This window comes from Canis lupus, chromosome 2, assembly GCF_011100685.1.
Source record: "Canis lupus familiaris isolate Mischka breed German Shepherd chromosome 2, alternate assembly UU_Cfam_GSD_1.0, whole genome shotgun sequence".
NCBI lineage: Eukaryota > Metazoa > Chordata > Mammalia > Carnivora > Canidae > Canis > Canis lupus.
The window spans coordinates 16,581,323-16,653,411 of NC_049223.1; the positions used below are offsets into that span (position 1 = coordinate 16,581,323).

General features: G+C 37.9%; 1 protein-coding gene, 1 long non-coding RNA gene and 1 pseudogene across 2 annotated transcripts; 1 reads left to right on the forward strand and 2 right to left on the reverse strand.

The window, feature by feature from the left end:
* Positions 1–7,633: 7,633 nt before the first annotated feature.
* Positions 7,634–47,740, reverse strand: RAB18 (RAB18, member RAS oncogene family). Its single transcript, XM_038529958.1, has 7 exons — positions 47,517–47,740; positions 42,242–42,297; positions 19,571–19,632; positions 14,309–14,381; positions 12,972–13,090; positions 12,833–12,899; positions 7,634–9,570 (listed from the first exon to the last, which is right to left on the reverse strand). Exons 1-7 carry the CDS (start codon positions 47,582–47,584, stop codon positions 9,395–9,397), a joined length of 621 nt encoding a protein of 206 aa, XP_038385886.1. The 5' UTR covers positions 47,585–47,740; the 3' UTR covers positions 7,634–9,394.
* On the forward strand, positions 47,422–54,999 carry LOC119870091. Its single transcript, XR_005355249.1, has 2 exons — positions 47,422–48,344; positions 52,799–54,999. It is a non-coding gene; the product is annotated as an uncharacterized LOC119870091 (long non-coding RNA).
* On the reverse strand, positions 52,980–53,089 carry LOC119870579 (annotated as a pseudogene).
* Positions 55,000–72,089: the final 17,090 nt, after the last annotated feature.

Genomic DNA, 72,089 nt, shown 5'->3' on the forward strand with positions numbered 1-72,089 from the left:
AATTGAACAAATCTTAATAGTGAAGGCAGTGAAAAACACTCTCATATTTCCGCAGATCTATGCAAAATGGGGAAAAGATAGATGCCTTTAATGGATAAAAGGGGAGAAAAAGGAAGTCTAAAACAACCAGGTAAAGATTCAATAGAGGCCAGAGCCCATCTACCTGCGGGTACACAGAGAAAGCCCCAGGCAGCACTGAGTATAGTAGAGGTGGGAGAAAGAAGAGAACCAGACATTATACACAAGGGACCCTTTTGGCAATAACATGTTCCATATCGGGACGCCTGGGTGGCTCCGCAGTTGAGCATCTGCCTTTGGCTTAGGGCGTGATCCTGGAGTCCCTGGATCGAGTCCCACATCGGGCTCCCTCTGCCTGTCTCTGCCTCTCTCTGCATCTCTCATGAATACATAAATAAAAATAAAATCTTAAAAAAAAAAAGTTCCGTATCTTTATTGTGATAATTATACAAGGGTATATATCTATTAAAACTAATTAAACTATGATCCTAAAATGAGTGCATTTTATATTATATAAAATATACTTGAATAAAGTTTTTTTTTAAAGATTTATTTATTTATTTATGATAGACATAGAGAGAGAGAGAGAGGCAGAGACACAGGAGGAGGGAGAAGCAGGCTCCACGCTGGGAGCCCGACATGGGACCCGATCCCGGAACTCCAGGATCGCGCCCTGGGCCAAAGGCAGGCGCTAAACCGCTGAGCCACCCAGGGATCCCTTGAATAAAGTTTTTAAAATTGACTTAGTAACTTATCATCCAGAGAAACGAAACATACATTCACTGTTCATTCATGGGCCACTGGCTGAACAGACTGTACAATCCACAGGAGGACTTGCAACCGTAACAAAAAAAAAAAAAAAAAAAAATTGAGGAAGAGCTCCATGGACCAATGATATATGGAATTTCTTTAGGTTACATTGTTAAGTAAAAAAAAAAGAAAATTCAAAAGAAGTATATATAGTATGCTACCTTTTCTGTAAGAAATGGGGGAAAAAAGAACATTGCATAATTTTGGCAAAAAGAAACACAGGGGGAATAAACAAGAATTTGGTGATAATGACTATATATGGGAAGGGCATGAGATCAGGATGGCATCAATAGAGTGGGAAAAATCAAATAAAAGGGATGAAAAAAGTAAGCCCTAAAGTTGAATACAAATAGGAGCAAAGTAACTCAAATAGATGAAACCATAAACCATAGAGAAAAAGTATTCAAGTAGTATGAGCACGTGACTGTATGTCCATAGTAAAATTACAAAAAGAGTGCTAATGAAGCTTTACATTCTCTGAGCCAGTTTCATTGGTAGTTCTATTGGTATTGTGACACCAATCATCCTCTGAGTGATTTAGTTGTATTTCTATTACTATAAAGTGAGTTGTGCAAGAAGTAAGTGTAAACAGACAAGTTTATAAATGTACATGGTTATGCTATTTGGTACTACAAGATTTATTAGTGTTGCGTTACAGAAAACTTAGATGTCAGTTGTGTTTAACCTAAAATAGGTGGTACGATTGTGACATGTGGGAATACTTAACTAGCTTAAAATTCCTAGTGAGGAAAATATGGCTAAAGGAACATGAATCTAAAAAGAACAAATGTCTTTTGGCAGGAGGCTATACTATTTCCTGACACAGCTAGGTGAATGCTTGGAGCTCCTGTGGTGTGTGTAGACTTCAGAGTGCCAAGGCACACGGGATGTTATGTAGCTGGAGGTGAGGCCTGCTGTCAATATCCAGGCCTTGGCAAGAGAGAGAATTTGGCAGTATTCTGAACAGGTACCGTATCCACATTTATCTACTCTATCCTAAAAATCACTGTATCATTTATTTCCAGCTCACTGTTCTATAGTTTGCCTGTTTGAAAGAACATAGAGACAAAATGCTTGCAAAACAAAAAAGGAAAATTATACATGTAACGAGAAACTAACTAGGAAAATAATTTTTAAATGAGTATGTCCAATTTTGTTCCAGAAAATCTTTAAACCTCAAAAGAAAAAAAAAAATGTACTGTTTTCTCTCTGGGAACTATAAAACCAGATTTAAAGAACAGAAAAACTGAGCCAGTTAATAACCAGGATATGCTAATAGTAACAGCTAACACTTATCAAAGCACACTTTGTCAAGCTTTATACCCCCCTTATTCATTTAATGCTTACAACCTGACAAAGTTGTGGAGACTATTACCCCATTTTCTCTTTTCTTTTTTTTTAGAGAGAAAGAGAGAGAGAAAGAGAACACACTGTGGGGGAAGCAACGGGAGAGAATCCCAAGCAGAATCCACACGTAGTGTAGAGCCCAATGTGGGGCTTGATCTCACATTCCTGAGATCACGACCTGAGCCGAAATCAAGAATCAGATGCTTAACAAACTGAGCCACCCAGGCATTCCATCCCATTTTCGGTATGAAGAAACTGAGACCCAAAAAGTTTAAGTAACTGAGCTGGAATATGAGCTTAACCAGTATGCTACACTGACTTCTAGGAAAAGCAATGAACAATTTCCCTTTTTAAATTAAGTATTTCAGCATGTACAAAAAGACAGTATCTTCCCAATTTTTTTGAATCTTACAAAACATGAAGTTATCGACAACAGAAATAAAGAAATAACAGCCCTGTCTCACTATTACTACATTAGAAATTGGGGAATCTCAGGAGAGCTTGACCCATGGAAACCCATGAAGAGCTACAGCCTGGCCCTGGAGACAGCTAGGAGATCTGGGCACTACTAGCCAAGGAGCAGCGCATGAGTGGCCTCCATGAGGCTGGGATTAACAACTGGTGTTAAATGGGAGGCATCCTTTAACCACTTTGTCAGGGCACAGATTCAAAGTACCAAAACAAAGGATGCCTGTGTGGCTCAGCGGCTCAGCGGTTCAGTATCTGCCTTGGGTTCAGGGCATGATCCCAGGATCCTGGAATCAAGTCCTGCTTTGAGCTCCCTGCAGGGAGTCTGCCTCTCTGTCTCTCATGAATAAATAAAATCTTTAAAAAAAAAAGTATCAAAACAAAATGAGATGCCTGCAGTTTCCTCTAAAGAAATGTATATTTTAAAATAAATTTCATTTTTGTTATTTTACCTAAAAAAACAAACTAGTTCAAACCAAAGTAACAAACTGATTAGGCACCTGTATAGACAGAAAAGCAACTACATAGAATCTGAAATAAGAAAATCAATTCTATTCACACTAATGAAAAAAGAATTCCTGAGAATAACTTTTAAGAAAGTTCAGGACCTATGCAAAGAAAACTATCAGTTTTTAAAATGGTAAAAAATCTGAACAGACCAAAGAGATACCCCATTTTTCTTAATGGCAGTCTTAACAATTAATCAGTTTTCTCACAGTATAGAAATATGTGATTCCAATTAGATTGCCAGTTTTAAAACACTGATGAAAAGGATTAAATTTTTGGTTTAAAATGTTTTAATTATGCAGTATTTCAAACAAATCCAAAAGAGAAATTACTAATTGGGAGAAGACTTTGGCAATATATATTAATGGTTAAGGATTAGTATCTCTAGTACATTTTAGAAAAAAACTCCATTAAAAAAAACACAAAAAGGAAAAATGGACAAAGGATAAAGTGATCTTTAAGACTCATATGTAAAAAACAAATTGAAAAAAAGTGAGAAAGGACTCGCCTTACCAGCCAAAAACATAGAGAGCCACTAACATCAAAACTATTGTATCACCAGGCCCCTGAGACAGTCTGATGAAAGCTGCAGAGCCTTTCTAAGAATGTTTTTTAAAGCATAAAACAATACACACATGATTAAAGAAAACCAATTACACTGAAATACATTACCTTCCTAGACTAAAAAATTCTAAAATAGAAGGCCGAAAAAGATTGCGGTACTTACAGGAATTTAATCTAGCACAAAAGTGGTACTTCAGCTCAGAGGGGAAAATAAAATATATTTAATGTGTAGTGTAGGCACACTGGATATCCATACGGAGAAGAGGAAGATGGCTCCCTATCTTGTAACATAAGCAAAAGTAATTCTAAGTTATGAGTGGTTCAAAAAGAAAAAAAGAAAATGACATCTCTGAAGAGACTAAGACTGCATGTACAATCTGAGAGTTGGGGAACCCAGAGGTATAAAAGAAAAAAATAAATAAAAAACTTGTATGAGAAACCACAGCATCATCAGAGTGAAAAGACAAACACAGATCAGAAAAAATTCTTAGAACAGACACATAGGTTAATATCTGTACTTACAAAGAGCTTATATAAAACCACAAAAACTGACAGAAAAATTGGCAAAGAATATGAATAATCATTTAAAAAAAGAGCAACTCCAAATGGCACACAAATATGAAAAACTACAGGGAATGCAAACTAAATTAAGTTACACCTTGCAAATATGAAGTAATAAAAATTAAAATTTGAGAACACTTCCTGTGGCTGATGGGGAATGCTAGTGGAAATGTTCATTGTCACAATTTTTGGTAAGCCTTCTATAAAATATATCAAAACTAACAAAAAACACATTTTCTTTGACCCATGGATCCAACTCTTACATACTTTCTACAGAATATTTACTGCAGTACCATCTGCAAAGGCAAAAAATGGAAACAGTATGAATGCCCACCACTATAAGAATGGTTAAATAAACTGTGGCAATCCGTACCCCCCACCACGGAATATTAATACTGCACAATTGCTAAAATAGATGTTAGATGCATATAAATTGGTTTGGAAGGATCTTCACAATCTATTGACAGGTAAGAAAGGAAACAGGAGGTAAATATACAGATGATCCCATTTTTTGTATAACTATATATATATATATATATATATATATATATATGAATATGTGCATTTTATTTTGGAGGCAACTATCCGAGGCACAGAGAAATGCAAAAAGGGGATTCATGTAGGTTCTAACACTGATTACCTCGGGAGGACAGAGGTAAGAGTTGAGTATTCATGTGACAGAGCGAACTAAATTGAAAGACATAAATCAAGAGGTCCTTAAAATCATATGTATGAATTCAACTCATTTATTTATTTATTTATTTATTTATATATATATATATATATATATATATATATATATATATATATATATATACCTATGAAGAAATATATGAAAGTCACCTCACTAAAATATGTTATTTAAGAGTAATGGCTTTTCAAGTGATAGTTTTACTTTTTTCTTCTCTATACAAATAAATACCAACATATTGAACTTGATGTACAAAGAGCCCCTACAATAACACATATACATTTGGTTGCAAGAAAAAAGAAAATCCAACTCAAACTGGCTTAAGCAAAAATGGAATTTATTGGCTCACATAAGTAAAAAGTCCACAAGTAGGGCTGATTTCAGATCCAACTTGATCTAGACTTTCCAGATTGCCTCTGGGCTCCAACTTAGACTCTCTCTCATTTTTTTGGTACAGCCCCGAGGCTGGCTCTTTTGTATTAGAAAAACTTGCAGCAAGTTATGAGGGTCAATCTTCGTACCACACTATCTCCAAGAAGGTGTCCTCTTGCAGCCAGCCATTCCTAAGGAAGCCTCAACCAAGTATCTTGTATCAAAGCAGACTGAACTGGGTCAGGTCCCTATCCCTGAACCATTTATTTTGGGGGTGAAGGAAGAGAGAGTTAGTAGCGCTGATTAAATGTAACCAAGCAAACTCTACCTATAGAGCTGGGGATGTGACAATCCCATCTGAACCACATGCATGATGGGAGGAAGTTGGTTATCCAAAGAAAACATGAGTGCAAGTGAATGCTAGATGGGCAAACACAACATACATAAGAATTAAAACAATACAAATATCTAATAAGATATTGAAAGTGCCCAATCTCACTAGTAATGAAAGAAATAAAAATAAAATTACATTTACCAGGTTAATTTAAAAAAGAAAAAGTCCTGTTTGTGAGAGATGGGGGGGGGGGGGGGGTACAGAGCTAAGAATACGTGCTCACACGATTCCAAATGTGTAACACAACAGCTCTAAGAGGCTCCTCAGCAAATTTTATACTACACTCAAACAACATGAATTTCTAAATATGAAACAAAAAGCTAACAACAAATAGAAAATTTAAAGCACCAAAAGAAGTTGACTCCTTTATTTTTGTTTTTAAATCCAAACTGATCAGATGTTCCCATTCAGGAAAAAAAAAATCATCCAAGATCCCTGGGTAAATCTGTACTTATATTCCTTAGCTCTAATTCTTGACGTAGCCTATTTCTTTCTATCCACTTCTTTGAACAATCTTAGACAAAACCCAGGATGGAGTCTCTAGTAAATTACCCCTGGCATAGCTGGGATCAGAACTGGGATAAATGTCTTCAGGAAACTGATTAAATGCTTTTCCCCTCATCCTAACCAGATAAAAACCTTCCAAAATATAATTAGTGAAATGGAACCCAAGATATAAAAGCATAATACTTAAATATTGAGAAGAACTATAATCTAGCATTCCAGTTTACTTGAAAATCAGAATAACTATACATTAAACTGTGTTTAAAGATATTATGGTTGTGAGGTAGGTCTGTGCCATCCCACAGAAATAGTAGTAGTAATCAAGATTATTTTATGAGCTATGAGGTCAGTTCCATACTTGTACAGAATCACATATATTTCTTGAGTATGTAAAGTACAACGAATCAAAATCAAGTTCAATCCCACTGCATTCAATTAGAAAGTCAACACCAAGTGTGCACCTGTATATATGACAATTAAGTACCTGAAATGAAACATTCCCACAGATTTCAATTTTGAGCAAAAGACTGTTCCCAGATTTAATTTCTTTTCTCAGGTCCAATTACAAAGTAAAGGTCCCATACATCTCCTGATTTTGTATCTTTCCTAAGTCAGGTATTTTCATTCCAATCCAAGAAGGAAAAAGAACTAAGAGACCACCCACTACTACCTTTATAGCCAAGAAATCTGAACTACTTCTTTAACACATAACAAAAAATGGCTTAAAAAAATTAAAAAATAAAAATAAAGGAAATCCTTTAATCCTGTGTTAAATCAAAAAGCTAGGAACTAGCCATAGCAAAAGGAACAGCGGTTGAGAGTATGGACTTATGAAAAATGCTTTCACTTGAATCCAGCTCCATTACTGATTAAGCTATGTGGTCCTTGGGGAGTTACCTAAACAAAGCTATGTTTCATTATCCTCATCTTTAAAATGGGCATAATAGGCATACCAACCAATCTCTTAAGGTTGCTGTGAGGTTTAATGAAATAATCTAGCAATTAGACCATCACCTGGCATCAAGGAAGCTTTCAATAAATGTTAACTATTACTCTTAATATAAATTGAGTATTTATTTATCTGTTTAGGTCTGTGTATCAGTACTCCTAGAATTCAAAACACTATATTCTAATTGTTCTAATTTGACCATCTCCAAAAGGCACTTTTAAACTACTTCAAATGATCTGGAAATAATTAATAAAATCCTCAGCTATTTAAATGACTAATTTTAGATATCATAACTACTTCACTTAGAAAACCTCCACTATGAAATAAGCTTGCAACAAAATAGTAGAGTGAAAGCCATATAATAGAATCTGAGTGACGCTCTATTCAGAATGTTCCTTACCCATGAGAGCAACAGGGAAATGTAGAATACTTCCTGCACAAATGCATCTAGGGAAAGCAGGCTATATTTATTTCAAAAACTATAAAAGGTTACAATATAAATCTATCAAACAAAATTAGTTTTAAAAGTAAGTGACTCATATGTATCCAAATTTTGACCGAATCAACACAACAATCCAATGCACACAAAAAGATTATTATATACCTCAAAGAGCAAAAAGCAATAAACAGAAATAAATGTCTTATCAATTCAGACACTATATAAATATACAAATCTACAGCTTTAATGTAACACAAATTATAAGTACATCTGTTAGCTACTTTTCTCCAACAATAAAGGAGTAAATGTTTATATTTAGTAAATACATATATAATGTATAAAACCTTTAATCACATGTAATGTAGTTTCACAGGTGTGAACCAAGTAGAATGTAAGGTTGTCTTACGTGAAGATGTACATTTCAGAAAGAACCCCAACTTGAAGTCAATCCACTATCACAAGTTATTGCATCATTTGCAACTGTACAGAAATTAGTATCAGACATCTTACTGAGGAGTATAAGGGTAACCTGGCTAAAAGGACAAATAACTTATTTGGGGGCTTAATATAGCAGGTATCAATGTAAATTAAATAACATATGAGTGAAAAAAAAAAGCAGTGTATAATAGCAAGAGGTTAGAAAACTGAATACTGTGGAAAAGATTTATTAGTCTGTACAAGTTGGTTTTGATAAACTATTGGCTACTTGTTACAGTAAATTACCAAGATGTCCATTGCAACAATATTTTCCAACACACATCAAAATCTGGAAACAATAGGTCTTTCTCAAATTGTCATTTAGTGTTCTTTTCCCAACCCTCAAAACACAGAGATAGGTTTCTGAATAGCAACTAGCCATTTAGGGAAGTCATGAGATACAGATGTTCATAAACATTATACAAGCTACAAATGAGGTACCCGGACAAACACCACCAGCATTATGGGAGAAGGTGTCGGTTTACATTGGTAAGTACTACACCAGTTACATAAACACACTATTCGCATCCTTCCCAAACCAAAATGGGGGAAAACCTTATTGTCATTCTGCCAAACACCACATAACTAAAAATGCTGCACAAAGGGTCAGAATCCAACGTAGGTAACCAGAGTTAAGACTCCAGTTAAGCAACTGAGCTACTCATTGAAGAAAATTTAAAAGTAAGGCCAAACTTTGTAATATATCAATGCTATTTTAGAAGCATCATCAGAACAGAGATTTAATTATAAATTGACCTGGACTGCGGCCTGTCAAGAGAATTTTGTTTAGTACTAAAAGAGAATCGATCAGCAAACATCCTACAAAAGCTGTGTAATCATGCTCAGTGTTATTCCTGAAAGGAAATCTGCCAGGTCTGATGATATCTGAATATCTCCCAGTGGTTCTGGGAGTTCTACATACCAATTAATTCAATAATTGATAGAGGAGTTTTTAAGCAAAGAGGAGACCAAAAGTAGACCTTGTATCAACATATACTAGATAGGTGGATTTTTTTAAATCACATGATAAATGTAAATCATAAAATCAAATGTACTTGTAAAAGTACACCTATTTTATGTTACATAAAAACCTATAGACTGCAAACTATGCATGCTTACCATAACATTTTACCTGGGAAAGCCGATGAGCGGGATTTCTTGCAAGTATTTACTGCCATGATACAAAACAAATATGTGCAAACTGCAAGGTCCCTAAAATAGCAGTTAAAGAGTTTATATACAGAAAGATGTCACTATCTGATCAAATATGCAAGAGATGGAGTTTCCCAGAGTTTATAACATAGAACAGTAACCACCACAGGCCCCTCCTCCAGGGCCTTCTTCCCTGTGTGTCAGTTTGACTCCTTTATTCTGGTTCTCACTTTCCCACAGTCCAGGTGTCTGAATGATCTTTTCAACAAGTTCCTCAAAGGCACACTGTACACCATCACAGGTTTTTGCACTTGCCTCTGAAATTCAAGAAAAATATGTCAGGGTATATTCTTTTCTGGCCATATTCCTATGTTTTTCTGGGAAATTATTATGGTGTAAACATCAGCCAGCAGTATACACAGAGGCAAGTCAGCAATTTCTCCCCACAGTTTAATATTCATGAATTCTGCCCAACTCTCAAAGTTGACCGATTTAAATTCTATCCACAAAAACAGTGGCATATAAGCCCAAGATTTTGTCATAGAATTGCACACTGTAAAGCCCTACAGAAATATTATGCCAAAATTTCTCAGTGAGTAACTAATTTTTTAGTTAGTTCTTAAAATCAACCCCTAAAACAGATTATTCTTCCCATTTCAAAATAAGGAAATTCAGGCTCCAAGTTGAACAATCTGGCCATTCTGTGCCTGCAATCAAGGAGCTCTAGGTGGTTGGATAAATGATACACACCCATGGACACAGGTCTCCTTTAATGTTTATGCTCCCCATGAAACTGATGTGGACACTGAGCCCTACTCCCCAATAGTATCTTTCCCTAGTCATTACCTTTTTCACTATTTGAATGACTCCCTTATTCCTTTATCATAAAACTCCTCTATCTCAGCTCATGACCTAACTTTATGTTGAGAAAAATAGAAATGATCTGACAGGAGCTAACCGATCATATACCACTAAGAGATTCACCAACCTGTCTGCATTTGTAACCATGGGCTCTTGCCTTTGCTCTTATGACAGTACATTAACGGTCCCTGCTGCTATCTAGGAGGATCCTCTTTTCTAACTCCTTGGATCCCATCCCTTCTCATTCACTGAAGAATCTTGTGCCTTCACTACTGGATCACATCAGTCAGCTTAAAAACCTACCAAAATTATTGTCCATCTTACTAATCAATCAAGCAACCAACCACCCCACCCCCCAGCCCACGTGTCCTTCTAGTAGCCACCTGGGTTCTCTGTTTCAAAGCAAAACTGATAATCAAGATTTACCTACAAGTTAGCTACTTAAGCTGTTTCCACTTTCTTACCTCACATGTTTTCTTCAAACTGTAACTGACCCTTGAACAACACCAGTTTGAACTGTGAAGCTCCATTTACACATGGATTTTTTTTCTATACAGTACGGTACTATAAAGGTGTTTTCTCTTCCTTATGATTTTCTTTTTTTTTTCCTTATGATTTTCTTAGTAACATTTTTTTCCAGCTTACTTTATTGTAAGAATATAGTATGTAATACACATAACATACAGAATATGCATTCACTGACTGTTTTATCAGTAAGGTTTCAGGTCAACAATAGGCCATTAGCAATTCAGTTTCGGAGGAGTCAAAAGTTATACACAGGTTTTTGACTGTGAGGAGGGGTCGGCACCCTACCCCCACATTGTTCAAGGGTCAGCTGTACCCTAACTAGGCTTTTGTTCTCATCACTCCGTTGAAACTATTTTCCAAAAAATACCAACATTCTCCGTCCTGTCAAATCCAATGTCCTTATCCTATTCAACATCTAGCATTTGATACAGCTGATCACTTTCTTCCTTTAAATACTTTGTTCACTTGACTTCCAGAACACTGAACACTGTTCATCATATTCCTCCTCTCACCAGCACATCGTTCAGTCTTACTCACTGACCTTTCCACTTTCTGCTGACCTCTAACTGGTGGAGCATCCCAGGCTTCAATCTTCAGCTGTTTTCTACCCAGTTACTCCTATGACCACTATAACTCCATGACTTAAAATACCACCTACATGCTAATGATCAGCATGTCCACTGGTTATCTGAAAAATGATTCATTCTTATATTAAGCAGAATTCTTAATTCCCCACTCCCTTACCCAAACCTGTTCTTACCTCAGCCTTCCACACACAGTTAATGGCAACACAGTCCACCTAGTATGCTCATGCCAAAGACTCAGAGTTACACTTGATTGTTCTCTTTCCTTATCCTCAATACCCAATTTATCAACAGAGCCTGTCACCTTTATCATCCAAATATCTCCTAGATCTGCCATCCTTCCACCATCCACAACTACTCCCAAAGATAAAGGCATCGGCATTATTCATCCGGGCCACTGTAAGAAAATGATGAACCTCTTGCTTCTGCTTCACATGGACCATCTTCTGTACAAACAGGTCTTTTTAAAAGAGTACCAGATCACAAAACTACCCCCTCACTTTTCACACTTAGAATAAAATCCATCTCTTTACCATTCCTTAAAAAGGCCCAACGTGACTTTTTAAATCTTCTCTCCCATCATCACCACCTTTTCCCCCAACATACACTATGCTTCAGCCCACAAGCTTTTTTCCTGCCCCTTAAACACACTAAACTGCTTTCTAGCTCAGGAAATATGTGCTTTCTATTCCTTTCTAAAATTTCCTATTACCTTCCACTTATAGCACCCTGCTTCTATCTATAGATGATGTTCTTTCATTTCCATTTTCTAATGCCTAAAAGATTCTAACACAGTGAAGTAGCTAAATAAGTAATTCCTAAAGCTGGCTTCACACCAGAATCAACTAGGGTGTTTCTATAAACTGTCTTCCAGGCCCAGTTTCAGGCCTGTAACAAGGCTCAAGGAACCTGCAGTGTTAAAAAAAAGTTCTACAGTGATATAGCCTGTCCACTTTTCTAGACAGGGGGTCAACAAACTTTTTCTGTAAAGAGCCAGATGGTAAATATTTTAGGCTTTGAACACCATATGGTTTCTGTTGTAACTACTGAACTCTGCCATCAGGCACAAAGCAGCTATAGACAGCACGTAGATAACTGGGTAGATACGGCTGTGTTTCAGTACAAATGGTGTGGCCAGATCTGACCCCATGCTGTAGTGTGCCAAACCCTATTTTACAATGTTTCTCAAGTACTGATGTGCATACAAATCACAAGAAGATCTTGTTAAAATACAGATTCTAATTCAGAAAAGCTGGACTGGGCCTCAAAATGAAGCATTTCTAACAAACTCCCCAGGTGGTACACCACTGTTGCTGGCACAAGGACCAGCAAAGTACAACCACAGCACTGAGTGCCTGGCTTTGCTGAACGCCGTTATATCCTGAGAGGAAAGATCTGACTGTGTCCTGTACAACTTCACATAATGTGATTTTTTTTTTTTTTAACAAAAGGAAAAATGAACCTGGCTGTATAGTTAGATTTTAGAACACAAAAAAATGATGACCTAAGTACATACATTTTACAGTTTATAAAGAGAAATATATAGCAAAAACTCCATTTTAAAATTTCTCATTAACAATGAAAGGATAAATGCTCACACACCTACCTATAAATAACATGGAATGTTTTCGTGCAAATTTCAGGCCTTCATTTCTATCAACCTCACGATTTTCCTAAAAGATAAATATAAAGATTAAGAAAAGCTACTAAAATGCAGTCAAAATGTCAAGTGTCTGACTTCTTACCTTATCAATTTTATTTCCAACTAGCATGTTTACTATGTCATTTCTCGTGCAGTATGTTTCCAATTCATTTAACCAATTATCCAACTTAACAAAGGTATCTCTTCTTGTGACATCATAAACTGAAATAAGAAGGGTCACTTATTAAATAAGCATTAGAAATAAGAAGCAGTGATATAATATTTCTGATATATGACTGAGAACTAATATTCTATATAGGTGATTATGTTTCTAAGCCTTAAATGCTTAACAATCAGTATCTACTCACCCAGATGAAAGAAACAAGTCTATAAAAAATAATAAACACATACATATACATTCTTCAATTTTAACACACATTGTTAGAGAAATGAGATTATATCCTGTGCAATAATTAAAAATAATTTAAGCAAAACAACTGTTGTTCCCATTCCTAATAGTAAAAATCATTTATCCAAAGACCAAAAAACATTCATATTCAATCTGTGGCAAAATACCAAATTTTTTACATGGATTTAAACATCTATGATCCTGTTAATTTGTTTCTTACAAGGACCAGAATTTCCAACTTTGAAAAAATATGGAAAAAAAAAAAAAGAAAAAATATCTAAGCTTAATGGATAGGATTCTATCTCCCTGTTACCACTTTCATCTTACATGAAACCACATTATAATATAAAAGAGCTTATTAATATAAAAACCTTATTAAAGTGTTTTCTAAACTTAAAGATGCTGAACCAAAATAAGAGTTGCTGTTAATGAAATGAACCCAAACCTCACAAGTTATAATACAAAAAGACAATTCTCTCTAAAATTGATCAGTATTTATTTTAAAAAGTTTCTCTGCCATATTAATAGCAAGTACTTTTCAACACTTTACAGTAAGAATCCCCATTTGGTTTTTAAATTCTGTATGATTACGAATCAACAATGTTAAGTGCTTTGTGATACTTTTTAGGACAATAAAACATTCAACTAAGCAACTAGTAGGCTTCTTCCTTTATAAACACAAAGCAAATATTAATACACTGCTCACTGAAGGTCAGTTTCTGGTTAACACTCTTAAGACAGACCAATGGCATGCAGATTAATCCTCAATCACGTCCTCATCAATATGAGCCTTTAAACCAAGTTAATTAATCTGATCTTTATCTTTTAATTGCTAGACAAAAGACTGAAAATAAATTTTGAAAGTTTAAATAGTCATTAATGTAAAATCAAGCTTACTATAACTTCAAGTTACATAAAGATGCCCCTGAAGAAAAATAAAAATTTACTGACCTTCACAGATTAAGAAAATCAGAAATTGTAATAATAAGACAATAATATTTTTCAAGCATTATCTTAAAGGAAAACCTTACCTAATATAACACCCTGTGCACCTCTATAATAGCTTGGAGTTAATGTTCTGAACCTTTCTTGACCAGCAGTATCCTAAAAGTGACAATCAATTATTATTAAATTTTTAAAAGTATAAATTAAGAGTAGAAAATCAAACATTAAAAAAAAAAGAAAATCAAACATTATTAAAAATATCCATGCACAAGCTGATTTAAAACTTGAAATTTAAATTAGATGTGTTCTCTTACTGACAAGTGTTATTACATAAAATAAAATTAATATTCATCTCTAGAAAAATGCATCTAAGTAAATGGATTTTTTAATTTTTTAAATATTTTTAATTTATTTATTCATGAGAGAGAGAGAGAGAGAGAGAGAGAGAGGCAGAGACACAGGCAGAGAGAGAAGCAGGCTCCATGCAGGAAGCCTGATATGAGACTCGATACCGGGACTCGGGGATGATGCGCTGAGCCACCCAGGCATTCCAAAGGCTTTTTATTTTTTTTTTTTAAAGATTTTTTTTATTTATTCATGAAAGACACACAGAGAGAAAGGCAGAGATGTAGGCAGAGGGAGAAGCAGACTCCAGGCAGGTAGCCTGATGTGTGGGACTCGATCCTGAGACCGCAGGATCACACCTTGAGCCGGGGCAGGTACTCAACTGCTGAGTCACCCAGGCATCCTGGTTTTTTGTTTTTAAAAATTTTTTATCGCACATGAACATTTCCTTGAAAACCATGGTTCTCAACTTTAGAAGCACAATGAAATTTCCTGGGAAATGAAAAATTCCGATGCCTGAGTCCAATCCCTAATGATTCTGATTTAATTGGCCTCAGTAAGAAAGTAGGTTTCAAAATCTTCCCAGGTGATTCTAACATAGAATCAAGGTTGAGAACCTCTTATTTTTTTAAAAGAGAACTACAAGAGTGTCTTACTATAGTTATGCAATTTTCAGGTCGAACTCTTAAAGTATTTTCTATGTATCTTCTTTTAGGAAAATGCATAAAACCAAACCACTTGCTATCACATGTTTCTGACTCCTACTGGGAGAGACGAACAGAAGATGTACACCAGCTAGGAAGTGCAAGTTTCGTGAAAAAAAGACTTCATCTGCTTAATCATGGGTTTAAGCCTTGTGCCCAGAGTAATTCTTGCCACAGGATAGTTGTTCAACTTTTCTTAAGAAAGAAAAGAAAAAAAAAAAGAAAAAAAGAAAAGAAAAGAAAAGAAAAGAAAAGAAAAGAAAGGAAAGGAAAGGAAAGGAAAGGAAAGGAAAGGAAAGGAAAGGAAGCGTCACTTCCCTTCCCCTGTCCCATTCCCCTTCATTCCTTCCCTCCTATCCCCTGCCCCTCCCATCCCATCCCTCCCCGCCCCTCCCTCCCGCCCCTTCCTTCCTTCCTTCCTTCCTTCCTTCTCCTTCTCCCTCCGACTCCCTCTCTCTCTCCCTCCCTCCCTCCCTCCCTCCCTCCCTCCCTCCCTCCCTCCCTCTCTCTCCCTCCCTCCCCTCTCCCTCCCTCCCCGAAGAAGCAAAAAGGAAAGAAGTCAGTACTTCTGGATCTGGTTCCTTCTGTCTTTTTTCTACCATCCTTGGACTGTGGCTTCAAGGTACCTAAGATGATGCAAAGCAGCAGTTGACAAACAGCTCCCTCAGCCCACCACCTGTTTTGTTAAATAAAATTTTACTGGAACACAGCCAGGCCCACTCGCTTATATGCACTGCCACATGGCCGGCCTTCGGATTAGACTAAATATTTACTATCTGGACTTAAAGAGAAAGTTTCCAGTCTGCTAATATAAAATAACCTAAAGAAGAGTGAAGACGTATGTCAAACATCAACTTAGCTGCCCGTCCCATGGTCGTAAATTCAAGTTTAGCTATGTGGCAAGCAGAGGCTCCTTCAAATATGTAACATGTTAAGAATCTCTCAGAGGTTTAAAAGATTGGAGAGGAATTTTAAACTAGCGGTGATGGGCTCCGGCTACCTACTTTCCTACTTACCTACTTTCTTTTCCTGGCCAAAATAGAGACTGCTGTAATATGAAGAGCTATAGGTAGAATATATGAGTAATTTACAGCCCCAGAAGAGAAACTTAACAGGAAAATAACTTTCAAAGTAAACCACTTTGCACATCTACTACTCTTCCTCAGATAAGCTTACATAATAAATGCAGAATATTCTTGCTTCCAGATTGTCACTACAGAAACTGCCCCCAACCTTGCCATGTTGAAATGAAAAACTTAACAAAATTAAAGCTAAACTTTCTAAACAGATAAATTTGTGATAAAAATTATTTCTCTCTTTATAAAAATTCCCTTTGCTTCAAAATTTCTTTTTTTTTTTCAAGATGTTATTTACTTATTCATGAGAGACAGAGAGAGAGAGAGGCAGAGACACAGGCAGAGGGAGGAGCAGGCTCCATGCAGGGAGCCTGATGTGGAACTCCATCCCAAGGGCTCCAGGATCACACCCTCGGTCGAAGGCAGGCGCCAAACTGCTGAGCAACCCAAGGATCCCAGCTTCAAAATTTCTTAAGAAACCTCTGATATTTAAAATTATTCTATCTGCATACTGGCTCAACTTTTCAAAAACAATAATATAAATTAAAGGTCCATAAAGTGCAGTGCACTTGCTATCTAAAGCAGATTATAATTTGGATAATTTGATATAGGTTAGGGCAAGGACCAAGCAAGAAATAGTTTAGTCAAAAGACTTTTTGTTATAACAGAAAAATTCTGTGTGCATAACAAAACCTGTATTCACACTGTAGTAAATTAATTTCTAGAAATAGCAGAAAGTATTTGAATATGAATTTTGTTCCCCTTCATCTTCACTGAGATCAGCTTTAGTAACTGCCCTGATGAAACAACATAAAAATCAGAACTGCTGGGATCCCTAGGTGGCGCAGCGGTTTGGCGCCTGCCTTTGGCCCAGGGCGCGATCCTGGAGACCCGGGACACATCGGGCTCCCGGTGCATGGAGCCTGCTTCTCCCTCTGCTTATGTCTCTGCCTCTCTCTCTCTCTCTCTCTCTCTGTGACTATCATAAATAAATAAAAATTTAAAAAAAAATTTAAAAATCAGAACTGCTCCTGGGTAGCCCAGTCAGTTGAGGGTTCAACTCTTGATTTCAGCTCAGGTCACGATCCCAGGGTCCTGGGATGGAGCCCGATGCCAGGTTCTGTGCTCAGCGGGGAGTCTGCCTCTTCCTCTCCCCATCTGCATCTCCTCTCACTCATGCTCTTTCTTGCTCTCTCTCAAATAAATAAACTCTTAAAAAAAAAAAAAAAAAAAGAAATGGATAAAGGGCTAGGAAGTATCCGAAAAGGCTAAATATTAAAATGTGGGAGTGGAAATAAGGGTAGAATTTTGAGAAAAACAGCCCTAGAAGTGCTTTTAAGATCAGTGAGGACAGAGCTGTACTTGATTATTCTATTTGATCCTAGGAGGAGTGTCCAAGTAGGAAAGGAACTGATCTTATGTATATAAATAAAACTACAGAAGAATTAGAGGAAACAATGGATTTGTGTATTTCTCTTAATGAGTGAGGAGGAGGCCTTCCTCAATACAACATGATACCTAAATTCATGAAGAAAAATAACTGGTCTGACCACGTAAATACTAAAACCTTAGTATGGCAAGAACATAGCTCCCCATACCATCTATACACACATTCATTCATCCTATACAAGATTGGAAGGCAAATGACAAACCAGAAAAAATATTCGAAGCATATAAGTTAGTATTACACACACACACACACACACACACACACACACACACAACAACAACAACAACAACAACAAAACCCCAGAACATTAACATTTGGGGTGTTTGGGTGGCTTAGCTAACCATCTGACTCTTGATTTCAGCTCAGGTCATGATCTCAGGGTCATGAGACTGAGCTTTTTATTTAAAAAATATTTATAGTCCTATGATAAAGATATCACTTCAATAATACCTGCCAACCTTTTTATTAACAGGAACTAAAAAATAAATTTAAAAAAAAACTCCTGCATAAAAGAAAGATCTCATGGAAACCATCAAGCCTTAGATCCTATTCTAATATGTATATCTCACAAAACAGTAGCAAAGACAGAAAGAACTGATTAATTCAACCATGAAAAGTACATGGAAAATCAGGCCCCACTTTTGTAAAGAAAGAAGCCAGCATTGTTAAACTGTTCAATATATTTCATTATTACCTAGTCCAACATTTTTCAAATTGTTTTGTTAGACATTACTATTCTTATTGATACCATAATTATATTTCAGGAGGGAGCAAATAGGATACCAATCATGTATTGTATGTTAGAAACACACAATTACTTGTCATTTGGGATAAAACGTGTGTTAGAAATAATATGCCATTCAGAGAATGCCAGGAAGATGAATCATATCATATAATTAATAAACACTTCTGTTTCAATCTGTAACTGATTTACTATTTAATCACTATGTTTAAGTACATCTCAAGGTAAAGACTGCTGACCAGTTAATATTATCACATGTAATAAAAACATATTTATATATTATCACAGTATATATGGGAACCAGATATATATGAGCATATTTTTATAAATTATTTATGTAATATTTTTAAAATATTAGCAATCATTTAGATAGAGAGAGGTAGACAGGTAGACAGATACATAGATAGGAGTGAGGGAGAGACAAGTAGACAGACAGACACTGACCATTTTGGATGTTTTTGACATTTAATGTTATCTTTTTCAATCAGAATCAAGAATCAGAATCAAGAAAAGGTCTAGTTAGGAAAGCAACGTGTATCAGACTGTTTGGGTTCACAGGCAAATGAAGACAGTAGGTAAAGACTGGGCATAGGCATTAAAAAATAAATCCAAAATTGGTAAACTCAAATTTCATAAATATTTATACTAACAAACATAAAAAATACTGCTTTTCCTGAGCATTACTTCATCTCCTTCTCATCCACAACTGAGTGAGTATACATTGTCTTTTTAAGACTTTAAAGAAACATATTCAATAATAGTAATTCTCTCTGGCAAACAAGACTATTTTTCTGTACTTTATTCTGCTTTTAAATATTCTCAAGGGATTATATATTTTAAATTTTTAAGTAAAACAAGTCTCTGCCTAATTACCTAATTTTAAGGTATGACCATTTATTGTTTATCCCTTAATATTAAGTTATCCAAGTTACTTAATACAAATTGTTTATCTCTAGAACTCTACACATCTCTGCTTCTTTAAAAAAATACAAGTTGAATATTTATACAAAGTACATTTTTAAAACTCTTACCCAAATTGCAAGTTTAGCCTTATTTCCATCCACTGAAATCGTTTTCACCTTAAAGTCAACACCTTAAAAAAAAAAAAAAAGAAAAAATTTTGGTAAGAATCCCAGTAAAATAATATAAAATCAGTTATCAAGAAAACGAGAAAACAGAAAAATCACTTTATCAAATACCAAGTTCACACTCCCAAATTCTTGGAGTTATAGATGTGAAAATTAAAAAAAAAAAGTTCAGAAGCTTAGGATTTAGTCAGGATAAATAAAAACCAAATGCTTGCAGAATTCACACACTCACCTACCTGTACTTCCTTGAAAAAAATAAAAAGTTTAATGAGAAAATCAACTTCAATGTAAGGTGATTAACAATGCATGTTAAAATGGATGGAATTCACAGTGCTAATGTAAAGACTCTATGGCTGACTCCAGATAAGGGTAATTTTCTAAAGAGTTCCAACTGTATCTACATTCCATTATCAAGAGTGCTGTCCATACCAGCCAATTCCCTAACTCAAATTCTGACTGTTAGCAGCTTAGTAAAAACATAAAAGGGCCACTTACTCCTTGTCTTATGAATGGTCTTCATCCTAAAAAACAGTATTTACCTATGTAACTTTATCAATGATCCCTTGCTACTGCACAGTTGCAAAAGGAGAACTTACACCCAAAAACACCTGTGCCAAATCTCTAAGAATCTTCATAAGTGAAATGCTCAAAGTGCTATGAAAACCTTCTGTAAGTACTGGGGCACCTGGGTGTCTGCCTTTGGCTCAGGTAGTGATCCTGGGGTCCTAGGATGGAGTCCCACATCAGGCTCACCACAGGAGCTTGCCTCCCCTCTGCAGGTGTGTCTCTGCCTCTCTCTGTGTCTCTTATGAATGAATGAATGAATGAATGAATGAATGAATGAATGAATAAATCTTTTAAAAAACAGCTATAAGTACTAATTTATGTAAAGAGAAGAGCTTCATAAGACGACACTTAAGGTTCTACTATATAGTATGGCCCTCCCCGCCACAAAAAAAAACAACCTTTCCCTTTTCAGGAAAAGGAGTTGACACATGCCATCTGGCTTAAATGAACAGTAGATGTCCACATGTCTTTAAAGAGTATCAAAATTAATGTGCAGTCTACCCCACTGGCTAGAGGGAAAGCATTAGCTCAAGAAATTTGGAAAGAAACTTTCAAAAGATCTTATTAGCTTGTCATGATTGATTCAGAACATCCACAACTAAGATGAACAGCACTCTCATATACTAAACACTTACAAGAACACCTGTCACCAATATGAAAATATATTAGTAAATCTTGGATGATTTCTGGTGATCCACTACAAACACAAATTAGGTAATAAAAATGCATTTCAAAATGTGCATTATACCAAGTCTCTCTGCATGCCAAAGATTTAAGAAAAAAAAAATTTGGTGTTTTGACTAGGATGATAAAGGAGCTGATAAAGCCGCACCTAGAAAAAAAAAAAAAAAAAAAAAGCCGCACCTAGAATCATGGGCAATTATTGTTAAATGACAGTGCCAAGAACATAGTCCAAGGAAAACCTAAGTGTAAAGTTTTTTTGCACCTAAACAAAAAATGTCATATTAAATAATCTTGTATTCACCAGGTCTAGATAAAGAAATATGCCATACCATTTATATAAAAAATACGAAATTACTTATATGTCATTTATAATGCTTTAAAAAAAAAAAAAGATTTTATTTATTCATGAGAGACACAGAAAGAGAGGCAGAGACACAGGCAGAGGGAAAAGCAGGCTCCACACAGGGAGCCCAATGGGGAGAACCTGATCCCAGGACTCCAGGATCATGCCCTGAGCTGAAGGCAGACTCTCAACTGCTGAGCCACCCAGGTGTCCCATCATTCATAATGCTTTAAAGACAAAACAAAGTCTGTGAAAATTGGATGAGGGAAATGGTTCTGACTTGGTACAGGTACAAAATTAAGGCCACTGGAAGACATTACAGAGATAACCCATCATACACACTCTACAGTTAAATTCTCAAAGTTTTTCAGAGAATAAAGAAAAACTTTTCCCTATTTACTCCAGATGACATGCTCACGGGCAGACTAGACTGGCTTTTTGCTAGCTATGAGCTAATTAGTCCACCCAAGAAAAGAAACTCACTGTTCCCAAAATGTTTGTGTTTACTTCTCTCCAAATTTCCTCCCTCTTTTACAATTGCCTGTCTTTCATATGTTTCTTGACAGTCTAACGATGGCCTCTATCATATGTATCATTTACATGTTGATAATCTTCTCCAAGTTACTCTTCTGAGATATTAGACCTGAAAGTTACAGATAACCTCCCCAGAAAACAATGCTCACTGGAGTCCTACCTTCAATGTCAGTACACACAGGTATCCTGAAAGGGTGCCCCATCTGGAACCAGACCCTGCAAGTCCCCAATTTCATCTTTCTTTGGTGTCCTAGGCAGACACTAAGCTCTGTAGCTTTCATATGCTTAAACTGCTTCTTCACCAAGTCTGGTTCTTCTGTTTTGCAAGTGGCCCATAATTTGTTTTTATTGGTGGCCACAGTGGGAATCTTTTTAATCTGATTTTGCCAACTTCTTACTAGATTTGATTAAACTATCTTTTCAATCTCTTCAAGTGAATGACAAGGAGCTCATAACAGCTGAACGTCTAAGAAAAAAAAAACATTTCTGTGTATTTCCTCTACTCTCCTACAATACTGAACACTTCTGAGACCAAATACTGTGAGGGTCTTTCCCATAAGAAATTCTCTGACTCTCCAGGTACATCAGTGTCCTACAACTCAATTTAGTCTGATAAAGTCAGATTCTACGAGGTAAAGGCTAGGCAAGAATAAGTCCTATGAGACTGCTGCACTCAGAGTGAGACACAGGTGAGGCAGAGAGAGAGAGACACAGGTGAGGCAGAGAGAGACACAGGTGAGTGAGAAGCAGGCCCCATGCAGGAAGCCTGATGTGGGACTCGATCCCGGGTCTCCAGGATCACGCCCTGAAACAAAGGCAGACGCTCAACCACTGAGCCACCTTGGCTGCCCCCCAAATCCAGATTTTACCTGTACTTCCAACCACGGGGCTATTAACCAAAAGGTTCTCATAATCCTCACCCTTGATTAGATCAAACTGTGGCTCACAGAACTCAGAAAAACAATTACTTACTAGAGTATCATTTTATTCTAAAAGGATATAACCCAGGAACAGCCAGATGGAGGAGATAAATAAGTAAAAGTATAAGGAAAGGGCACATAGCTCCCATGTCCCCTCCAAGTATGCCATCTCTCCAGAACTTTCATGTGTTTGCCAAAAAAGAACTCTCAGAACCCATAAACTTAGCATTTTTACAAAGGTTTCATTATTTAGGCATGGTTGATTAAATCATTGGCCTTTGGAAACCATACAAAATCTCCTGTCCCTCATCCCTCTTCCCTCCCCTGGGGTAGGGGAGGAAAGAGTAGGATTGAAAATCCCAGTCCTCCAATCACATGGTTGGTTCCTCAGGCAAGAGCCTCCACCTTTAGAGGCTTTCCAGAAGTCACAGGACTAACATAAACTCCGGTGTGGTTGAAAGGGGATAGTTATGAAAAACAAAAGACATCTCTTTGTTCAGGTAAGAAAATCAAAGGGTTTTAAAAGGTCTGTGCCATGAACGAAATATATATTTTTTATTATAAATCACAATATCCACTGAATGGCCATTTTGGCTTTTTTCTTGTCATTCATTTGGGCTTACACTTTTAAAATGATTTTTAATTCACTTTTTTTAAGGTAATCTTTTTTTTAGGCACATTTTATGAAGGTTATTTTACTTAAAACTAGACATCATAGTCAATAAAGCTTTTAAGACAGGCAGTAAATGAAACATGAAAGTTTACCAAAAATATTATCAACTATATCATAAAGAGCTATTTGTCAGTGAAAAACTAGAACATATCAATGGAATCACCTGCCATGTCAAAAGGAGAAAAAACAATCAACAGAAACTGAGAACTAACAAACATGTTAGAATTAGCAAATGGGAAATTAAAAACTATTTTAACTATATAGCACATGTTGAAAAAGTTAAGTAGACATGAGAGATTAAAAAGACCCAAATCAAACTCAAGAGATGAAATGACAATGTCTGAGATGTAAAATACATGGGATGAGAGTAACAAAAATTAGATACTGTAGAAGAAAACATAAGTGAATATGATGACAGCAACAGAAACTACCCAAAAGTTAAGAGAGAAAAAATTCAAAGAAAATGAGAAGGCATCCATGATATGAGACAATTCCAAGTAGTCGAATAGACAAGCAATGATAGTGGACAAAAAGAAGGTGGAAAGAAAGTCAAAAGATAGATCTAAAAAAATAATGGCCTCAAATTTTTCACAATTAATCAAATGTAAAACCTATTGATCAAAAAAGCTCAATGAACCCTAAGCAGAGAAACCTGAAGAAAACTATACTAAGGGTCACAATAACAAATTGCTCGAAGGGAAATTAGGAAGTTTTTCAAACTAGTATTCTGAATGAAAAGAAAAACATTTATCAAAATTTGTGGGACGTCACTAAAGCAATACTTACAGGAAAATTTATAGAACTAAGTGACCATATTAGAAAAAGATCATTTCAATGATCAATGACCTGAGCTTCCAAATTAAGACAATTTAAAAAGCAAACAAATAGAAAACAGGCAGAAGAACAGAAATAATGAAGTTCAAAGCAGACACTGATAAAATGAAAACTGCAAAACCATTAAAAAAAAATCAATAAACAAAAAAGCTGGTTCTATGAGGGAAAAAAAATCAATAAACAGATAAATTCTAGCCTAAGTGATCAGGAGAAACATACACAAAAATTACCATTATAAAGAATGAGAAAGATCACATCATTACAGATTTTAGAGGGAAGGTTACAAAGTTCATGCCCCCCAAAAAACTGACAATTCAGATGAAATGTCAATTTCCTTCAAAGATTAAAAACCACCTGAATTTACTCAAAAAGAAATACATCATGAACAAAATACCTAAGGAATGTAAACAAAAGGAAATCAAAACATCACTATAAAAAATTAACTAAACCCAAAAGGTGGCAGCAATAGAGGAATAAGGGACAAAAACTCTGTAAGACACAAAGAAAACATACAGCAAAATGTCAGTAATAAATCCTTCCTTACCAGTAATTACATTAAAGGCAGAGACTAGCAGAATATATATAAATACATAAATATATAAATAAATATATATAAAAGAGCCAACCATATGCTGTCTATAAGACACTCATTTTCAAGCTACAGACACATATAAGTTTAAAGTAAAAGGATAGATAAAAATATTCCACGCAAACAGTAACCAAGAAAGAATAGGAGTGGCTATACTAATATCAGACAAAATAAACTAAGTTAAAAACTATTACAAAAGAGAAAGGACAAAATATATTGAGATAAAAAGGTCAATTCATCAAGATGTAACAATTATAAACATATGCACCAAAGTTCCCAATATATGTGAAGTAAACATTCACAAAACTGAAGGGAGAAACAGACTATTAGTCAGAGATTTTAATATACCACTTTCAATAATGGATAGAACCAGACAGAAGATCACACAGAAACAGAACATTTGAACAATACAAACCAGTAAGACCCAATAGAACATTCTACTCAGTAACATTAGAATAAAGTTTTCTTGGGCAGCCCCGGTGGCGCAGCGGTTTAGCGCCGCCTGCAGCCCAGGGTGTGATCCTGGAGACCTGGGATCGAGTCCCACATCGGGCTTCCTGCATGGAGCCTGCTTCTCCCTCTGCCTGTGTCTCTGCCTCTCTCTCGCTCTTTCTGAATGAATAAATAAATAAATCTTTAAAAAAAAAAAAAAGAATAAAGTTTTCTCAAGTGCACAAGAAACATTCTCCAGGACAGACCATATATTGTATACAACAAAAGTATTAATAAATTTTAAGAGACTAAAATCGATGAAATATTTTTATCACAATGGAATGAAACTAAAAATTGGTAATAGAAAGAAAACTGGAAAATTCACAAAAATGTGCAAATTTTAAAATACCCTTTTAAAAAACAACTAATACATCAAAGAAAAAATCTTAAGAAAAATGAGAGAATATTTCAAGACAAATGAAAACACAACATACCAAAATTTGAGATGTAGCAAAAGCAGTACTAAGAGGAAAATCTATACCTATAAACACATATATTCTAAGAGAAGAAATATCGCAAATCAGTAACCTAATCAATAACCTAGAAGAGGAAACTAAGTGCTACAGAAGGAAGGAAATAATGAAAATCAAAACAAAGATAAAAGATAAAGGGAACAGATACACAATAGAGAAATCCATGACAAAAGGGCTGGGTTTTTATTATTATTCTTATTGTTAAAGATCAAAAAAACTAACAAGTTTTTAACTGGACTAAGGAAAAAAGAGAAGATTCCAATTACAAAACTCAGATATGAAAGTGGGGGACATTATTACTAACTTTACAGAAGAAAAATATTATAAGAGAATACTATGGACAATTATACACCAACAAGTTGGATAACCTACATGAACAAATTCTTGAAAACATACAAATGACAAAATCAACTTACCAAGAAAAAGAAAATCTGAAGAGACCCATAAGTAGTCAAAAAGTCCCAACAAAGAAAAGCTCAGGACTACATGACTTCACTGATAATTCCACCATACGTTCAAAGAGGTGACACCAATCCTCATTTTTCAAAAAACCTGAAGAGAAAGGAACACTTCAAAGTGTTCCTTTGAAGCTAGCATTATTCTGATACCTACCAAAGCCGACAAAAATGCTATAATATAATAAACTACAGACCAATAACCAAGAGGAATACTGATGCAAAACCCCGCACCATTTATTGAAGAGACTGTCCTTTTTCCCGCGGATAGTCTTTTCCTGCTTTGTCAAATATTACTTGACCATAAAGTTAAGGGCCCATTTCTGGATTCCCTATTCTGTTCCATTGATCAATGTGTCTGTTTTTGTGCCAGTACCACACTGTCTTGATGACCACAGCTTTGTAGTACAACCTGAAATCCGGCATTGTTATACCCTCAGCTCTGGTTTTCTTCTTCAATATTCCCCTAGCTATTCAGGGTATTTCTGATTCCACACAAATCTTCAGATGATTTGTTCCAACTCGCTGAAGAAAGTCCATGGTATTTTTATAGGGATTGCATTAGATGTGTAAATTAATATTTCACAATATTAATTCTTCCAATCCATGAGCATGGAATATTTTTCCATCATTTTGTGGCTTCCTCAATTTCTTTCAGAAGTGTTCTGTAGTTTATAGGGTATAGATCTTTTACCCCTTTGGCTAGGTTTATTCCTAGGTATCTTATGCTTTTGGGTGCAATTGTAAATTGGACTGACTCCTTAATTTCTATTTCTTCAGTCTCATTGTTAGTGTATAGAAATGTCACTGATTTCTGGGCATTGATTTTGTATCCTGCCACATTGCCAAATTGCTGTATGAGTTCTAGCAATCTTGGGGTGTAGTCTTTTCGGTTTTCTATGTACAGTATCAGGTCATCTGCAAAGAGGGAGAGTTTGACTTCTTTGCCAATTTGAATGCCTTTAATGTCTTTTTGTTGCCTGATTGCTGAGGCTAGGATTTCTAGTACTAGGTTGAAGAGCAGTGGTGAGAGTGGACATCCCTGTCTTGTTCCTGATCTTAGGGGAAAGGCTCTCAGTGTTGACCCACTGAGAATGATACTTGCTGTGGGCTTTTTGTAGATGGCTTTTAAGATGCTGAGGAATGTTCCCTCTATCTCTATGCTCTGAAGAGTTTTGATTAGGAGTGGATGCTGTATTTTGTCAAATGCTTTCTCTGCATCTACTGAGAGGATCGTATGGTTCTTGTTTTTTTCTCTTGTTGATATGATCTATCACATTGATTGCTTTATGAGTGTTGAACCAGCCTTGCATCCCAGGGATAAATCCCACTTGGTCATGGTGAATCATCTTCTTAATGTACAGTTGGATCCTATTGGCTAGTATCTTGTTGAGAATTTTTGCATTTGTGTTCATCAGGAATATTGGTCTATCATTCTCCTTTTTGGTGGAGTCCCTCTCTCGTTTTGGAATTAAGGTGATGCTGGCCTCATAGAACAAGTCTGGAAGTATTCCATCCCTTTCTTTTGAAACAGCTTTAGTACAATAGGTATTGTATCTTCTTTAAACATTTGATAGAATTCCCCTGGGAAGCCATCTGGCCCTGGACTTTTGTGTCTTGGAAGGGCTTTGATGACTGCTTCAATTCCCTCTCTGGTTAATGGCCTGTTCAGGTTTCCTATTTCTTCCTGTTCCAGTTTTGGTAGTTTATGGTTTTCCAGAAATATATCCATTTCTTCTAGATTGCCTAATTTATTGGCATATAGCTGCTCATAATATGTTTTTAAAATCGTTTGTATTTCCTTGGTATTGGTGGTGATCTCTCCTTTTTCATTTGGATTTAATTAATTTGAGTCTTTTCTCTTTGTTTTTAATAAGGCTGCTAATGGTTTATCAATCTTACTAATTCTTTCAAAGAACCAACTCCTGGTTTTGTTGATCTGTTCTACAGTTCTTTTGCTCTCTATTTCATGGAGTTCTGTTCGAATCTTTATTAACCCTCTTCTGCTGGGTGTAGGTTTTATTTGCTGTTCTTTCTCCAGTTTCTTTAGGTGCAAGGTTAGCTTGTGTATTTGAGGGGTTTTTTTCCAATTTTTTTGAGGGATGTTTGAATTGCACTGTATTTCCCTCTCAGGACTGCCTTTGCTGTATCCCAAAGATTTTGAACAGTTGTATTTTCATTCTCATTAGTTTCCATGAATCTTTTAATTATTCTCTAATTTCCTGGTTGACCCTTTCATCGATTAGCAGGATGGTCCTTAACCTCCATGTGTTTGAATTCTTCCAAATTTCCTCCTGTGATTGAGTTCAAGTTTCAAAGCATTATGGTCTGAAAATAAGCAGGGGACAATCACAATCTTTTGGTATCGAATAAGACCTGATTTGTCACCCAGTATGTGATCTACTCTGGAGAAAGTTCCATGTGCACTTGAGAAGAATGTGTATTCAGCTGTGTTTGGATGAAAAGTTCTATAAATATCTGTGAAATCCATCTGGTCCAGTGTATCATTTAAAGCTCTTGTTTCTTTGGAGATGTGCTTAGAAAATATGTCATTTACAGAAGTGCCGTCTTGAAGTCTCCCAGTGTAAGTGTATTATTATTGAAGTATGTCTTTACTTTGATTATTAATTGATATACTTGGCAGCTCCCACATTAGGGGCATAAAGATTCAGGATTGTTAGGTCCTCTTGTTGGATAGATCTTTTAAGTATGATATTGTGTCCCTCTTCATCTCTTACTACAATCTTTGGAATAAACTTTAATTTATCTGCTATGAGAATAGCTACCCCTGCTTTCTTTTGAGGGCCATTTGAATGGTAAATGGTTCTCCAGCCTTTTATTTTCAGGCTGTAGGTGTCCTTAGGTCAAAATGAGTCTCTTGTAGACACCAAATAGATGGGTCTCGCTTTTTTATCCAGTCTGACACCCTGCGCCTTTTGATGGGATCATTAAGCCCATTCATATTCAGAGTTACTACTGAAGGATATGAATTTAGGGTCATCATGATACCTATTCAATCCCTGTTTCTGTGGATTGTTTCTTTGGGCTTCCTCTTTCTTTTACAGAGTCCCCCTTCATATTTCTCGCAGAGCTGGTTTGGTGGTCACATATTCTTTCAGCTTCTGCCTATCTTGGAAGCTCTTCATCTCTCCTTCTATTCTGAATGAGAGCCTTGCTGGATAGAGTATTCTTGGCTGCAGGTTCTTCTCATTTAGGACCCTGAATATATCCTGCCAGCCTTTCTTGGCCTGCCAGGTTTCTGTGGAGAGGTCTGTTGCTAACCTAGTATTTCTCTTCATATAAGTTAGGGATCTCTTGTCTCTTGCTGCTTTAAGGATTTTCTCTTTATCTTTGGAATTTGCAAGTTTCACTGTTAAATGTTGAGATTTTGAACGGTTTTTATTGATTTTAGGGGGGGAATCTCTCTATCTCCTGGATCTGAATGCCTATTTCCCTCCCCAAGTTAGGGATGTTCTCAGCTATGATTTGTTCAGATATGCTTTCTGGTCCTCTGTCCCTTTCGGCGCCCTCTGGAACCCCAGTTAAATGTAGATTTTTTCCTTCTGAGGCTGTCATTTTTTTCTCTTAACCTTTCCTCATGGTCTTTTGTTTTACTTTTTTCCTCAGCTTCCTTCCTTGCCATCAACTTGTCTTCTATGCCACTCACCCTTTCTTCTACCTCATTAACCCTCGTCCTTAGGACCTACAGTTTGGATTGCATCTCATTTAATTGATTTTTAATTTCATCCTGAGTAGATCTAAATTCTGCAGTCATGAAGTCTCTTGAATCCTTTATGCTTTTTTCCAGAGCCACCAGTAGCTAATTGTGCTTCTGAATTGGCTTTCGACATCAAATTGTAATCCAAATTCTGTACCTCTGTGGGAGAGAATACTGTTTCTGATTCTTTCTTTTGTAGTGAGTTCTTTCTAGTCATTTAGCTCAGCATAGAGTGGCTAAAAACGAGTTGTACTGAAAAAACGAAGAAAAAAAAGAAAAAACAAAAACCAAACAAATAAAAAAAACCTAGGAGGGATATCCTCTGGTTCTATATACTGTAAATCCCTCGACTTCCCCTGGAGCTTTCCAGCGCTGCTTGGTCAAGAACTTCCTCTCTCCTGTCCTTCCAGCTGGTCTTTTATGGGAGGGGTGGGCTAGGATGATTCTCAGGTGTGTGCACCTGGAGGAGCTGCCCGCCCCCTGCCAGGTGCATGACCTTTGGGAGCTGTTCATCCTTTGAGGCCCCTGTTCCCTGACGGCGCGCTTCGTCCCAGGCACAGGGTGACACCAAGAGGACAAGACTGGCAGCAACCTGCCTTCTAGCTCTGGAGTCAGCTCCCACAGTAACTACTGCAGCTTCCAGTCCACAGGGACCTGAATGTTCCCAGGGTGGGGACGCTGATCTGCACAGCTTGGGGGCACCCAAGGGCAGGACAATCCTTGCTGTCCTGTGTCCTCCCTGCCTCTGCTTGTCCCGGGAGGAACACAGGATCCTGGGCTGTGTCCCCCGGCGCCCTGGGATCCATGTTGCTGGAATCGCACTGTTGGGGCCACGGCTCTCAAAAGCAGCAGGGCGCAGCACCCTCTGCCCGGAGCCGCCGCCTGAGCTTCCTCCCGAGGCCCCGCTGGCCACGCACTCCAGCCCTTTACTGAGCTTGGCCCACAGTGTGTGTGGCGCTCTCCCCCGAGTGCACCTCCCCTATTAGTGACCCTGGGAACCTGAGGCCCCACTGCCCCTCCTATGGCTCGGCCCAGTTTCCCTTCTAAGCGCTTTTCTGTTCAGGAAGAATCCGGTCGGATTTTTAAAGTTCCTGCTTCTCCAGGGCTGGGCTTTCCTGTCCCGGAAGGCTTTCACTGCACCCCTTAGCAGTCTCCTCACGGGGTCCCCTCCCCGACTTGAGTCTGTTTTATTTTTTTTTTCCATCTTCCTACCTTGTTAGAAGTGCAAACTCTTCTCTCTATAGCATTCCAGCTGTTCTTTATTTAAATCTCAGGTCAAATTCATAGGTTTTCAGGATGATTTGAAAGTTATCTAAGTAAGTTGGTGGGGACAGGTGACTTGGGGACCCTACTCCTCCACCATCTTGCCCCCCAGGAAAATCTTACTTTTTCTTTTTAAAGATTCTATTTATTTATTCATGAGGGAGAGAGAGAGGCAGAGACACAGGCAGAGGGAGAAGCAGGCTCCATGCAGGAAGCCCGACATAGGACTCCATCCCGGGTTTCCAGGATCAGGCCCTGGGCTGAAGGCAGCACTAAACCACGGAGCCACCCAGGCTGCCCGGAAAATCCTACTTTTAATCCTAATACACACGTGCCCCAAACTAAAAAACAAAACAAAAACAAAAAACTGTTAGAATAAATGAATTCAGCAAATTTGTAGGATACAAAAAAACAACATGCAAAAATTAAGTCTGCATTTCTATACATTAGCAAAGAACAATCCAAAAAGAATATTTTTAAAAAACCATTCCATTTACAGTAGCATCAAAAAGAAAATACTTGGGAATAAATTTAACCAGCGACTTTTAAGACTTACACACTGAAAGCTGCAAATTGTAACACTGTTTAATGAAATTAAAGAAGACATCAATAAGTGGAAAGACATGTTGTATTTATGAGTTGGAAAACTTAATATTGTTAAGATGGTAATGCTACCTAAGACAATCTACAGCTCCAACACAATCCCTATAAAAATCCCAACAACTCTTTTGCAGAAATGACAAGGCTGGTATTCAAATTTATATAAAGCAAGTAGTACTAAATAGCAAAACAATATTGGAAAAGAAGAATAAAGTCTAAAGACTCACATTTTCCAACTTCAAAACTTACTACATATCTGCAATAACTGAAGACTCACATTTTCCAACCTCAAAACTTACTACATATCTGCAATAATTAAAGCAGATGGTACTAGCGTAAGGATGGACATTTAAACCAATGGAACAGAAGGGAGAGCCTAGAAATAAACCCTAACATATAAAGCCAATTGATTTTCAGCAAAAGTGCCAAGACCATTCAACGGGGAATGGACAGCATCTTCAAATGATTCTGGCAAAAGTGAGTATCTGTATACAAAAGAATGAAGCTGGAGTCTTACCTTCTTTCATACACAAAAGTTAACACAAAATGAAGAAATACCTGAATGTAAAAATTAAATCTTTAAAAGTCTTAGAAAAAAATAGGAGGAAAAGTTTTTATGACAGAATACAGCAATGATTTTTTGGACATGACACCAAAAGCACAGGCAACAAAAACAAAAATAGATAAACTGGACTTCATCAAATTTACAAACTACGTGCATCAGAGGACACCATCAAAAGGATGAAAAGATAACCCATTGAGTGGAAACTATTTGCAAAACATACAGCAGATAGAGGATTAGTATAATCCCAGTATATGGAGAACTATCACGCAACGACAACAATAACAAAATAACCTAATTCAAAAATGGGCAAAGGATTTGGATAGACATTTCTCCAAAGAATATATACAAATGGCCAATAAGCACATGAAAATATGCTGAATATCATTATCCATTAGGGAAATGCTAATAAAAACCACATAGATATTATATTTCACATCCATTAAGATAGCTATTTTAAAAAATGAAAAATAACAAATGGTGACAAGGATATAGAGAAATTGGAACTCTTGTACTTTGCTGGTTGGAATGTAAAATGGTACAGTCACTGTGAAAAATAGTTTTATGTTTCCTCAAAAAGCTAAAAACAGAATTACCATATCATGCAGCAATTCCACTCGTCGGTATATACCCAAAAGTGACAGCAGAAACTCAAACAGATACTTGCACAATGTGTATAGCAGTATTACAACAGAAGGCTGAAGCAACTCAAGTGTCCACGAACAGATGAACAGATAAACAAAAGGCGGCTTATATGTATCATGGAATATTAGTCATAAAATGGAATGAAATTCTGATATATGCTACAACATGGATGAACCTTGAACACATTATGCTAAATGTCCCTACTCACAAAGGGACAAATATTGTATGATTGTACCTATATGAGGTATCTAGAATAGGCAAATTCATAAAAACAGAAGGTAGAATAAAGGTTACCACAGGCTGAGGGAAAAGTGGAGTCGAAGGTTTTGTTAAATTGGTATAGACCTCCTGTTTGAGGTAATGAGAAAGTTCTGAAATTGGATAGCGGTGAAGGCTGTGAAACAATGCAAATGTACTTACTGCCACTGAACTGTAAACTTAAAAACAGTAAATTTTATGTTATGAATATTTTACCACAATAAAAATATAGATAACTGGGGAGTTCTGCATCTATCAAAGAAATTGAATCTATGGTTAAAAACCTTTCCATTTAAAAAAAATTTCATGCCCAAAATGAATTCTACTGCATTTAAGTAATAATCCATTCAGTCAGTTAAGCATCTGTCTTCAAGTCATGATCCCAGAGTCTTGGGATCAAGCCCCACATGGGGCTCCCTGTTGGGAGGGGGGCCTGCTTCTCCTTCTCCCTCTGATGTTCCCCCTGCTGTGTGCACACTCTCTCAAATAAATAAATAAAATCTTTAAAAATAATAATAATCCAGACTAAGCAACTCCAGGAACCTGAAGAATGAATACTTTGAAAAAAGTAACTAAACTGGTAGACCAACAATACATGACTTCCAGATCCATTATAAAGCTGCAGAAACCAACACAGGGAGGCACTGACATAAAGTCAAATACATTAAAGGGACAGAACAGAGTCCAGAAATAGACTCACCCTATAGAAACAACTGTTTTTACAAAGGTACAAAAGCTATGCAGTACAGAAATGACAGTCTTTTCAACAAATGGCTTTAGAACATATAAGAAAGAAAAGAGGGGAGAAGGAAGAAAACAAAGAGAACTTCGATTCCTATGCTTAACACTGTATCCAAAAATTAATTCAAAATCAATCACAGACCTAAAGTAACACATAAAACTATAAAACTTCTAGAGGAAAATAGAGAAAATCATTGCAACCCTCTGTTAAGCAAAAGATACAACACTAAAACCATCATTCATAAGATTGATAAACTGCATTTCATCAAAATAAAAAACTTCTGCTTTTAGAAATAACTTTTAAGAGAATGACAAGAGGAGCCACAGACTAAGAAAATACTGGCAAAGCATATATTATGTAATAAGGGACTCATATGCAGAATATGTAAAGAATTCTCAAAACTCGACAATAAGAAAAAAACAATTAAAACGAGTAAGATTTATAAACTTCACACACACACACATACACTCAAAACAGATCAACAGACAGCAAATAAGAACTTTAAAGACTCTCAACATCATTAGTCATTAGACAATGCAAATTAAACCATAATGAGATTACCAATACATACATACCTATTAGGATGGTTAAAATTTTTAAAGTCTGATCATGCTAAATATAACAGGTGAGGATGTGGAAACAGGAATTTTAATATACTGCTAGTGAGAATGTAAAATTTTAAAATACTGCTAGTGAGAATGTAAAGTGATACAATCACTTTATTAAAAAATGGATGGGGATCCCTGGTGGCACAGCAGTTTAGCGCCTGCCTTTGGCCCAGGGCACCATCCTGGAGACCCGGGATTGAATCCCACGTCGGGTTCCCGGTGCATGGAACCTGCTTCTCCCTCTGCCTGTGTCTCTGCCTCTCTCTCTCTCTCTCTATCATAAATAAATAAAAATTAAAAAAAAAAAAAGGATGAACTATTTTCCAAAGTTAAACATGCATTTACCATATGATCCAGCTATACTATTACTGGCCATTTACTCTAAAGAAATAAAAATTAATATTCATATAAAATCCTGCACTTCAATATTTATAACAGGTTTACTAATAATCACCAAAACTTGGAAACAATCCAATGTCCTATAATAAGTGGATGGATAAATCAACTCAGAAACATCCATGCAGGGCAGCCCCGGTGGCGCAGCGGTTTAGCGCCGCCTGCAGCCCAGGACATGATCCTGAAGACCCTGGATCGAGTCCCACGTCAGGCTCTCTGTATGATGCCTGCTTCTCCCTCTGCCTGTGTCTCTGCCTCTCCCTCTCTGTCTCTATGAATAAATAAATAAAATCTTAAAAAAAAAAAAAAAAAAAGAAAGAAACATCCATGCAATGGAATATAACCAACTGAGCAATAAAAAGAAACAAACTACTGGCATCAACAACTTGGATATAACCCAAAAGCAGTAAGTAAGCTAAGTGAAAAAAGCCTGAAAAATTTGAATATATTCAATTTATATTACATTCTCAAAAAGATAAAATTATACTGATGAAGAACGACCAGTGGTTGCCACAGGTAGAGGCAGGCAAAATGTATGACTAAAAAGACACTAGTTAGTTTTTAGGAATGATAGAACTGCTTAATATCCTCACTGTGGTTAACAAGTGACTATATACATTTGTATAATACATGTTAAAATTCAAAAAACTGGCCAATATCAAATATCAAAATGCCAAATAAAGACCAATTTTACTGTATGGTAATTAAAAAAAAAAAAACCCACTTCTACTCATATGGTAGGAAGATAACACATAAAAAATATTTTCTGAAAGAATAAATTATAAGAGAGACATGTATTATAAAATCCCTACTTTGTACTGATTTATGATTTGATACTAAGTCCAAGACTGATTTTGTAGAATTGTCCCGTGGGCTTTTGAAGTAATGAGTTCCTTGTCTAAAAGATTTGTTGACTGGGGGTCCTTCCTGACCCAGATGGTTAAGCAAACAACTCTCGGTTTTGGCTCAGGTCATGATCTCAGGATTGTGAGATGGAGCCTTGTATCCGTTAGGCTCTGCACTCAGCAGAGTCTGCTTAAGACTCTCTCTCTCTCTCTCTCTCTCCCTCTGCCCCTCCCTTCCCAGGCTCTCTCTCTTTCTCTCTCACAGTAAATCTTACATAAAAAGAGAAAAAAAGACTTGTTGATTGAGGGGTGCCTGGCTAGGTCTGTCAATATAACATGTAACTCGTGATCTTGGAGTTGCACATTTGAGCCCCAAAATGGGTGTAGGATTCCTTAAAATCGTTAAATAAATAAATAAATAAATAAATAAATAAATAAATAAATAAATAAATAAAATTTGTTGATTGTGTTATTCTATTTCCCTATGATCTCATTTATGTCATTGGGATCTACTTAAGTATGAAAGAGATGTAACAAATCTCCTAAAGTAACTGTATTTTCATCAACTACTCTTTATGTTTTGAACAAATTTTGCTGTCACAAAGAGCATCTAGGTTTGGTGCCTACTTGTTATAACTGTTACAGCTACTTTGTTAGGAATTAATTGGGCCTTTCATTATTACATACTGTCCTATTTCATTATATCCAGTGCATTAGCCTTGAATTCTACTTTAAACTACATTATATTACCACCTCTGCTTTTGTAGTGCTTGCACTTACCTGGCCTACTTTTTTTTTTTTCAACCTTTCATTATTTGTTTTAAGTACTCTTCAACTCTATCTGACAATTAAATTATTAGGAGAATTGGACCTATTGACATTTAATTAAATATATCAATTTTTTAATTTAATTCTGTTGCTTCCTTATGTTTAACATTCCATTCAAATTTGTGCTTGATTCTTTTTATTTCTGTATTACTATGTTGTGATTAAAAGAATACCAAGTTAGAGGTTAGGAAGGTGGATTTAGTCTCAGCTCTCTTACTGAGGTCTAGATAGACAAGAGCTTAACCTCTTTAAGTAGGTTTCCCCCTTCTCATCAAGAAATATAAAAATTCCTGCTTCACCTGCTACTTTATTTTGGGAGAAGAGGGAGTAGAGAATATCAGGGTAGGGAGACATCAAGAGGGATACTACGAAAGCTTAAGGATCCAATGGAGAAAATATTATGACAACCTAGATTCCTCAAATTTGAGTTTACAAACTTTAAAAGTATCAACAATAAAAAAAGGTAGGTTCTCTGCTACCCCAGAGGACAGAGTAAATATGTTTTAAGAGTTGAGAAGGAAGGGAAGGGGGTGAGAAATGACATACAAAACCTTATGAAGACTAAAGTCTGGGAGATGAAGAATAATCTGGGAGTCCAGGGCTTTTTGTGATGACTACTTACAGAGAGACAAGCAACAGCAAGACAAAAAAAATATTTGGAGAGAAAAGAGTAGGGTTGAGAAAGGTCTTGTCAGAAGCTGGCTGAATTCCGAAGACTCCAACTTGACTCCTGCTGATGGACATGGGGTTGGCAGAGGGAGGGATGGTCTTATTCCAAACAAATATCATTATCCAATAAAGAAGAAATCAAATGACTACAAAATAACTTGGAAATTAAAAAAACAAATGAATTTCTGAATCAAAAATTTCAAATATATCCAAAGAGCAATGAGAAAAGAAATACACCCTACCAAAACCTATGGGGTACTTGTTCTTAGAGGACACCCTGAGTAAGGACTAAAAAGAAGGGAACTTAACACTTATCTTAAGAAATTAACAAAATAAACCAAAAGAAAAGTAGGAAGGGGGGTAGGAAAGAAATGAAGCAATTTCTCAAACAATTAAATAAATATATTCCTCAGGACACTAGGGTGGCTCAGTTGGTTAAGTATCCAAATCCTGATTTTGGCTCAGGTCATGATCTCAGAGTCATGAGATCAGGCCCCAAGCCAGGCTCTTCCCTGAGCCTGCCTGAGATTTTCTTTCTCTCCCTCTCCCTCTGGTTCTACCCCTACTTGTGTGTGCACATGCTCTCTCTCAAATAAATAAAATCTTAAAAAAGAAAAAAAAAAAAAGAATTTGCTTTAAATTTTCTAATTTAAATAAATAAATTTTCTAATTTTTTAATTTGAAATAAGTATTACTTAAAGCATTTTTCATGCTCAAAGGTCACCTAGAACAAGGAAATTTTTCTCCTCTTTTCCTGATTTCCACATCATTTTCTGTGTTTTAACGTCTTTATTCATTTTGGTAAATTCTACCCACTTTTTCCATTTCTAGCTTCTATTGTGCTTTATTTTGTTTTCCAGTCTCTACTGTCCCTTGTGATCCTTCCAATTTCACCTTTATTTCAGTGATGGTTTTATTTTCTTTATTCTTTCTGCTCAGCTTACATTGCATTTTCTCATGCAGTCACACTATCTCTTCCCTGACCTCTTCTTATATATCATTGCTTTGTGCTCTCAGTGGTAAGTACTTTCAAAAAGTGTTTCAAATTCAGAGCAAAACAGCTGGGCATGATTTTCATTTCCTTTACAGAAATATTTTTTTCTGTTGAGTATTCTTCAACTCTTCCTTGTTTTTCTGCTTTCTTCCTTTTTGATTCTTGAATGGGAAGGGAGGGGCTTTAAGCTGAAATCCTTTTGATAATTCATCTTTAGAGGTAAGGTTGTTTTGGAAAAGCTATTTGTAAGAGGTTCATGCAGAAGGCTATAGTGGTTCCAATTCCTGACCAGCAAAACTTTGTCTTGATTCAGGGTGTTATAGGAGAATCATGTAGGGTTTTTTGTTTTGTTCTTTTTGTACTTCTCAACAGCCAATGGAGACAGGCAGCCTTGAAGTTTTCACAATGCAAAGACATCCCTTCCCCTCCTGCTACAGATAGGGACAAATGCAAAAATGGCTTGTTCCTGTGATTGTTTGGCTTCCCCTCTTCCTTTGAGTCTGAGAATCAAACCAGGTGCAGGGAAACCCCTGACATTAGCTTAAAAAACCATTTTGCTTTTGCAAACAAGGGATTTAGGCTTTGCATCTCCAGGTGGGCCTCTCAGATTCATGAAGCATCTCTGGCTGGTTCTAAGCTCTGCAGCTGTGGCATCCTCACCCTTCTTCTTCCCAAATGCATCCTGCTTATGCTACTGCTTTTGGCAGCCATTCCACCTATTTTGTGGCCTGGGGTTTTTAGCTTTCTTCTAGTTCAGTGGAATATGGGGCTTGTGTTTTACTTTTTCTCTCTCTTTGTTGTTATTTTGGGTAACTGCCAGAAAGCAGAAGAAAAAAATGCCAGCTTTACTGTACCATCCTCAGACTCAAAACCCAACAATTATGTTAAAAGAATATTTTAGGGACGCCTGGGTGGCTCAGCGGTTGAGCATCTGCCTTTGGCCCAGGGCGTGATCCTGGAGACCTGGGACAGAGTCCTGCATTGGGCTCCCTGCATGGAGCCTGCTTCCCCCTCTGCCTGTGTCTCTGCCTCTCTCTCTCTGTGTCTCTCATGAATAAATAAATAAAATCTTTAAAAAATAAATAAATAAAAGAATATTTTATACAAGATAGAAACTTGAATGTCTCACTATATTACTGAAAGATAGAGGTGTGCTTTCCTTACTACTTTACGTAAAATACTAACTTTCCACAAAACATTAATTTTTACAGGGCCATTAGCAACTGAGTTGTTTTTATTTTAAAAACTCATGTGTGTATTAGTTATAACTAAAGCAGAAAATAATCTGATGTCTAAATGTAAAAGATACTTTTCAAGACCCAGGGTCCATTTGGGAAACAAATTATGTATATCTAATCAGTATACCACAATCATAGTACTGGTTTTTAAAGCAGACAAAGCCTTTTTAAAAATAAAGACAATACATAATTTGTCATGTCCAAGTTCCCAGATTTCATCTGGGTTTAAAATGAAGAGATACCTTTACACTGTATATTGATCATTCCCTTAGTACAATTTTAACTCTAGGCAAATTCATTTTCCTGCCAGTTCCTACTCTTCTCCTCGCCATCCACTGTGAGGCATGTACTGAGTGAAATGAAGTTTTAAAACTAATTTTTTTTTTACAACTAATTTTTTAAAGGAACAAATAATATAGCAAAGCCAAATTAAAGTGGATTTTAAATTACTAGTGTTTTTTTTGTTGTTGTTGTTGTTTTGTTGTTGTTGTTTTTATTTATGATAGTCACACAGAGAGAGAGAGAGAGGCAGAGACACAGGCAGAGGGAGAAGCAGGCTCCATGCACCGGTAGCCCGACGTGGGATTCGATCCCGGGTCTCCAGGATCGCGCCCTGGGCCAAAGGCAGGCACCAAACCGCTGCACCACCCAGGGATCCCTAAATTACTAGTGTTTTAAGTGATTTATTTTCACACATAAATGTAAACCTGTAAATATTAATATGCCACACAAAAGCTAAGTAATGCCTGGTATAACTTACTAAACATTTAGAGGCACTAGGAGTTTATTTTTTTTTTTTAATTTTTATTTATTTATGATAGTCACACAGAGAGAGAGAGAGAGAGGCAGAGACACAGGCAGAGGGAGAAGCAGGCTCCACGCACCGAGAGCCCGATGTGGGATTCGATCCCGGGTCTCCAGGATCGCACCCTGGGCCAAAGGCAGGCGCCAAACCGCTGCGCCCCCCAGGGATCCCCCGCACTAGGAGTTTATACTGAAGAAACAAAACCTCTTCCTGGCAGAATTCTAAGTAAGAAATGTAGATGGAATGATGGGATTTTAAAAAAATCAGCATCTGACAACCACCACAGAATGACAGGATGATACTTTAAAGAAATTTGGCATATATCACCTTAAGTAACCAAAGTCCCATCACCAATAATGGTACAAATATACACCATGCTCTGAGAAGCACTTTGCAATTCCTGCCAAAATACATGACCCAAATCTAACAACAAAGATATATTTGACAGATGTAACTGAAGGATTTCTACATTATTATCGACCTGTATGTACTCTTCAAAAATGTCAAGGCCATAAAAGACATAGAAAGACCAAAGAACTGCCCGGATTAAGACACTGAAGAGAAATGACAACTAAACTCAGTTGTGATCCTGGGCTGGATCCTGACTAGAAATAGTTTTGAGTTTTTGTTTTTGTTTTTTGTTTTTTGTTTTTTGTTTTTGCTAAATAAGACATTAGGGGGACAATTAATGAAATCTGTCTGTATACAGTAAAATTGTATCTAGTTCACTCAGGAAATACACATTGAAGTATTTAGAGAGCTTTCTGTAATTTTACTCTGAATTCAAAGTTGTGTGGAGAGAGAGCATGATAAAGCATATGTGATAAATATTAACATCTGGGGACATACAAGAAGTCTTGTACTATTTTTTACAACACTTCTCTAAGTATGAAATTATTCAGCATTTGAAAGAAAGAGGAAAAAAACCTACATAATAAATAAATGAACACGAATAAATGAACATAATAAATGAAAACAAACCCAGTTAAGAGAAACTATTTTCCCTAATAATAATGCTAGGATCGTATTTAATACATTCTACTCATCAGATCATGAAATTTTAGAGCTGTAAGAAAAATGTATTATCTCTCAACAAAACTTCTCCATTTATAGGTGGAAACATTGAAGTTATAGGACTTCCTCAAGATCTTGCCAACTGGTTCAAGGCAGAGCCAAGGCTACTATCCTGCTCTGACTCAGCTCTTTCACATTGCAAGCTGTCTCTTAATACCTTTATATTGTCATCTACTCCCTAAACATGTGATACACCAAAATATTTAGCTCAATCTTCTCTTATATTCTAGTAAGCTAATGTGGCAAACCACTTTCAGATCTAAATCTCATCTTAAAAAGGCATTTAAATATTACTGCTCCTAAGAATCTTTAGTAACTAATATCAATAAACATGTTGAGTTCAGAATTATGCAGGATACTATTGCAAACACTAAAAACACAATATTAACACACTCTAGTATTAAGTGATACCGTTAGGTCCATGATGATAGATACCAAGTCTATATTATTCATCATTACAACCTCAATCCTTAGGACAGTACCGACATACAATAAATATTCAGATAATTGCTAAGTAAAAGACAATCCATAGTACAAGAAAGAAATGTATGTATAGATTAATCATAATCATAATACCCACAGTGCTAACCAAGTGTCATGAAACAACAAATAAGTCATTTTTGCTTGGTGAGAGCTACAAAGGCTCCAGAAACTTAATGAAACCAAAGCTAAGCTTTTAAAGACAAATAATTCAACAGACTTGGAAGCAATGAGGTGGTGAGAGGGAGGGTAGAAGGAATTAGATAAAAGACTGAAGGCTAGAAAATACGTGGTATTTCTATTGAATTTTTAAACATAGGCTTACCTATCGTTGCTGCAAGTTCTGGATCGAAAGTATCATCTGTGAACCTCAAGAGCAGGCTAAAAGAGATGTTTAAAAGACAGATTAGAAATTTGTCTTTTCTCTAACCATTTGGCAAAACATTCATGATTATATTTTGTCACAAATTAGACACAGGTAAGAATAGCTGATGTAGGTCTGCTCACAAGAATAATGTCTCACTGCAGAAATACAGAGAGGAATTAAATTATTGGAAGGCAATAAAAGAATCCCAAGAGCAAAGAAGTTTCCTTAATATATTCCCCATACTCCTCTACACAATTCTCAAGTGTGAAAAGATTTCGGTTTCACGGTGCCTGGGTGGCTCGGTCTGTTAGGCATCTGCCTTCAGCTCAGGTTATGATCTCAAGGTCCTGGGACCCAGACCCAAGTGGGGTTCTCTGCTCAGCGGGGAGTATTCTTTTCCCTCTTACTCTTCCTCTGTACTCTCCCTCTCTCTGTCACTCTCTCTTCTCAAACAAATAAAATTAAAAAAAAAAAAAAAGATTTAGGCTTGATTTTGGTTTTTAACTATAAATGTATCCTTGTGAGAAAATAGTAGCAACACATCATACTGTAATGTGGACAAAAGGGGGGAAAATAAGTCTCTTGGAATGCAACAAGCTAATTTTTTGTTTAAATCTGATGTATACTCCACTCTGAATTCAAGTATAAACAGAAAGCTGCAGACTGATAAACAGAAAGCGTAGACTGACCAAACAATAGACAGCCAGAGTAAGTATAATCTGGCAAATGCTAGGCAGGGTGAATGAAAAAAGTAGGCAATAGGGAGCTCCCAAAAGCTTTTTTTAAAAAAGATTTCTTAAAAAATAAAAAGTTAAAAAAATAAAGAAAGAAAGAATTCTTGACAAAAACTGCTCATTTTAATGCCAGCAAAAAATGCCAGCAAGAAAATTAACAAAAGACAACTGCCATGGTTATGGTGAAAGATAAGAAGGACTAAACCTAAGAAATGGTAAAGAAACTAGAAAGAGATGAGAGATGAAATAATAGCAAAAGACACATATGAGTACTCTAAGATTTCATATCTCCCAGAATTATTTATTTATTATAAGGCAGAAGGGTCAGTTATTAGAAGCTATTCAAAAATACAATCTAAGTTTCTGTTAAAGCCCTAAATTTATAAAATTAATCCATCTTCCTTCACATTATCTCCCACAATAGGACAAAAGACTGTTCTATCGACCTGTATGCATTAATAAAATCAAGGAAATAGCTATCAGACGTCTGACATGAAAAAAAAAAAAAGTATGAATTTTTGTTGCTAGAGGTTTTTTTTTTTTTTGTCCAGAGTATACTGCAACACATAATGGCCTTTTGGTATTCAAAAGCCGGTGTCTGGGACACCTGGGTGGCTCAGTGGTTGAGTATCTGCCTTCCTAGAGTTCCACATTGGGCTCCCTGCATGGAGCCTGCTTCTCCCTCTGCCTATGTCTCTGCCTCTCTCTGTCTCTCATGAATAAATAAATAAAATCTTAAAAAAAAAAAAAAAAAGCTGGTGTCATTAATTGTATTGAAGGGTTAACTCTCCCTTTCTTGTGTTTTCAATGAAACCAGCATCATAGAAGTAAAATAGATTTTCTACTTAACATTGAACCCTCTTGATTATAACTTTGCTTACTTCCAACATGAGTTAGGTGACTGCACTAACAAGAGTCTTAAGATTGCACTTGTAAAAATGTTCTCCCCAACATTAAGTTTTTAAATTCATAAAAGTGAAGATTTCGCTAAAAATTTAGTTACTCGTATTTTAAGAATGGAAAAGGTATATATCCATGCTCAGTTACTACAAAGACTCAGTTACAAAAACAAAAGAAACTTGCAGAGTACTAGTAGTAGTAAAAATACCAGAATAATAAAATAACAATGGTATTGGCTATTATTTATTGGACAGTAACAATGTGCCAGACGTTTGAACCAGCGGTTCTTCTTACATAATTGCTAATCCTTACAATAACCCTTGTCATTAAAGGTACTTTGTCAGAAAGCCAGGGAACTGATATGGTACAAAACAACAAATTTTAATACCAGCTCTGAATATAAGCAGGTCATGGCAAGGGATACATTGTTAGCTGGAAATCTATTCTAAACTCTATGTTATGCTTCTTCCTAGGCAGAGTCTACTTCTCTATTAGACTTTTTAAAGACTCCACAACCAGAAAATGATTAAGAACCAATGCTATTTACGCGTTCATATTTTCAAAGTTAGAGGAGAAAAATACTCTCCATGCAGAGCTATAGATGGAAGGAGTAACTACCAGTTAGAGGAAATAAAATTTGTAATAAACAGTGCGATCATAACTAGTCTGCATTTCTTAATTTACAAATGAAGTTGGCCAAAAAGGATAGGGATACAGAGACATAGGAGGGACAGCAATTTAGGTAACAGAAGGTCTCTATAACCTTCCAGTTTCTTTTTTTTTTTTTTAAGATTTTATTTATTTATTCATGAGAGACCCACACAGAGAGAGGCAGAGACACAGGCAGAGAGAGAAGCAGGCTCCATGCAGGGAGCCTGATGTGGGACTCGATCCAGGGACTCCAGGATCATGCCCTGAACCAAAGGCAGACGCTCAACCACCGAGCCACCCGGGCGTCCCAACCTTCCAGTTTCTGAAACACTTTGCTAGTTCTTTACTTCACCATGGCTCAAAGCATCTTATACATTTAACATTAGATAAGGTTTGAGGGATTTCTATTCCAACCTCATTTTTCAAACGAAGAAATGAAGGCCTAGAGCATTCAAGTATCACACAGGTCACATAAGTGGCAGCACCAGTTTCATAATCCGGATCTCCTGTCTGCTACCACACACGCTGATCACACTCCAACAGTCTGAAATAAACTGGAAAAATAACCTACTAATAAGATATCCTTTGTCGGGCAGCCTCGGTGGCGCAGGGGTTTAGCGCCGCCTGCAGCCCATGGCGTGATCCTGGAGACCAGGGATCGAGTCCCACTCAGGCTCCCAGCATGGAGACTGCTTTTCCCTCTGCCTGTGTCTCTGCCTCTCTCTCTCTCTCTCTCTCTCTCTGTATCTTTCATGAGTAAATAAAATAAAATCGTAAAAAAAAAAAAAAATATCCGGGGATCCCTGGGTGGCTCAGCGGTTGAGCGTCTGCCTTGGACTAGGGGCGTGACCCTGGAGTCCTGGGATCGAGTCCCACGTCGGGCTCCCTGCAGGGAGCCTGCTTCTCCCTCTGCCTGTGTCCCTGCCTCTCTCTCTCTCTCTCATGAATAAATAAAATATTTAAAATAAATAAATAAATAAATATCCTTTGTCGTGCAACAATACAAATGATATTTCACTTCCATTAACTCTAGATCTGTAAAGAAATATAAACTTATTGGTCAGAACAATTCTTAAAGACTATATCCACGACAAATGTTTTTGTACTAACTTAAAAAGCACAGGCTTCTATCTTAGTAGAGTCATTTGTTCTCCGGGTACCCAGAAAGAATAAGTATTCAAGATTGTTTTCCATAGCACAGCACAAGCACCAATAATGCAATATCTAGCTAGAAAAATAAGCCAACTTTCTCCCTGAACACAACCCTTTCTTGAAAGAGGTAAAGGTGTTAAAATTTGGCAGTGAGCAGCTGAAAATTCATTAAGTACTGAGAAAAGTTTGGAGCAGATTAGATCCAAACATGTTTGTCTGAGGGGAGGGAACTAAGGAATCCAATAAACCACTTAGCAGATCTTAGGCTAGAGGAAGAACCTCAATTATGTAAACATTCTATTAACCTTCCAGAAAATTTTAACACAACTTAACCAGTCATCCACCAGATACATTTAGGAAAATGTTGCCTACCAAAAACTGTATTGGGTTGAACTATATGAAATGACAGTCAACCCATTCTTGACTTCAGAATCAGCAATTTCATATGCCTTAACCTACATGAGTCACATCTCAAGAAAAAAAAAAAAGATCACAGGGCTATAGAAGTCCTATTAAGACAATGTTCAATATAGCAACTTTTTAATCCCAAATATAATAGATGGTGATCGTGAAAATCACTCAGTCCTTTAAATAATGCACACACACACTCCCCACACTACTATACTAGCCCACAGTGTTTCATTAATCTATTCCTTGTTATGTACAAATCTTTCACTCCAAAATACGCTGTCCTTAATATATTTAAATGAGAAAAATTGGAAATATATTGTCATACTTTGAAAATATATAAAATCGCAAAAAGAACGTATTACAGAATAAAATCTGAAATCCTTACGCATCTAAAAAAGTAAAACTTGATGAAGTGATCTGAACTTCTGGAATTGAATACTGTTTACAAACCAGGACAGCCTCGACTACTAGGATTAATAATAATAATAATAATAATAATAGCCAGATGGCAAGGGTAACTTTACCTGGAGAACTTTGTTCCAAGGCTTGAGTGAAATCACAACCCGCTTGCAACACCCACTGCTCGCTCGAGCTCCACTGCTCTTACCTGATCTCAACTCGAACTCCTGCCAATTATAATTTTCCCTCAAGAAAAAGCCAAGAAAAGAAACAGCATACTAATTTGTTCCTTGACCTCTCTGCTGTGGCAGAATGCGGAGTGAAACAATTACCCTTTATTCTCAACGGTGGTCCCAGCTTAAACTCACAGCATCTTGGACTACAGTGAATTACTCCAGTAGTCAGAAGGCCAAAGCGTTCTTTCACAAGCTGACTCCGAAAAACACGGGGGGTGGGGCACCCAAGTAGGCCAGGAATGTGACCTAGGGCGTCACGAAACTTCCTGTGTGGAACACTACGTATTCAGAGAAAGCCTGACAGAAATCAAAGGACTGAAGTTTCAACTCCAATCGCGGGATTGACGGCGAGCCTGAACCCCCCGGCCGGGTCCAGACTCGGGCCCACACCCGCCCGCCGCGCCCGAGGCTGCTCGGCAGCGAACCCGCCGGCCGAGCCGGGCGGCGGCCCTCAAAACTGTTCTTTATCTGGTACAACAGGAGGGGAAACGTATCCAGACGAGTCCGGACTGCCAGAGGCCCACACCGAGGCGGGCGCGGCGGGGGGCGGGGGGCCGGGCCGGGCCGCGCCGGGGCCGCGGGGCCGCGGGGCCGCGGGGCCGCGCCGCCGACAGGCCTGGGAGCACGCGCGGAGCCCGCCCCCCGGCCCGCACCGGCCGCTGCCTTTACCGTTCCCGAGCGGCCCAGCACACAGCCGCCACGGCGGCAGAAAGCCCGCTGCCCTCGTCACCGCCCGCAGACCCGCCTCACCTGGACTTGCCCACGCCACTCTCGCCGATGATGAGGATCTTCAGGGTAGTCAGCACGTCCTCGTCCATCCTGACCCTGCTCCGCTCTGAGCCCAGCCGGCCACCCGGGTCCGGTTCTCAACCCTTCCCCCCCGGGAGCGGTGCCCGCGCATGCGCAGCGCTGCGCATCTGCCACCTTCCTTCCTACCCGGGCTATTTAGGTTGCACAAGCGCCGGTCTTCCCAGTTCCGCCTTGAGGAAGCGCTGCGTCTGCGCAAACTCAGAGTCTCCCGCGTCTTTCCGGAGTGATTAATCAGCCTTTGCGCAAGCGCAGATGCGAAGCCCCGCGTGTCATGTCACCCTCCTTTTGTAGGCTGTCGCTCCTCCCCGGCCCGAACCTAAACTTCCTTCGCTGGCTGGTGTTACGTGGGAAAGGACTGAGCTGGCCGAGCGGGGCGCTTTGATTTCAGCAGCTAGCTCGTAACAGCTGCAATATACTTCTGTTACTCCATATCGTATCATCACCATAAACGTGTACACTTTAGCTAAACATGCAAAGTTTTATTTCCTCAACCACCAGTGCCCAGTGATATAGGAAAAGAAGCCCTAATTCATCTGGTTATTTAAAGCGTTGTCTCTTACCCATCAAGAAGCCACAAAGGAAGAAAAACTTACTTTCGGGAACAGTGATTAAATGGATATGCTATTCAAATACTTGCATTAAGCTCATTTTCACTACTGACTACAATGTTCTAGATATTTCATGTTGATTATGATCCTTTCAGTTCAAAAATCCAAGTAAACATTCTGATATTTGAACATAGAGTGGAGAGGATAGCAACAATTCAAGGTAGGCCATGGATTTTATTATTTTATGACATATTAAATAAATAGCTGATATTTAGAGCAAATGATAAAAAGACCATGATGTCAATAGCCAACAACTTCAATTACCAAAAACCAGGAAGAGAAAAGCTAACAAAGGATCTCAAAAGAAAATATAGTGTTAGAGGTACTTTTTTATTATAAAGTTAGTTGTGAGTTATTAATCAGTGTAGTCTGAGAATCTAAAACCTAGATAAACCTGGTATAGATAGATTTCTTTGTCTGTACTACCTTTGCCAAGTATGGGTTTGCTGGCTTTATAAAAATGAATTAGAGAATGGTCTGCATTCTATTATCTAGAGGAGTGTGGAGAACCGACTCAAATTCAATTTAAACTTAAGTCTTCCTTAAATATTTGGTAGAATTCACCTGTGAAACCATCTAGGCCTGGTGCTTTATTTTTGAGAAGGTTATTTAATATTGATTTAATTTATTTAGATATTGGGTGGAATTAGTCTTACTTCCTCTTTACCTATTTGGTAGAATTTCACCAGTAAAACTATTTGAGGTTGGAGAATTTCAAAAGAATTTTAACCAAGAATTAATTATTTTAAATAATTACATATATATGTATATATGTAAAACTGTATATATGTACACAGCTATATATAGTTATATCATTATATATTCAGGTTATCTATTTCACCTTTAGTCAGTTTAGGGAGTTTGTGTTTTGTTTTGTTTTGTTTTAAGATTGTATTTATTTATTCATGAGAGACACAGAGAGAGAGAGAGAGAGAGAGGCAGAGACACGGGCAGAGGGAGAAGCAGGCTCCATGCAGGGAGCCCGACGTGGGACTGGATTCTGGGTCCTCAGGATCACACCCTGGGCTGAAGGCAGTGCTAAACCGCTGAGCCCCCCGGGCTGCCCGAGTTTGTGTTTTTTAAGGAATTAAATGAGTCTATTTCACTAAGCTGTTGAATTTATATAAGTAGAGTTATTATCCTTTTAATGTATCCAGTATACATAGTGTTTCCCCCTCTTTGTTTCCCTTGAAAAGAAACAAGGGGACTAAATTTCACACTCACTCTGAGCTTAGAAGCTATGTTTTCCATTTAAGTCACCACCAAAGGACTTCTTCTAGAACTTTCTTTCTGTGCCTCATTGCCCACTTCTGGTACATTGAACTGAGGCCAGGAAATTTTGAAAATAAAAAGAATGATAAATACAGCTGCTTTAGTGGTATTTCAAATCCTAGTCTTCTTTCCCAGGCCATATGCTATTTACTTTTCAGAGTCCTTAAATAGTTGCTCCACACATTTTTTCCAGGTTGTATAACTTCATTCAGTGGGAGAGAAGAAGTGGAGTATATCCATTATTTTTTACCTAAGAGCAGATACTTTGACCAGTTCCTTTTGAGTTTTGGCATTTCTGGCCCTCTGGCACACTCAGGCCAGATCTATTGAGTAACATGTCAAAAGCTCAAACGTCAGCAGATGCCTTTCATTAGTGTATTTAAAACATAACGATTTATTTTATGATATACTATTCACAATCCTTGATACACATAGAGATCATTGTCAGGGCTCATCCCATACTATTCTCAGCCAAGTTGTATTGTCTGTCAAAGGAGTATCTATTTAGGAATAGGCTGCCTGCCTTCACCCACCGATGATGAGCAGCCTAGCACCACCTCAAAATCTCTCACCCTGCTGCTCTCACCTAAGTATGCTTACGTTAAGTATGTCCATAGTTTAGTTCCAGAATGCCAAGAGGTGTTGACAGATACACAATATGGCACACCTGGGCCCCTATCTGACTCTCTTCTACACAGAGGACTCGGGGCTTCCCTATTCTTGGTGCTATGGTATCATTGCCCTATGGGTACCAAGCCAGCTGGCTGGAACCTGCTTCTGGCTTCATTCCTGCCAGCCTCATTTCTTGTATCTTATTCTTTTTATGTTCTGAGATAATTCTTAGAACAACCTGGGTCTGTATCTAATACTCCCACTGTCCCCATTCCAAAGCAAGCTTGTGTCTGTCCTCTTCTTTGAGATCAGGTTCTCTTTATTCATAAACTGAACTGAATCTGTCCACTTTTATTAGTTTTGGTCTTTTATGGGTAGAATATTTTCCCAAGCTTCTATCTATGATACTTTTTATAACTGCTTTCTCCCTTAATGCATTGACTTAGCATTTCATTAAAAAAATAATAATAAGTAATAGTGAGAGCACTGTTTTTTCCTGTTCCCAATTTTAAGGGGAATAGCTATAGAGTTCCACCTATTGTTTGTTATTTCCCATAACTTATCAATGCAATGTATTATATCAATGAATTTTTGCTATATTATTCTATGCTGAGATAAATCTTGATAGATTTTGGCAAATTATTCTGGCAAATTATTCTTTTATACACTGTTCAGTTATATTCTCTGGCACATTATTTATGAGTTTTCATATATAAATATATTCCTCAGTGAGACTGAAGATACATTTCCTGTAAGTCACTTTCACTTAGAGAAATTAATTAGTTAACTATTAAGAGAAAGAGAGAACAAGCACAGTGAAGAGGAGTGGAGAGAGAGAGAATCTCAAGTAGGCTCCACACCCAGCACAGAGTCCGGATGTGGGGGATGATCTTATGACCCTGAGACCACGACCTGAGCCAAAATCAAGAGCTGGAGGCTTAACTGACTGAGCCACTCAGGTGCCCCAATTCTGAATCATTTTAAACACTCAGATCAGAGTAGAGAATAATATAATAATGAACATCCAGTTTTATCAAATATGATAAGCATCATAATTTAAGTGTTTTCCATGGAAAGCATTAAACATTGCAGATTTGAAACAATATGTGTGTGCTCCCACCAGATCCCAACTACAACCCAGTGATAATTACTGTCATAAATTTAGTGTTTATCATGCTCATACATGACATAAGATTTTTACTACCTAGTTATGTATCCTTAAACCTATTTTATAGATTTTTTTTAACTTGATAATTTTATCAAATTACACAGGGACTCAACACAACTTGACATTTTCATTCAGTGTTGTTTTAGAGATTTACTTATGTTGTGAGACATAGCTATAATTCATTTAAAGTGCTGTATTATAAATTCCATAAAACTATGTATTCACCATTCTCTCTCTGATGTTTGCAGCATTTGGCTAGTATATCTTCTTTTCCCTTAAGCTAGACTGAGTTTGCATTTCCTTTACTTGCCAACCAAAGGGTCCTAACTGACACATTCAAGAAACCTCTAAAAGTACCCCATATAGACCTCTCTTCAAGGTGTCTAAAATCCCAACTATCAACATCAGTCTTGGTTAAAGCATTACTTTTGGAGGGATCTCATAAACTAAAGGTATTTTCTAGGAACCAAAGATGAACTCATGACATTTTGCATAGAACTGGAACCATTGCTACTTTGGTAGCTATCTCTTAAAAAAAGAGAGACACAGAGAGAGAGAGAGAGCCTTAGGTGGAGAATAGTACATAGCTCTCATCTTGTGGGATTATGAAGGAGGAAAGCAAGCCTGAACTGGGTAGTAATTGGGAGAAATTGTGAATTCAGGTTTAGCATAAAAGTACCAGGCTACTAGACCTGAGAAGGTCTAGCAGCTTATCTTACAGGAAGACAATGTTCTCTATGAAAGGCCACAGGGTCTAATCAGACAGACCTGGTTTCTTTTTTTTTTTTTTTTTTTTTGTTTTGTTTTGTTTGGTTTGGTTTGGTTTGGTTTGGTTTTGGCCAAACTTTTATTTAGTATTCTGTAGTTGCTTAACACACACTTAAATGGTCTTATTGGGGGAGGGGATAGGGGAGGTTCTTGTAGATTCCCAAGGAAATGTCAGAAAGGCAAAATATGGCCAGCATTATCCATTTGCTTTTTTGGATTTACTGGGTGAATAGCACTTTCCTTAAATAAGCATCTGATCTCAGGTTTTTCATTACTGAGAACATTGAGATTTCAGTTTGAAGACACTCTGAAATCCTAAGAGTAGCATACCCCGACCACCCTCTAATAGCTAGCTTGTTTGTATAGGCAGAAAGATTCACCTCTCCATTTTAGAAGGCTAGATGTTTGTGGAAGGTCTTAGAATTGCTTTGCCTCATTTACTGGGAAAAATCAGATATAGGAAGTGGCCTTTAGGGACACTTTTAACTTGAAAAATTACAACACTAGTACACAAGTAAAGTCTTAACACATTTAACATTTGCTTATTGAAAGCAATGTCATAAAGTCAAATAAGATTAAACAGTTTTACTTTTTTCCCTCACAAGAACATAAAAATTATGGAAGGGGAACTTAACAGGAAATTTTAAAAAGGTAACACAATTTTTCCTTTTAGTAGTCCTTGGACAGTTATGACAGAAAAGGTTCCACTTTTTTGTTTGTTTTCTTTGAACGGGGATTTTGGTCCAAAGTTTTGTTTTGTTTTTAATATCTGCTTCTGCCTCCCCCTCGATCAGATCGGCTTCCTCCACTGCCACCACCTCTTGGTGCTCCGCGGCTTGAACTGCTGTAGGAATCACATGGCGGAGGGTACCCCCTTTCCAGAGAAGGGGGAAGCCCTCTTTCTTGTCTGCCAACCCGATCACGACCACTTGAGTAGAGATCACTTCGGCTGCTTGAGTAACTGTCTCGACTTCCACCATATCCGTCACGTGAGCTGCTGTAATCATCATAGTGGGGTACCCTACACGTTCAGAGAAACTTCTCTAGTAACAAACTATAGAAATGATCCCTGAAAGTATAGTCTTCAGACCTGGTTTCAAAGCTTCATTCAGTCACTCACTGTGTGACGAGAGGCAAGCCATTCAAGATTTTAAGCCCTGATTTCTTCATTTGTAAAACAACATGAGTTATACCTACCTTTAAGGGTTAATTATATAACATGATGAATATACAGTGACTGGTGAACAGCAGATCCTCAATAATGATGGCTATTATTATTATTATTATTAATTCAGCCAATCCCATCAGTCAGGACTGCCATCAGAGATAATGATTCCCTAGGGATTTTACTATGGAAGGATGAGTTGAGGATTATTTGCCTGGGGCCCTGTTTCAAAGCTGGAGCTTAAAGTTTATCAAGGGGTACACTTTGCTTTCTAGCAAAGACATCTCTTGGAAGTTTAGAGTTTGGAGCAAATTATACAGTATGACATCCATTCTCCTACCCTCCAAATATTAGATTAGAAGGAACACAGAGAGACAGCTCTTCATGTGACACCCCCCCCCACCCCCGGCATGGTGACAGGTCGCCTCTGATATCTTCTCAAGTCACTGTGCATCCTGTAGTTATTGCATTGTTCAAGTGGTGGAAGCCAGATGCAGTTCCAAGGAAGATCTTCTGGACACAATACTTTCTAGGGGGAGAGAAAAAGCCAGAAAAAGCAAGCACGTGATGACATTGATAGAAAACAGGGACTAATTTTTTTATGTAAGAGAAATCCTCCACAGCCAGGCCAGCTCCTATCTCTCTATACCTTTCCTGAACTAACTTCTCGGATATTCCCTTCTTGACCAACTGCCAGATCCTCTTCTCTGCCTACCGACCCCCTCCTATCACCAGTGCAGCTCATAAGCCCTCAAAAGGTAACTGGTGAGTGACTGGTGAGTGTTGACAGTAAAACTGCCTTTGGAGACACAGGAGGCACTTGTTCATGTGGCTCTGTTAAGGTATACCTGGTGTCCTGAACTGAAAGCAACTAGACAAAGGCATGCTCCTGTGCTGGAATAGACTTCACTTCCCCTGGCAGGGCTTCTAGGGGTCAGATCTCCATCACAGGGATCCCAGGGGATCTGGCCAATGGAAGGAAACTGGGAGATAATGGAGGCGTTTTGTCCATTTCCTATAACTTAAGGATAGTCCCTAGGTTAGAAAAGAAAAGGAAAAAATGCCCTACCTTATGTTTGAAAGGTAGTTAGGGAATCAAGCCTGGGGTAAATTTCAATCACCTTGAGAATGTAATTAGAGTTGCAGATATGTCTAAAAGTGAAAAGGAGGGGAGCTGCTAGGGGAGGTTGAGAAGTTCAACCCTTCAGAAACACCTGGAATTTTAAAGGTATCAATGCTGAACTCTACCCCTCAAGAGGTTCTGATGTAATTGGTAGATGTGACTTGTGGGGGTTTTGTATGTGTGTGTTTGGCTGGTTGGTGGGGTTTTGGGGGTTTGTTTTCGGTGTTATTTTAAATTCTTCAATACTAATGTGCTGCCAGGGATGAGACCCACTCGGGGTAGAGAATTCTATGACTTTAAGTTCTCCCATGTGCTGACACATTATAGTATCAAGTGGTGGTGTTGATGGTTCTAGGAACAATAATTTCACCTGCAGTAGTGTGAACTCTGCTGGGAGAGTCCTCATCACTTATCAGACTAGGTAAAACTTGTAGAACCCAAAGAAAATTAGGGCTTCTTGGGTGATGAGGAGAGAACCCCATCGAGGAAAGACCCACGGGCTCTGAGAACTCCCAGGAACAGGATGCAGAAGGTCTCTTTCCCATCTTGAACCCCTAAACCATGATATTAACACAATGACTACATATTCAGTGATTTGTATGCAAACAACATAAGCAATTGTGCCTCATGTGGTGAACTTCTGATTGTATGCCAGTACAGTAATAAAACTAAGTTACTCACTACCATGCTCTGGGTTAGAGAGCATATGCTGGCATGTACAGACTCTTTGTTATTACAAAATCCTATGCTGGTTGGTAGAGAGAACAAAAAGGCTTCTGGAATGCTTGTAATGTTCTGTGTCTTGTTCTGGATGCTGGTTATATGGGTGTGTTCAGTTTATAAAAATTAATAGATGTATACACTTAGGAATTGTGACCCTTTCCGTATGTATTGGATACTTCAATACAAAGCATTTTTAAAGATAAAAAACTGACTACTGCTTCCATTCAAGATGTGAGTGGGGCTGGCTAGACAATTTTTTTAAAGATTTGATTGATTGATTGATTGATTGATTGATTGATTTGACAGAGAGAGAGAGAGAGAACACAATCAGGGGGAGCAGTAGAGGGAGAGGGAGAAGCAGGCTACCGGCTGAGCAAGGAGACCAAGGAGACCAACGTGGGGCTCGATCCCAGGACTCAACACCATGACCCAAGCCGAAGGCAGACACTTAACTGAGCCATCCAGACACCTCTCGTCAATTCTTCTCAATGGGAAAATAAATGTCATATTGACCTCTTCTGCTTACAGAGCTTGGGAGGAGGAGAATGGAGGTGTGGTGAGGACTAAGGAAAGATAGAAATTGCAAAACCTGCCAGTTCTTCAGGGCTGCACAGGGGTGAGTGTTTGAAGGGATGGCCTTTGGTTTAGCAAAGTGATGAATGCATCTTCCAATAGGTGGTGGTGGACCCCATCCTGAAGAGGGGGTAGAGAACTAATTGCTCTGCCCTGTAAATGATGAAAATCTAATTTAGGGGAGAGCTAAACATGAAGGTATCTAGAGAGTCTGGGAATAGGGGAGGATACCTGAGTGAAAAGATTGATTATGATGTGTGTGATGGCAGATTGAAGCCAGGGGAAAAGATGGCCAGAAAGAATGGCCATTCTGGAAATGCAGTGGCCCAAAGACTTTTAAGAAAAGGGGTATCTAATACTTCATTTCAAATTGTTTATCACCTGTAAGGAAATTGCCCGCCTTTGCTCCAAATCCCCCAGTAACATCTGCTACCCTGCTTACTCTGCTACCCACACACCCTGTAATAATCCAAACCAGCCACATGGAAGGGTAACATAACTTACTGACCCAGAAATAGCATGAGTGATTTGATTATTTTAACTGGCCCAATGGAAAACATGGAATTGAATTTTGTTTTAATAATGATACATGGTGGATGTGGGGCCTATCAAACTCAAAATAGATGGGCAGGCCCGGGTGGCTCAGCGATTTAGTGCCACCTTCGGCCCAGGGTGTGATCCTGGGGACCCGGGATCAAGTCCCACATCGGGATCCCTGCATGGAGCCTGCTTCTCCCTCTGCCTGTGTCTCTGCCTCTCTCTCTCTGTATCTCTCATGAATAAATGGATAAAATCTTAAAATAAAAAAAAAAAAACTCAAAATAGAAAAGTGTAACACTCTTGTAAAAAATGACTTGAGCGAATTCTGATACACAGATCATAATTGCTATTTCGCCTTGGAGTGTAAAAGATCAGTGCCTCCCTAGCAGCTCTTATGTGGAATAAAGAATAGTAAAACTTGAGGTCAGAAGATTGGCTACATTTCTTGAGAAAGCCACTTACCATCTCTAAGCTTGTTTGATCATCTATAATACAGAAGAAAATACTCTCATCTAGAAATACTCCAGGATCTCAATGGAAGAGTGTATTTGAATTAAATCCTTCAGCGGATGGCATATGGTAAATAATATTGACTCCTCTCCTTTCAATTCCATAATATTGTATATAGAAGTATTTTGTAGGAATGCCTGGGTGGCTCAGCCGTTGAGCGTCTGCCTTTGGCTTAGGGCGTGATTCTGAAGTCCTGGGATCAGGTCCTGCAACAGGCTTCCTGCATGGAGCCTGCTTCTTTCTCCCTCTGCTTCTGTCTCTGCCTCTCTCTCTCTCTCTCTCATGAATAAATAAATACGATCTTTTAAAAAAATAATAATTTGTAAATTATAAGGCCATAAAAATTATTTGTAAAATTAGTGAGAACTAAAATGTGTTGATTATTTGAGAAGTATGTTCCTTCATTAAGAGCAAATTTCCAGAAGGAAAACAGAATTTTGGGCAGTGAATTAAATTACTGGTTTTAAGTGCAGTGATTTTCAGCAAGAGTGATTTTGCCCACCCCCCACGGGTTATTTGGCACTGCCTGGAGAATGCTATCAACATCTAGAGAGTAGAGGCCAAGGATCCTGCAAAATATCCTTCAGTGCACAAGACAGCTTTCTACAACAACAGCTATCCAGCTCAAGATGTCAATAGCACCGTTGTTGAGAAACCCCATTTTGGTGGTAAGGCCAGTTATTCTGGTTAGTCTTGTTTTCAACTTAATTTATGCCTACGCATGTATTAACATTATTTAACCTTAAAGCATTCCTTCCTTAGCCTGGGAACCCTCATAAAGACTGAGAAAATTCCCCTCTAAAGTGACCCCTATGATTATATGTTCAGGCATATAACTCATGCACTTGTGGTTTTCTTTGTATGTGTGACCAGTTTTTAAAAATATTTTATTTACTTATTTGAGAGAGAGAGAAAGAGCATGAGCGGGGGTGGAGGGTTGGGGGAGTGGAAGGAGAAGCAGACTCCCCACCGAGCAGGGAACCTGATGTGGGAGTCAGTCCCAGGACACTGGGATCATGACCTGAGCCCAAGGCAGACGCTCAACTGACTGAGCCACCCAGGTACCTCTAACCTATACACTTGTATATCAATGCAAAGCTTGTGATCTGCCAGAGAAAAGTGTAGAAAACACTGTCACTACACATTCTTCCCTAAATCCCATTAAAACATGTATTACATTCTGTTAAGTGTTACCATTTTGAAACCTGTACGGTCCTGCCTGTCTCAAGTAATGCTTAGTAAACCAAATTCCACGACATCCAACTTATTTCATGATTCAACAATATGGATGGAACTCTCTCTGGTGGAGCAGGTGATTGCCCTAGAGTAAGAGACCCTCCTCCATCCCAATCCTAAATCTCAGTTTTAGAGATCAGAGTGAAAGAACTCAGAGCTAGAAAAGACAATTGTCCAGAAACCTTTCTGACATTGTGCAATAATTTTCAGAAAGTGTTCTTTTGGCTATGACTCGGCTATGACTCTAACAAAAAGTGGCTGATAACCTGGAGCAGCTGAACTGTCGTCGGACTACTCTGTTTAGTTTCCTCCTGTCCCAATATCTATGCCACTACTTCTGCCATCCTATCACTGGCTCCATAGTAGGCTCTGGAGTTCCAATGGCAAGCCAGAGCCAGGGCAAGGGCAAAGGGTGCTGGCACAGAGTGGGGGAACCAGTAGCAGAGAATTGTTCTAGAGTACAGTAATAATGATTCTAAAATTCACATGTGGTTTTCAAAACATGTCATTTATTTGATCCTTTTAAGAACCCAGTGAGGTAGGCAAGATAAGTAATTTTATCCCTAGGTTATTGATGAAAAAACCCAAATAACAAAAACAAAACAAAACAAAACAAAACAAAAAAAAAAAAAACACAAGAACCTCAGGAACCCTAGATCAATAAAATTTGAGTACCTTGTTCTAAATCATTCAACTATGAAGTGTCTGGGATCCAGATCCTCTAGCTCTTAATCCAGAGTTCTGTACACTGGAAGTACAGAAAAATATAAACCCTACCCTATAGTCCTTTCCTTCCAGTTACGTTGGCTCGTCTTAGTTGGAAGAGCGCAAAGGAAAACTGAGAATACGATGTGGTTGTAGCAGGGCCTGCAGTCCGCAGAAAAGGGGCAGAAATCTTTCAGCAGAACAAGATCTGAACTTGCTGGTAATTCTCCATACCAAAAGGACCAGCCCTACAAAAATGTTTGAGGAAAGCCTTTATGTTCCCTAAAAAGTCATTTCCATACCATAATCAATCAGACTGGAAGGATTTTTCAAAATTAGTCTTTAATTAAAATAATAAACAATTTTGTTCTTTGCCGAATTTTATGCCGGCACCCTAATGTGAACCATATTACTGCGATTTAATGTGCTTTTTCTTCAGGATGATTATTTTAAAACATATGAAAACAGCTTGTTCCAAATGAGCGAGGTCATGACCTGAATGCAGATACTAACTCCCTGCATTTACTGTCCCTTGAAGGGACCTCTTAGTTCCCTTACTTTCTGTTACTTGAATACTCAAGGTAGTTGTTTGCATATAGAACATACAGATCTTGTTTTCTTTCTGAGAAGGTGGAGTCCCACTTGTTCCAGTTAGAGGAAGACATTTCCATGCGGGCTTTGTGTGTGCATGTGTACAGAGGTAAATCTAGTTTCAATTTGTTTGTTTTTAGGGAAGCTAAAGGTTTCAGTACTATTAGTACTATTTTTAGGGAAGCTAAAGGTTTCAGTTTCAGTTTCAGTACTATTTAATCCAGAACTCTGGATTAAACTTTCAGTACTATTTAAAGTCAGAATTTTTTTTATATATAGCTACAAAAGTATAGCTTGTCTTTCTAACTGTGAAGGACAAAACCAAGAATATAGTGTTCCCACAGCAGTATACAGGCCCTGAATTAAGAATATATACCTTATAACCTCTACACACACAATTCCGTTATACTGTTACTGCTTTTTTGCAACTATAATTTGAAAATTCAGACAGAGCAAAACTCTGAAGGAGTAGATGTGATTCATTCACTTCCTCCAAATGAGAGAAGCTTCAGCTGGATGAAACAAAACTATTGTGTTCTGTATCATTTATTTCTAGGAGAAAACAGGGAGACGCTTATTTTAGGAGTCTCTGTGAACTCTTACAACTTCGGCCCAGATCAAGAGAGGCAAGAAGGTCATTGGATGAAACCAATGCACTTTAGCTCACCTACTCTGTAACATTTCAATCCTATCTTTGAACTGTACAATAATGACTTCTCTTCCTATAATGACTTTTCCTTCCTTTTTTTTTTTTTTTTTTTTTATCACACCCTGGGCTGCAGGCGGCGCTAAACCGCTGTGCCACTGGGGCTGCCCTAATTTTTTTTTTTTTTTTTTAAGATTTTATTTATTTGAGATTGTGGAGGGAAAGGAAGAGAGAGAAACAAACTCCACTGAGCAAGGAGCAGGATGCAGGACTCAATCACAGGACCCTGAGAATGTGACCTGAGCCAAAGGCAGACACTTAACCAACTAAGCCACCCAGGTGCCCCAAGGCTCTGCCATCTTGAGAGTGTTTCTGGTTTTAAATCCCAAGGCAGGGCCAGCCACTCTTGCAATGATACTTTAACCCTGCCTGTCCCCACTCCTAAATGATTATTTTCTCATCATCAATCCATTTTTTTAAGATAGCAAAAATTTTATCTCTGTTGGCAAATGCCTGCTTCAGTGAACAATAAGTTTATTGGGACCACGTTAAATCAAACCGAGAATCAATCTCTCCCTCCCTCTCTCTTCTCTCTCTCTCTCCCTCTAACCACACACTCACACACACACACACACACACACACACACACACACACACACACTCTTTATTGTGAAATATTACCACACGTAAAAAGTACATGCATAGTTTAACAAATAGCTAAAAACAGACAAACATACAGTCCTGTATACCAGCACAGCCATCCTGTAGGTCACAAAATAGAAATTTCCTAGCATAGCAGCAACCCATGGAACAGTCCTTCCTACTAAAACTCTGCTTCCCCTCTGAGAGAGCACTGCTTTATCCCAACTGTTAGGCTAATCACTAATCAGGCAAATCCTTTATATTTTTACCATATATGCCTCCACCCATAAATAATATGTGTTGTGTTGCCTACTTTTGAACTTCTTATGTGGAATGATTTGTTTTATCCTAGTTGTTTTCTTTTTTATGATTTTATTTATTATTCACACACACACACAGAGGCAGAGACATAGGCAGAGGGAAAAGTAGGCTCCCTGCAGGAAGTCTGATTTGGGACCAAGAATCAAAGATCAAGTTGATCCAAGGACCCTGGGATCATGACCTGAGCCAAAAGCAGATGCTCAACCACTGAGCCATCCAGGCACACCAATCCTACTTGTTTTCTTAATTTGTTCACAACCTGCGCTTATATTGTATGTAGCTATAATTCATCCAATTCCATTGCTATGTAAGACTCTATTTTGTAAAAATATCACAATTTATTTATCCTTTCTGCCGATGATGACTCTTTGGGCTGTTTCCAGTTTGGGATAATTTTATCAACAGCATGGCTGTGAACATTCTTGTACATATATCTCAGGTATAAGTAGGAGTAGAATCTCTGAGTCATAGGGTAGACATATTGTGAACATTATCCTACAGTGTCAAACCATCTGCCAGTGTAGTTCTACCAATTTAGAGACTCACTTATTCTACCTATGAATTCTCGTAGTTCTACATCTTTGCCAACTCTTGGCATTTGAGACCACAAATGTTTTTCAATCATGTGGCAACTTATGTCTTGCAACCAAATAGTCCAAGGGAAAAAAAAAAGGTTTTGGGGGGTACCATTCTAGTAACTTTTCTGTAAATTCAAAATTATTTATCTGGGCATGTGGGTTAAGCATCTGACTTGGTTTTGGCTCAGAATATGATCTCAGGGTCGTGAGATTCCAGCTCCGAAAGGGCTCTGAGCTTAGAAGGGAGTCTGCTTGAGATCCTCTTTCTCTCTCCCTCTGCTCCTTCCCACTAAAAATAAGTAAATAGATCTTTTCTTTTTTTTAAAGTCTCCATTGCTTAATCCTACACATATGCCTAGATATTTCAAAGATATCAGTCAAGCTAATAAACAATGAAATAAAAAAGCCACCAATTTGATAACACAGAAGCAGTATCTCATAATCTTAATTTACATTTCTCCAATCACTAATGAGAATGAGCATCTTTTCATGTCTATGGGCATTTGAATTTCCCCTTTTATGAAGTGCCTATTTCGAGCCTTTTGCCCATTTTGGGGTTTTCTCTCTTTTTCATATTGTGAAAATTCTTGAAATGCTCTTCATACTAGTCCTCTGTAAGGATATAATTTTTTTTAATTTTTATTTATTTATGATAGTCGCACAGAGAAAGAGAGAGAGAGGCAGAGACATAGGCAGAGGGAGAAGCAGGCTCCATGCACCGGGAGCCCGACATGGGATTCGATCCCGGGTCTCCAGGATCATGCCCTAGGCCAAAGGCAGGCGCCAAACTGCTGCGCCACCCAGGGATCCCTGTAAGGATATAACTGAAATATGTCTTCTCCCACACCATGGCTAGTGTTTTATTTTATGATGTTTTCAAATAAAATTCTTAATTTCAATGTAATGCAACTTATAAATGATTTCTGTAAATCAATTTGTGAAAATTTTAATTTTTGCATTATTGAGTCTTTTAATCTATGCACATGGTGTTTTCATTCATTTAAATCTGTGACCACCTCTTAAGTTTGGTATTTTTCCTAAAAATGTATCCTTTCTATAACTTTAGTCAATTTTATTCCTAGATAATTGACTTCCTCTTATGCTATTGTAAATTGTATGTTTTGAGGAATTTGCTGGTTTATGGAAAGCCAGTTGAAATTTGTCTACTGATTTTATATAGACCTCTCTCATTAAATTTCCTTGCTAACTCTAATATTTTATCTGTATATTATTGTTTTACCAAAAGCACAACTGTGTCACATGTGAATCATACCTGTTTCATTTCTTCCTTTTCAATCATCAAAACTTTATGTCTCTCACTTACTTTATTGTGCTGCCTAGGAGCACTACCAAAATGCTAAATTGAAGATGTGGCATGAACATTTTTGTCTTTTCTTGAACTCCAAGGGAAACTTCAATGACTCACTTGTTACATAAAAATTTTATGGAAGGATTTCTGGTAATCTACAGATAATTTTGCTTTTTTCCACAATCGCTGGGAATTTTCAATCATAAATGATCATGAATTTTATCAAGTACTTTTTCTGAATCTGTCGAGATTATTATAGGATGTATTTCCTTTGTCAATCAATTACACTTACCAATTTTCCTTTTTATAAAATTGAGGTATAAATGACATATAACAATGTACAGTTTCAGGTGTACAAAATAATGATTCACTATTTGTATACCTTGTGAAACAATAAGTCCTGTTAACACCTGTCATCATATATTGTTACAAAATTATGGACTTTCTAATGCTAAATTTACATCTTTCATATAAGCCCCACTTGGTAACATTGGTTATCTCTATTTTTTTACATATTACCCATTATACTTTGCTTGTCATTGTCCTTTCCTGTTTTGTCCTTGTTAGGTTATAGTATCAAAGTTATGCTAGCCTCACAAAATAAGTCTCCCCCTTCTTATTCCTATTATCTGAAAGATTTTATCCAAAGAGCTGTGTTATTCCTTCCTTTAATACTTGGTATACCTTCCAGTGAAGCCACATGAGCCTGACTTTTTGGTTTTTATAGCTATTTGACTACTGATAAAAATTTACTTAATTTTGTTTATTATTTATTTATTTAGTAATTATTAAAGCTTTCTTTTTCTTTTTTTAGTTCATTTTAAGGTTTTTGTTGGTTTTTCTTAAGGACTCGTCCCCTTTAAGTCTCCCCCCCCCCCTTTTTTGGTCTGAAGTATTTTGTTTTGTTTTTATTATTAGACTACTTAATTTCTGTAACATCTGAGGTGTGTCTCATTTCCCTTCTTAACTATTAAGGCCTTCCATCTTTTACTGCAATTGGTGTTTACAGAAATTTATAAAATTTATAATGCTTTCTAAAGACTCATTTTGGTCTTTTTCAATTTTCTCTACAATCTGTTGGTATGATACAATCTCTACAAAATTTTGATTATACATTTCATTAATTTTTTTTATTTTCTTATTTCTCCTCGTTTGGATTTATTTTTACATTCTTGTTTTTTTTTTTTTTTTTTTTAATGATAGTCACAGAGAGAGAGAGAGAGGCAGAGACACAGGCAGAGGGAGAAGCAGGCTCCATGCACCGGGAGTCCGACGTGGGATTCGATCCCAGGTCTCCAGGATTACACCCCAGGCCAAAGGCAGGCACCAAACCGCTGCGCCACCAGGGATCCTTGTTCTATTTTCTTTGATGGAGACTTATCTCATTGATTTTCAGGATTTCTTTTTCTCCATTATATATTTTTTAAAGATTTTATTTATTTATTCGTGAGAGACAGAGAGAGAGGCAGAGAGACTCAGGCAGAGGGAGAATCAGGCCCCATGCAGGGAGCCTGACATGGGACTTGATCCCGAGTCTCCAGGATCACATCCCGGGCCAAAGGTGGCACTAAACTGCTGAGCCACCCAGGCTGCCCTCTTCCCTATTATATTCAGTAAGCTCCTGTATTTCCTTATAAGACAACTTTAGCTGTGTCGCATAATCTCAATGCCCCATGTGAACTCTCGTTTCAGTTTAGAACCCAAGGAGCCTATCCACAGATCAGTTCTGCATCCACCTGTCAGCTCTATCCCAGGAGTTTTCACTAAATACACAGAGGTGGTAAACCAAAGCCTGGGAACAAGTAAGGAGGACTGAGAGAAACCTCTTTGAATGTTTCATTCAGTACCAGGAATTGGCTGCCAGCTTCCTATAGCTAGGGGAGAGCAGAGTCCTGAGACAAAGACCCCTGGGCTCTATTGGCCTTCACTGAATGCACTGCATAAGCCATCAGGGTAAGGCACAGAGAGATCTCCTGAGGCCCTCTGAGTGGGGATCATAATTGAAAGGCAAAGAGAACTTCCCGTTGACCCAAAAAGTTGGTAGCTAGCCTGTAAAGCTGGTGATTTGGTTATAAATCATAAAGACATGAACCCCAGTTTTTATTGCAGCAATGTCCACAATAGCCAAAGTATGGAAAGAGCCCAGATGCACATCAACAGATGAAGGAATAAAGAAGATATGGTATATATATATATATATATACATGTATATATATGTGTGTATATATATATATATACACACACATATATATTTATATATATTTAATGATATAATGGAATATTATTCAGCCATCCAAAAGAATGAGACTTTGTTATTTGCAATAACATGGATGGAACTAGCGGGCATTATGCTAAGTGAAATAAGTAAGTCAGAGAAAAACAAATACCATATGAATTCACCAAATTCAATTGGAATTTAAGAAACAAAACAGATGAACATAGGGGAAGGGAAGGGAAAATAAAATAAAAATAAAATGAAATAAAAACAAGGAGGCAAATCGTAAGAGACTTTTAACTCTAGGAAACAGAAGGTTGCTGGAGGGGAGGTGGGGGTGGAGTGGATGGCCATTAAGGAGGGCATGTGATGTAATGAACATTGGGTGTTATATGCAACTGATGAATGACTAAATTCAACCCCTGAAACTAAAACAAAAAAAAAAACAAAAAAAAACCTCTTTAGGGTCCCATGCCTTGGCAAAGGGAAAGTGCTGGTCCTGCACTCAAAACATTTGAAGCTAGGGACACCTAGGTGGCACGGTTAGTTAAGCCACCAAATCTTGGTTTCGGCTCAGGTCATGATCTCAGGGTTGTGAGATCAAGTACCACATCAGGCTCACACTCAGCATGGAGTAGGCTTGAGACTCTCTCTCCCTCTCCTACCTTCTCTCTCTCTCAAATAAACAAATAAGTCTTTTAAAGAAAAAATTTGAAGCTAGTGATGACCTGAATCTACCAAAGCTGCAACAAAGTCCATACTCAGTTCAACTAAAGATTAGATTAACTCAGGCCCTTACATTTATTTTCTGGGAGTATATACTATTTTCCTTTTCATTGTTTTTTCATACATAATTGCCTGATTAAATATTAAAAATTACAGCACATTCAGGGACGCCTCGGTGGCTCAGTGGTTGAGCATCTGCTTCCAGCTCAGGGCATGATCCTGTGGTCCTGAGATCAAGTCCTGCATCAAGCTCCCCATGGGGAGCCTGCTTTTCCTTCTGCCTACGTCTCTGCCTCTCTCTGTATGTTTCTCATGAATGGATAAATAAAATCTTTTAAAAAAATTATGGCACATTCAAAGAAACAAGAAAATGTGAGCTATGGTTGAAAAAAGAAATAATAAAAGTGAACCTGAAGATGGCCCGATGGTAGGCTTATCAGATAGGGACATTAAAATAACTATAATAAATATGTAAAAGGACCAAGCAGGTAAAAATGGACAATGCATAAATAGATGGGCAATATCCAGAGAGAGCAAGAAATTATAAAAAATAAACAAACAGAAATGTTAAGAATAAAAAAAAACAACAAAGGCACTTGGGTGGCTCAGTCAGTTAGGCATCTGCCTGCGGCTCAAGTCATGATCCTAGGATTCTGGAATCAAACCCCACATTGGGCTCCCTGCTTAGTGAGGAGCCTACTTCTCCCTCTCCCTCTGCCCCCAATAGTGCTTGTGTTCTCTCTCTGTCAAATAAAATCTTAAAAAAATAATAATAAAATAAAATTTAAAAAATTAAAAATAAATAAAAACATAATAGAAGAATCGTTCAATGGACTCAGCAGACTAGACACAGCAGAGAAAAAGAAGTCAGTGAGCTTGTAGACAAGTCAACTGAAGTTATTCAAATTAAGCTAAACAAACATGGGGAGGGGCAGAAGGAGGTTAAAGAGAGAGAGAATCTGAGTTCTGTGGGACAGTAACAATAATGGCCTAACATTGTGCATGTAACTGAGTCCTCAAGGGAGAGAGAGAGAGGAACAGAGGACAAATCTGAAGAAATAATGGTTGGGAAATGTCTTGAATTAATGATGTCAGGTCACAGATTCAAGCATGCCAGAGGACTCCAAGCATGATAAACATGAAGAAAACTGCTCTCAGACACAACAGGGTCAAACTGTTAAAAAAAAAAAACAAAAAAAACAAAGATGAAGAGCAAATCTTATGGGTATTCACAGAAGGGAATAAAAATTGCTTTAAGAGAAATAAGGATGAGAATGATGGCTGAATTCTCCCAGAAACAGTGAAAACCAGAAAACACCAGAACCACATCTTTCAAGTCCTGAAAAAGGGGAGAAACTGACAAACTAAAATTCTACCTCCAGCAAAATTTTCCTTCAAAACTGAAGGCAAGGTAAAGGCATTTTCAAACTGAGAGAATTCATTGCCATCAGACTGTCACTGCAAGATATGGCCAGCAGAGAATTTGCGGACAGATGGGAAATTATACCAAATAGAAGAAAGAATCCGCAGACAAAACGAAGAACACTCAAAAGGGTGAACATGTGTGTGTAGACCAACTCAGCATAAAGTGTGGCTTGTAACACCCAGTCCATGGTCACCAATACTTAGTGAGAATGGATGTGTCATGGATAGTGAGGATCTGTCTCCCTACACTGTCAGCTCTCCAGCTACGGTCAAGAGTTGGCTACCATCTCTAGCTCTGTTGTGACATTTGTGAACCATTCCACTATAGACACTGTTCCTGGGGCTCTTCCTTTCTTTCCCCTTGACTATAGTTCTTCTGGAAAAATCATTTTATACTGAAACCTATCACACTGCCTGCCAGTGGTGTGGCAGGAGCTGTAGGGTCTGAGTGGATATAGAAAGAAAGAGCTGGGGCTCCTGCGTGGCTCAGTCAGTTAGGCGCTGCCTGCAGCTCAGGTCATGATCCTGGAGTCCTGGAATCGAGCCCCACGTTGAGCTCTGTGCTCCAACAGGGAGCCTGCTTCATCTGCCTCTGGCCCTCCCCACTCATGCTCTCTCTCTCTCTCTCTCTCTCTCTCTCTCTCGGTCTCTCAAATAAATAAATAAAATCTTAGAAAGAAGAGTGGGTGGGTGGCTCAATTGGTTAAGCATCTGTCTTTGGCTCAGGTCATGATCCCAGGGTCCTGGGCTAGAGCCCTGGAGTTGGGCTCCCTCCTCAGTGGGAAGTCTGCTTCTCCCTCTCCCTCTGCCTCTCTCCCTGCTTGTGCTCTCTCTATCTGTTAAATAAATAAAATCTTTAAAATAAATTTTTAAAAATCTAAGAAAGGAAAAAAGGAAAGAAAGGAGCTGTGTGCTGGGCTGGGAGTGGGTTAAGTGGGTGAGGGGCTATAACTCCAAGCAGCTTACAACAGGGCTCCTACAGCAGGGAGACGCCTGAATGCCTCTGGTGTTTAGTCCAAGAGAGCTCCTTTTTCTGGGCAGGCAGTTGAGGTAAATCAAAGCCTTTTTCTCTCTTTATTGCTGTTATCCCTGCTGCTTTTGTTTAGAATTCACAGCACACAGAGTCCCAGAATGTGTCCCTTAGCCCACCCCCAGTGATATAATAGCGCAATTGTCTTTCAAATTTGCAAACAGTTTTTTTTTCTTTCCTTACTTTCCTACACTGTCTCTAGTTTTTGTCCTTTTGTTATCTTCTTGGGTATTTTAATGGGAAAGTTACAGAGGTCCTGTCAGGTATGTATAGTCTTTTTGTTTTCAATATTTTTAATGTAAGTTTTCATATATACAGGAAAGTGGAAATCATTTTAGAGGGAATATTCTACCTAAAATGTTGCTTTTGCTTATTATTGATAAATTTTCATTTATTTTATTTTAAGATTTTTTTTTGTTGTTTTTTCATGAAAGACACACAGAGAGAGAGGCAGAAACATAGGCAGAGGGAGAAGCAGGCTCCCTGCAAGGAGCCTGATGTGGGGGACTCGATCCCTGGACCTCAGGATCATGCCCTGAGCCAAAGGCAGACACTCAACTACTGTGCCACATAGGCATCTCTAAATTTTAATTTTTAGACACATACTACAATAGATTTTAGTTTAAGCAGATGGTTTTTATGCACATTCTCAGGACCTCTGAACACTATATATGCTTTAAAATATTAATAATAAAAAATAATTAACCAGAGAAATAAAAAACTGGAGTATAAATACTTGGGCTACAGCTGCTGTGTTTGCATAACATCAGTAAATGGAGAACTGAAGCAATCATTTTAATTACCCGCGTTTCAAAAAAATTTTGTGACAGTTACTTGCATAAATTTTCACAACTATCCTCTGCATTCCACAGATAAAAATTAGTCAAATGAGGGGAAAGGAAAAATAAGTGATCTTGATGTCAATCTGGGTACATGTTGTTCCAAGTAAAAATTTACCTAAAATACAAATCAATCTTAGAATTCAAGAGATCTCCTTTGTAGATGATTTTTAAAGGATATTACATGAGACTGTAAGTCTCATGCCAGGTGATGAGGACAAGAATGAGAAGCTTCTTGGCTTTTGTGATTCATCACTTTATAATACTTTCAAGATTTGGGAGAATATATCAAGAGCAGCAAATGGAGTGACCTCTTGAAAAGGCACACCAGATGGCCTCAAAGTCCATTAAAAGAGGTGCTTAAACTCCAATTTTTTATTTTTACTTTTTTCAAGATTTTATTTACTTATTTGACAGAGAGAAAGAGAGAGCACAAGCAGGGGGAGCAGCAGGCAGAGGGAGAGGGAGAAGCAGGCTCCCGGTGGAGCAAGGAGCTCATGTGGGACTTGATCCCAGTACCCTGGGATCATGACCTGAGCCAAAGGCAGACACTTAACCCACGAAGCCACCCAGGTGCCCTAAACTCCAATTTTTTTTTAAAGGGTATGTTTTATACCAAAGACTTGGTTGTAATATTCTTTCACTTTACGTTTTTCCCCCTATAATACAGCATTTTAAATATCTCAGCCAAGGAACCATAAAGCACTCTAACTCTTACATAACAATTCCCTGCATCCTATTAGTATTATTTTTTTTTAACTACATTCCCCTGGCACACATTACAAAGAATTTTTCCTACAGAGCAAAACCAAGAGCTTAGACTGAGCCAACGTTCATTTCAACTTGAATCACCACCCACCTGGGCCTGACTCAGGCTGGCAGTCCAAAGGGAAAATACTGCCTCAGTGCATTACAACCTCTGGATCTGTCCCCTGTTCAGGTGCACAGAACCAGATTAATCGGGAGAGGCGACAAGGCAAATTTGACTGGAGATGAATTCTGGGAGGCAGCAGGCTTAGGGTAGCTCAACCATTTGGCAAGGAGCAAGCAGAAATGACTTTGGAGTGGAACAGTCTGAGAAAGAACAAGGTTGTTCGTGATTCCAAACTGTTGCCAGAGCTTGCTGAAGCTTTTAGCTAGAAATGCTTTCAAGACAAGACTTTTCCTTCTAGAGAAGCTTTGAGACCTGAAAACCAGCCATCTTTTGTTATTATGAAACTTCACAATATATAAAATTCTAAAACAAAGACTCGTGTTCAAGCATTACATTGAAATAAAAAGAAGCTGGAATTGATCTGTCCTTTGCTTTAGAAATCCCTTTCAACACTAGGTTTTTACACACCAAAAGTAGAATCCCTTTTCAAGTTAACTTTCAGAAAAAAGAAAGGGAGTTTTTATTAGATAATTATTGTTCTTTCCTTTTTTCCCTTGGACCGGATTTTGCCAGGTGAGTAAATAGTGTCCGTTGGCTGAATCTAGCTTTAAATATCTCTAGCTCTCTTAAGCCTGCAGGATATTGCTTATTTAGGACAGGCGTTAATTACTCTCTACCCAAGGGCCTAGCGATGTGGTGGGTCTCCTGAAAAGTTGGTGGGGAGGAGGTGCTGTATGCTTTAAGTGGGGTTAGTCAAGAGCCCAGAAGACTGAGAGACCGTGTCGGTTGCTCTTGGAGGTTTTATCCATGTGATTGTTTGGAGAACCATGATAGCATTTCCAGCTGCTCCATTTGGTGGCTGGAGAAATTGAGACAAGTTACTTAATCTCCAAGGCCCATTTCCTCACCTGTAAAATGGGGCTAATAGTAATGCCTACATCATAGCACTGTTTTTCAGGATTAATGATGCATGGAGAGCACACAGTAAATGTTAAACATATGTTAGCATTACTATCAGATGTTTGTGAGTGTGTGACTCATGGAACTGCGCAAAGACCAATTTTTATCTGTGCCAGTAGGATTTCATTGTCAGCTTTTGTCAGATATATCACGTTTTTATTTTTCATGACTGTGAAAAGACCACAAAAAAAAAAGACCGACAGTTGAGGCAGAGGGAAAATAGGGATCCCCTGAATTCGATCCCCTGCCCCCAATGTCCCTTCCAGCTCCTATCACCACTGAAAGCTACCTTTTGGGACCAAGAGGAAGCACCACGCTTGGGAGCCTCTGTGAAGCAGGTTTAGTGTGTATACGTGTGATTACTCCTCAACATACACGCTAAGCTCTGCTTTGGGGATACATGTCATAGATACAGGAAAAGAAATCAGTAGAAACATTATGGACCTAAAAGCCTCCACAGGGACTTCACCAATGCTCAGTCACTTATGCTGTTTATATTTATTTTTTTTTAATTTTTTTTTAATTTATTTATGATAGTCATACAGAGAGAGAGAGAGAGAGGCAGAGACATAGGCAGAGGGAGAAGCAGGCTCCATGCACCGGGAGCCCGACGTGGGATTCGATCCCGGGTCTCCAGGATCGCGCCCTGGGCCAAAGGCAGGCGCTAAACCGCTGCGCCACCCAGGGATCCCTGTTTATATTTATGAAGACACCCTCAAATTACCCAAAAAAGGTGACCCATTTGGTCACATGAACATGCTTTGTGGAGGCCGAGAAAATTAAGGCCATTCACTTTAAGTTCAGCGTTATCACAAGTACAGCCATCCCAGGCTCCTGCGAATAAGAGCTGAACTTTACCTTACTTCAGTTACAGGAAGAAAAAAGCTTACAGCTTAACGTCCTAGAAAGCCCCACATTAGAATAACAACAGAGCCCCCCCCCAAAAAAAAAAAAAACAAAAAAAAAACAAAAAACAGAGCCCAAGCCAAGGGCAGGAAGCTCCTATTAGAATGAGAACAGAAAAAAAAAAAAAAACAGAGCTCAATGCCCTTGAAGGCCCCATATCAAAATGTAAACAGAACTTGAGGAATTGCTCCACCCTTTCTGGAGTTCTCCTAGACCAGTCCTTAAAACTAAGCTGAAACCCACCTCGGGGTTCAAGTCCCTGCTCCGCTGTGTGGGGTATACTTGGACCCAGGCTCGAGCTTGTAAATAAACCCTCGTGTGTTTGCATCGGTGTCGGCTCCTTGGTGGTTTCCCGGATTCGCAATCTTGGGCACAACAGCTTTTAACGTCACTAGTGTCCAGATGGCTACAGTTCAGTTGCGAATGAATTCACGATAAATGAAATTAC

What these genes read in the sequence shown, in the direction of transcription:
- RAB18 (XM_038529958.1), bottom strand. Translation starts at nt 47,584, where the DNA reads ATGGACGAGGACGTGCTGACTACCCTGAAGATCCTCATCATCGGCGAG. An exon ending in AGTGGCGTGGGCAAGTCCAG is followed by an intron (nt 42,298 to 47,516) that starts GTGAGGCGGGTC and finishes CATCTCTTTTAG; the next exon opens with CCTGCTCTTGAGGTTCACAG. An exon ending in AGAACTTGCAGCAACGATAG is followed by an intron (nt 19,633 to 42,241) that starts GTAAGCCTATGT and finishes TTTTTTTTTAAG; the next exon opens with GTGTTGACTTTAAGGTGAAA.